The sequence below is a fragment of the Daucus carota genome, chromosome 3 (assembly GCF_001625215.2).
Source record: "Daucus carota subsp. sativus chromosome 3, DH1 v3.0, whole genome shotgun sequence".
Classification (NCBI taxonomy): Eukaryota; Viridiplantae; Streptophyta; class Magnoliopsida; order Apiales; family Apiaceae; genus Daucus; species Daucus carota.
Window position 1 is genome coordinate 12651854 of NC_030383.2, and position 56103 is coordinate 12707956.

The 56103-nt window shown below is 33.1% G+C and overlaps 4 protein-coding genes across 4 annotated transcripts; 1 reads left to right on the top strand and 3 right to left on the bottom strand.

Annotated features, from left to right (window-relative positions):
• Positions 1-18213: 18213 nt before the first annotated feature.
• LOC108214269 (DNA-directed RNA polymerases IV and V subunit 2) lies at positions 18214-27702 on the top strand. The gene is made up of 8 exons (XM_017386189.2): positions 18214-18434; positions 19250-19681; positions 20805-21017; positions 22103-22995; positions 24053-24344; positions 24595-25533; positions 25927-26198; positions 26896-27702. Exons 2-8 carry the CDS (start codon positions 19253-19255, stop codon positions 27395-27397), a joined length of 3540 nt encoding a protein of 1179 aa, XP_017241678.1. The 5' UTR covers positions 18214-18434; positions 19250-19252; the 3' UTR covers positions 27398-27702.
• A 1046-nt stretch (positions 27703-28748) lies between these two features.
• On the bottom strand, positions 28749-30332 carry LOC108214270 (B-box zinc finger protein 21-like). Its single transcript, XM_017386190.2, has 3 exons — positions 29985-30332; positions 29455-29811; positions 28749-29232 (listed from the first exon to the last, which is right to left on the bottom strand). The coding sequence occupies exons 1-3, from the start codon at positions 30168-30170 to the stop codon at positions 28945-28947; spliced, it is 831 nt and encodes a 276-aa protein (XP_017241679.1). The 5' UTR covers positions 30171-30332; the 3' UTR covers positions 28749-28944.
• Positions 30333-40268: 9936 nt separating this feature from the next.
• Positions 40269-43829, bottom strand: LOC108211719 (floral homeotic protein DEFICIENS-like). Its single transcript, NM_001329166.1, is given in 7 exon segments — positions 40269-40651; positions 40735-40779; positions 40880-40921; positions 41725-41824; positions 41932-41993; positions 43483-43549; positions 43642-43829. Coding segments are annotated over 7 exon segments (672 nt in total). The 3' UTR covers positions 40269-40483.
• An 8434-nt stretch (positions 43830-52263) lies between these two features.
• LOC108204023 (uncharacterized) lies at positions 52264-52818 on the bottom strand. The gene has a single exon (XM_017373284.2). It carries the CDS (start codon positions 52816-52818, stop codon positions 52264-52266), a length of 555 nt encoding a protein of 184 aa, XP_017228773.2.
• Between the last annotated feature and the right edge of the window lie 3285 nt (positions 52819-56103).

Genomic DNA, 56103 nt, shown 5'->3' on the forward strand with positions numbered 1-56103 from the left:
ACGGGCTTTAAACAAAATTATTGGGTTTCAAACAAAATATAAATAAATTAAAACATAAAACAAATCTACGATCAAAACATTAAACAAATATAAAACCTATTTGACTATATCAAAACTAAAGTCAAACCTTGAAAAACACTATATAATTAAAGCCGAAACATTAAAAATTTATTGGTCGGTACGAGTGTGACGCCCCCAGATCCGCATCCCGCAGATCTGGCTCGCCACTAAGCATTTGGATCAAACAACACTGGCATTACATAATAATATCTTACAACAAAAACTCTTGCCCCACAAGTCCAGGGTCGATCGTCTTATAACATCATTTCCAAGTCTAACTTGATTACATATTGGGAAGTCTGATTACAGACTATAATAACTATTGATAATACTACCAAGCGACGTAATCTAGCGGCCTCAGTTTGGGTGATGCGCCTTCTCCTTTCCCTTGCCAGTACCCGTTTCCGGGCGGTTCTCCTTAGTCGTGCCATACTCGCTTTTTACTGCTTAAAATAATATAAAGTAGATGCAAGAATGAGCAATCACATTGCTCAGCAAGTTCACATAGCACATAACAACAAATAGCAGAATAATCGAGTAAAACATCGAAGGCATTTCAAAACAAAGTAATGAAGCGGATAACGCCAACCAACTGAACAATTTCAAAAAAATAAGAAAAGGCTGGTCTTCCACCTTTCGGTAACACTACATGGTCCGATCATAACCATTTCGTGCTTCCCGTCCCCCTGTGTAATCTTTGCAGTCTGATCGTCACTGCACCAGATACACCTCACACTCTCATTTTGCTAGCATAAGGGTTAACATTTGTAACCCTAGACTATCCACACACAGCAGATAGTCAAGAAATTATCATCTCTTCCACGAATTTAATAAATTCGTGTTGACCAGCTTAATCAGAATCCTCCGAGTACACATCTTCCACTTCACTTTATTGAAAGAATGCGAACAATGCATTCTTTATTTATCAATCAAGAAGTCTCAAGATTTCACAATGTCAAAGAAATATTGAGTATTATTAGGAGTGGTTACTTCCGAACAAAGGAAGAACCCGAAATGAATAAAATTCTTAGTTTTGCCTTTAATATTTGATATCAACACGGTCAAAACAAAACACATTTAAAATATTAAATATACAAGAAAATGTCATATTGGAGAAAAGGGATTAGCGAACTTGCCTGGTGTCCTTAGCTTATTAGATATTTATCTCGTATAATTAAGCTCTGTCCTTCCGGATATTAAATATTCTAAATCACATACAAAATATCATTTTAGTATTTCAAAAATAAAATTCAATATTCAAATTTAAATCCTATCTTTATTCCAATACTTAATTAAATATTTGTTCATCTTATAAAATTTTATCTCAATAAATCCGAAGTCTTTGTTTTACCACTTTTCATACCAACATAAATTTATACCCAAAATATTATTTTATTTAGTCCTTTTTACCAAGTCTCACGAATATTTGCGGAACTATACCCTTGTAAACATTCAAATTACCCAAAGTCTTCCTTCTCTGATTAATCCACTATCCTACCAATTTTATTCTTCTTGCTTTGTATACTAATATCTTAAGTCAATAGTTTTATTCTTTATTTATCACATAATTAAGGTAGTAATTATCATCTCTTTTTAACTAAGTCCAAGATTTCCTATGATTCTCCTTTAATAATTTTATTATGTCCATTAACTACTCCTCCCCAATTTCCTTTCATAAGCTTGCCAGCCCCTAATTAATTATTAATTCTTCTCATTTATTTTACACTCCTCATCATAGGAATCTAAATCCCTTAAATCTAAATTTATCAATTGGTATGTAACTAATTATCAATTAATTAAATGGTCAGATTATAAAATTACAGAAATACTCCTGCTCTCCCGGTCGCCGCCGTGGAGTTCCGTCGGCAGTGCCGACGCGAGCTCCGGCCGCGTTGCCCCTTTCTATCTATTCAACACCCAATTTCAAATCAACAACCTCAGCAAATCATCACCCTCAATCAACTCAGTTTGTAACTAGTTAATTTTGTAAACCCTACATGTATGAATTAGGGAATTTTGATTTGTTTACAACTGCTTTTACATATAATCTCAGCCCCAACATTTAGTTTTCCATAAATAGTATTCAATTAACAGAGTTGTATAGGCTTATAAATAAGCATAAAACAAACTCATGAAAATGAATACCTTTTAATATAGAGATTTTAAGTCTGATGCTTAATCCTCTCCTGCAGAGTTTCACGCCTTCACCTTGCTTTTTTTAGAACAAAAAGGATGATTTGCTTGGGTATTTATACTAATGTTGCCGACTTATTAATTGATTTTTTAATTACCTCGATTTGTGTGCCTTACTTAGGCACCACTCAATAAGCTTGGGGACTACTCAAAATTGAGTTTCAAGAATTTTCTTCAGAGTTCACCTACCATTACCTTACTATGTAATTACCTGCCCCTCTCATTTAATCTCGTTCCGGCTTTTGTTTGATATTTATTTTTTAATAAATGTATAATTATAAATGTACCAAAAATAAGTAAATAAGTTAATTATTATTAATATTAATATTAAGATTTTCGATGAATTCCAAATTTATAAAATAATATAAACAAATTAATTATTAGAATGTAACATTTATATACTAATCGGTATATAATTAATTATTCGAGACTAATTGTATTCTCGAATGAATAACTTTCTTATTTAAAAAAAAACTGGACAACACAATATCACGCGCTTTCTAAAATCTTTTCTGGCTACGATCTATTAATATTTCATGAATTGTATTAAAAAAATAATAATAATAATAATAAAATAACTAGCCAGACATATTTTTCATACTAGCTAGGTGACTGAAATATTAGCTAAATACTAAATTATAAACCTCGCATTGGCTCATTATATCCAGACAAATATTTCTAATATTAATGTACATATGTGAATTAATTGTCGGTCAGCATAAACTTATTATTACACAACTACATACTCTTAAATAAAATATTCCGTACCTCACTTTACTAATTACAAAATAAAATAATATTCCTGACATGGTAATTAAAATAAAATAATTTTATGCTTACGTACTTGTAAATTTCTCGGTTGTTACATTCTTCCCTCCTTAAGGGATTCCGTCCTCGGAATCTCGATTAGTGCTGAACAACTCCGGGTAATTCTTTCTCATTTCTTCCTCTAACTCCCACGTAGCTTCTTCAACAGCTTGATTTCGCCATATTACTTTAACTAACTTGACTCTCTTGTTCCTTAACTCTTGAATTTTTGAATCTACTATCTCTATTGGTTGCTCTTCGTATGTTAAATCAGGTTGAATATTCACTGGCTCGTAGTTTAAAACATGGCGGTTGTCTGTCTTATAAACTTTTAACAAGGATACATGAAAAACATCATGGATATGTTGTAAATCTGGGGGTAAGGCCAATTGATAAGAAACACTTCCTACTTTTCTCAAAATCTCAAATGGTCCTATATATCTCGGGTTTAACTTACTTCTTTTACCAAATCTAATTACTCCTTTCCAAGGCGATACTTTTAGAAGTACTTTTTCTCCTACATCAAAGGCTTTCTCATTCCTTTTTAAGTCCGCATATTTCTTTTGCCTATCTTGAGCTGCAACTAATCTTTTCCGTATTTTCTTAATTGATTGTTTGGTATGTTGAACTAGCTCTGGTCCTAAAATCTTTTTCTCTCCAACTTCATCCCAGCAAAGTGGTGATCTACATTTTCTACCATATAATGCCTCAAAAGGTGCCATTCCAATACTAGCGTGATAGCTGTTGTTATAAGAAAACTCTACTAGAGGTAAGTGATCATCCCAACTTCCTTTAAAATCCAAAGAACAGGCTCTTAACATATCCTCTATAGTCTGGATTGTCCTTTCACTTTGTCCATCTGTTTGAGGGTGGTAAGCAGTACTTAGGTTAAGCCTAGTTCCAAAGCATTCCTGAAATGCTTGCCAAAATCTTGATGTAAATCTAGCGTCTCTATCCGAAACAATTGATATTGGCACTCCATGTTTAGACACAACTTCATTCATGTACATTTTCACTAGTCTCTCGAGGGTGTATTTCTCACTAATAGGAAGAAAATGCGCCGATTTTGTCAATCTATCAACAATTACCCAAATAGCATCATGATTTGCTCGAGTCCTAGGAAATCCTACTATGAAATCCATGGTAATATGTTCCCATTTCCATTCTGGGATCTCTAGTGGTTGCAATAATCCACCAGGTCGTTGATGCTCAGCTTTTACTTTCTGACATGTTAAACATTTACTTACCCAGTCAGCAATTTCTCTTTTCATATTAGGCCACCAATAATTTCTCTTTAAATCTTGATACATCTTGGTGCTTCCTGGGTGTATAGAATATTTTGACTCATGAGCTTCACTCAGAATATCCCTTTTAAGATCTATCAGGTTAGGAATCCAAATTCTATTAGCAAATCTCCTAATTCCTTTCTCATCTTTAACACTCGAATATTCCTCACCTGTCTGCTGTCAACTCAGATCGTCTTTCTTCAATCATCAATTCCTGACTCTTTTTGATTCTTTCTATCAGTTCCGGTTGTACTAACATCTCATAAATCCTTCCCTCCTTATGCTCCGAATCCTTAATTTCCAATTCTAACCTTTCCATTTCTTTAACCAATTCCTTTGGAAGAGACATCACATTGATTCTTTCTTTTCTACTTAAAGCATCCGCAACTACATTTGCTTTCCCTGGGTGGTAGTTAATTGTACAATCATAATCCTTTATCAATTCTAACCACCTTCTCTGTCTCATATTCAACTCTTTCTGAGTAAACAGATACTTTAAACTTTTATGATCTGTAAATATCTCACACTTCTCACCATATAAGTAATGACGCCAAATCTTCAAAGCAAACACTATAGCAGCTAGTTCTAGGTCATGGGTAGGGTATCTCAGCTCGTAATCCTTAAGTTGCCTAGAAGCGTATGCTATCACTTTTCCGTGTTGCATCAGCACACATCCTAGTCCCTTATGAGATGCATCACTATAAATCACAAAGTTTCCTGTCTCATCAGGTAAAGTTAACACAGGTGCTGTTGTAAGTCGTTTCTTTAATTCCTGAAAACTTTCCTCGCACTTAGGGGTCCACTCAAAATTTTCTTCTTTCCTAGTCAATTTGGTCAGAGGAGTTGCAATCTTAGAGAAATCTTTCACAAATCTTCTATAATATCCTGCTAATCCAAGAAAACTTCTTACCTCTGTCGGGGTCCTAGGCCTATCCCAATTTGATACTGCCTCAATCTTTGCAGGGTCTACTGATATTCCTTCCTTAGATACTACATGTCCTAAAAACTGTACTTGCTCCATCCAAAACTCACATTTTGAAAATTTAGCATATAACTTTTCTTTCCTCAAAGTCTCCAAAATTACCTTAAGATGTTCAACATGTTCTTCCTTCGTCTTAGAATAAATCAAGATATCATCAATAAAAACAATGACAAACTTATCTAAGTACTTTTTGAATACCCTATTCATAAGATCCATAAATGCTGCAGGGGCATTAGTTAATCCGAAAGGCATTACTAGAAACTCATAGTGCCCATATCTAGTCCTAAAGGCTGTCTTAGGTACATCTTCGGGTTTGATTTTCAATTGATGGTATCCAGACCTCAAATCTATCTTTGAAAAATAGGATGCTCCCTTTAACTGGTCAAACAAATCATCAATCCTAGGTAAAGGATACTTATTCTTAATTGTCATCTTATTTAACTCTCGATAATCAATACATAATCGCATGCTTCCATCTTTCTTTTTAACAAACAAAACAGGGGCTCCCCACGGGGACACACTCGGTCGAATCACTCCCTTATCTAGCAATTCTTGCAACTGAGTTGCTAACTCTTTCATTTCTGCGGGTGCCATTCTATAAGGGGCTTTAGATATTGGTGCCGTACCAGGGACAAGATCAACGGTGAATTCTATTTCTCTATCAGGCGGTATTCCAGGTAATTCCTCAGGAAATACATCTTTGTATTCCTTTACTACATGAATTTCATCAATCTTAGGGCTTGCCTTACTTACGTCTACTACATGAGCTAAATATGCTTGACATCCTTGTCTAAGAAATCTTTTTGCTTGGATAACTGTCAAAATTTTTCTAGCTTGCTTTTGACCTCTCACCATGACTTTCTTTCCATTAGCACCTTTCAAACTCACACGTTTTCTTCTACAGTTTATTTGCGCATCATATTTTGTTAACCAATCCATTCCAAGAATCACATCAAACTCTCCCAGTTTAATAGGGATAAGATCTATCGCAAAGTTTTGTGTTTGAACTAATATCTCACAGTTTGGACACACCTGATCTACCGTGATTACTTCTTGATTGGCTATTTCTATATTCATCATTTCTCCTAAAGGTACAGATTCCATTCCCAACTTATTCATGAGTCGAATAGAAATAAAAGATCTACTTGCTCCAGAATCAATTAACACACAGGCATTTTCAGAGTTTACTAGGAGCGTACCTGATATGACATCATTATCCATCATAGCATCCTTCAGGGTCATGTTGAGGGTTCGCGCAGTTGGCTTGTTGCTCTTGATCTCTGGTGGTGCAGGTAGTTTTGGTGTAGCACTTTCCTGTTGGGTTTGTCTACACTCTTTCGCCACATGTCCTTTCTTTCCACAATTGAAACATGTAATTGACTTCTCCTTACAGGCAGAGGCGTAATGACCTTTCTTTCCGCAATTATAACAAGTAGTGGACTCCTGATAACATGGGGGTGGATGCTTCTTTCCACAAATCTTACAATCGGGTAATGGAGGTCTTCCTTGTAACACATTTGCAGTTTGTGCAGTCCTAAATCTTTGACTTCCCTCTCGATTCTGTGGCACTTCTCTCTTTATAAAAGGTTTCTTCACACTCGGGTTCCAAGGTTTCTTGCCGGAATTCTGACTATTTTGTGGGGTCTTTCGCTTCCTATCGCCTTTTTCTTTGTTATAAAGCTCACTTCCTGACTCAACAATACAAGCCTTATGTACTAGTGTTGCATAACTAGTGATTTCTAAAACAGCAACTCTATTTTGGATCCAGGGCTTTAAGCCCTGCTGAAAACGTCTAGCCTTCTTCTCGTCCGTATCTACTTGATGCGGAACGAACCTAGAAAGCTCGGTAAATTTAGCCTCGTACTCTGCTACAGACATATTCTCCTGTTTGAGCTCCAGAAACTTGAGCTCCATTTGATTCTCTAGATGTTTAGGAAAGTATTTTTCTAGAAATAACTCAGTAAACCTAGCCCAAGATATAATACTAGATCCCTCTAATACTCGCTTAGCTTCCCACCAATAGTTAGCTTCACCTTTAAGCATAAAAGCGGCAAAGATGGTTTTCTTCTCTTCTTCTACACCGACTATCTCAAAAGTCTTCTCTATCTCTCGTAGCCATATCTTGGCTTCAACGGGATCTACCGTTCCTTTGAATTCTGGGGGTTGCAAAGATTTGAAAGATTTAAAAGAAATAGTTGGTTTAGTAAGCTGACTTGAAGAATTCTTCTCTGAGTTAGCTTGAAGATTTTGTTGAAGAAAATCAACAAACATTTGAACAGGGTTGGGTTGGGGTTGGAATCCCGGTGGAACTTCAGGGGTTGGCTCATCAACTGGGTTGTCATTTGGATTTGAACTCATCTTGATTCTATTAAGAAGAGACAAAACATGTTAATGATTTTCATCAGAATGTATAAAAATCATGGTTACTTGAAAGTAAAACATGGTTTAATTTCTTTAAAACTCAGTACAAAAGTTGAAAATAAATTTGAATGTCTTATTTAAAAAGAGATTTTGTGTCAAAGTTGCATATTTTGAAAACTTTTTAAAGAAATCTGCAAAACTTAAGTGTCGTTGAAAACCCTTTTAAAATAAAAAAAAAATAATTAGTCATTTTGAAAATATTTTCTTTTTTTTCTCTCTTTTTTTTTTCCTCTCTTTTATTCCCGTTTTTAGAAAAATCTTCCGGTTGAGAATTGATATGCAAAATATCTGACAATAATGAACAGGTTTGAAAGTAAATGACAAGTCGAGGGTGCAAATAAACAGAAAGAAAACAAAACTCATAAGTGAACACATCATAGAGGTGGTCATAATATCCGAAGCTTTAAAAGTACAAGTCATGATAGAAACAAAAATACATCTGATCATGTCATTCCTACCACATCATAGCTAGTCTGGCTCTAACTATACAAAAGGGTCCAAACTACAACACTACTGCCAGATATGTATATATATCGATACTACAGCATCTGCATCAAAATAAAAGGTAGTGCATGATACTCTAGTCGATGCTATCCAGTGTCTACAAGTCTACTAAGTACATCAAAAACTATATCTGGGATACACACAGCTACATGTGTTATCCCCCAAAAGTAAAGACTATACATATACCACCAGTCAACTAGTAGAATATCTCAAACACCCGACGTAGGAACTCAGCAAAGGCCCTATCCACCATCATCGATATCATGGGGCCGCTAACAAGGCCAGAACTAGTAGACGGAACTGCCTGTATATCTGCTCGGAGTCTCTGAAACACTGATATAGCAATCTGGTACATGATCTCTGAACCAGTGTCCCGGGCCAAGAAGCCTGGCCTCGCAGGAGCAAACAGAGGATCCTGTGATCCCTGGAAACCAGCTCTCATCTGATGAACAGACTCTCTCACCTGTAGGTACCTCTGGACCAATGACTGGTGCTCAAATGGTGGTAGAAAGTCAAAAGCAGGAAATGCAGGATCAGGAATAGGAGGTGGTCCCTCAAACTGAGTGGGTGCAGTCATAGGTGCATGGACAGGAACAGTGATGGGTGATACAGAAGTGATAGGAGCCGATAGAGGAGTAGTGGATACAGGTGGAGGTATAGGTGTATCCACAGTGGGAGCTGATACAAGGGTCTCAAACTGGTAACGATCCATAACCCTGGGAATGTCATAAGCGTAAGGATAGGGAGTAGGCTCGAACTGACTAAGTATCTCAGGAATAGTAGGCTCCTCCCTCTCAGGAACTGGCTCGGGGATAAAAGGTACAGGAACAGTATCAGAAGGGGTCGAGGTCAACTCGGGTAATGGTGGATCAAGATCTAGTAACTCTATGAAGTCAGAATCATCAGAAACCAGATCGACAATCTCTGGAGGAGGTGGCTCTATAATCTGAATCGAGGAATCATCAGAGTCAATGTCTATAACCATCAAGTCTGACGATGAGTCACTGGAACCACTATCTATAACCATCACATCCATAGAGGGATCACTATCATAAGTAGAGTCAGTATCCATAGAAATAACCTCCAAAGTAGAAGTAGAATCACTGCTAATCTCTATCTGAGAAGAGTGGTCTGTATCAGAATCTCCCTCGTACCCTGACATCTGAACAACAAATAAACATTATTACTACCAATTATAGATTGCTCACAAATATATAAAAATATATATATATATATATATATACTCATAGGGTTTACTAACCCCTTGCGTATGTACTCTAACATACGGGATAGGTTCAACAAGGGTACCTATCTTAAACTTTGTGTCGTACTCGCTAGTTATATTCCTAGGGTTTCTCAAATCCTAAGGATATAACTATAGCTCTGATACCAAACCTGTGACGCCCCCAGATCCGCATCCCGCAGATCTGGCTCGCCACTAAGCATTTGGATCAAACAACACTGGCATTACATAATAATATCTTACAACAAAAACTCTTGCCCCACAAGTCCAGGGTCGATCGTCTTATAACATCATTTCCAAGTCTAACTTGATTACATATTGGGAAGTCTGATTACAGACTATAATAACTATTGATAATACTACCAAGCGACGTAATCTAGCGGCCTCAGTTTGGGTGATGCGCCTTCTCCTTTCCCTTGCCAGTACCCGTTTCCGGGCGGTTCTCCTTAGTCGTGCCATACTCGCTTTTTACTGCTTAAAATAATATAAAGTAGATGCAAGAATGAGCAATCACATTGCTCAGCAAGTTCACATAGCACATAACAACAAATAGCAGAATAATCGAGTAAAACATCGAAGGCATTTCAAAACAAAGTAATGAAGCGGATAACGCCAACCAACTGAACAATTTCAAAAAATAAGAAAAGGCTGGTCTTCCACCTTTCGGTAACACTACATGGTCCGATCATAACCATTTCGTGCTTCCCGTCCCCCTGTGTAATCTTTGCAGTCTGATCGTCACTGCACCAGATACACCTCACACTCTCATTTTGCTAGCATAAGGGTTAACATTTGTAACCCTAGACTATCCACACACAGCAGATAGTCAAGAAATTATCATCTCTTCCACGAATTTAATAAATTCGTGTTGACCAGCTTAATCAGAATCCTCCGAGTACACATCTTCCACTTCACTTTATTGAAAGAATGCGAACAATGCATTCTTTATTTATCAATCAAGAAGTCTCAAGATTTCACAATGTCAAAGAAATATTGAGTATTATTAGGAGTGGTTACTTCCGAACAAAGGAAGAACCCGAAATGAATAAAATTCTTAGTTTTGCCTTTAATATTTGATATCAACACGGTCAAAACAAAACACATTTAAAATATTAAATATACAAGAAAATGTCATATTGGAGAAAAGGGATTAGCGAACTTGCCTGGTGTCCTTAGCTTATTAGATATTTATCTCGTATAATTAAGCTCTGTCCTTCCGGATATTAAATATTCTAAATCACATACAAAATATCATTTTAGTATTTCAAAAATAAAATTCAATATTCAAATTTAAATCCTATCTTTATTCCAATACTTAATTAAATATTTGTTCATCTTATAAAATTTTATCTCAATAAATCCGAAGTCTTTGTTTTACCACTTTTCATACCAACATAAATTTATACCCAAAATATTATTTTATTTAGTCCTTTTTACCAAGTCTCACGAATATTTGCGGAACTATACCCTTGTAAACATTCAAATTACCCAAAGTCTTCCTTCTCTGATTAATCCACTATCCTACCAATTTTATTCTTCTTGCTTTGTATACTAATATCTTAAGTCAATAGTTTTATTCTTTATTTATCACATAATTAAGGTAGTAATTATCATCTCTTTTTAACTAAGTCCAAGATTTCCTATGATTCTCCTTTAATAATTTTATTATGTCCATTAACTACTCCTCCCCAATTTCCTTTCATAAGCTTGCCAGCCCCTAATTAATTATTAATTCTTCTCATTTATTTTACACTCCTCATCATAGGAATCTAAATCCCTTAAATCTAAATTTATCAATTGGTATGTAACTAATTATCAATTAATTAAATGGTCAGATTATAAAATTACAGAAATACTCCTGCTCTCCCGGTCGCCGCCGTGGAGTTCCGTCGGCAGTGCCGACGCGAGCTCCGGCCGCGTTGCCCCTTTCTATCTATTCAACACCCAATTTCAAATCAACAACCTCAGCAAATCATCACCCTCAATCAACTCAGTTTGTAACTAGTTAATTTTGTAAACCCTACATGTATGAATTAGGGAATTTTGATTTGTTTACAACTGCTTTTACATATAATCTCAGCCCCAACATTTAGTTTTCCATAAATAGTATTCAATTAACAGAGTTGTATAGGCTTATAAATAAGCATAAAACAAACTCATGAAAATGAATACCTTTTAATATAGAGATTTTAAGTCTGATGCTTAATCCTCTCCTGCAGAGTTTCACGCCTTCACCTTGCTTTTTTTAGAACAAAAAGGATGATTTGCTTGGGTATTTATACTAATGTTGCCGACTTATTAATTGATTTTTTAATTACCTCGATTTGTGTGCCTTACTTAGGCACCACTCAATAAGCTTGGGGACTACTCAAAATTGAGTTTCAAGAATTTTCTTCAGAGTTCACCTACCATTACCTTACTATGTAATTACCTGCCCCTCTCATTTAATCTCGTTCCGGCTTTTGTTTGATATTTATTCTTTAATAAATGTATAATTATAAATGTACCAAAAATAAGTAAATAAGTTAATTATTATTAATATTAATATTAAGATTTTCGATGAATTCCAAATTTATAAAATAATATAAACAAATTAATTATTAGAATGTAACATTTATATACTAATCGGTATATAATTAATTATTCGAGACTAATTGTATTCTCGAATGAATAACTTTCTTATTTAAAAAAAACTGGACAACACAATATCACGCGCTTTCTAAAATCTTTTCTGGCTACGATCTATTAATATTTCATGAATTGTATTAAAAAAATAATAATAATAATAATAAAATAACTAGCCAGACATATTTTTCATACTAGCTAGGTGACTGAAATATTAGCTAAATACTAAATTATAAACCTCGCATTGGCTCATTATATCCAGACAAATATTTCTAATATTAATGTACATATGTGAATTAATTGTCGGTCAGCATAAACTTATTATTACACAACTACATACTCTTAAATAAAATATTCCGTACCTCACTTTACTAATTACAAAATAAAATAATATTCCTGACATGGTAATTAAAATAAAATAATTTTATGCTTACGTACTTGTAAATTTCTCGGTTGTTACAACGAGGCTTTCATACGGACTTTTATAATTAGCGGGTTTCAAACAAAATTAGTGGGTTTCAAACAAAATATAAACAAATCAAAATATAAAACAAATATAAGATCAAAACATAAAACAAATATAAGACCTATTTGACTATACCAAAAACTAAAATCAAACCTTAAAACATATATATACATCTATACTATACTGTTAAAGCCGAAATATTGAAAGTTTGGTCAGTCGGTACCTGGGCAAAAATATGTGCCTATCTATATATACCAATTGTTCTTTTAACTAAAATATTTTATTTTTTTATATTTTCTAACTAAAAAAACTCCATTATTTAAAATAACGTTGAAAAACGTAGTAATTACCTTTTTAACTAAAACACATTATCATCTTTATATATTCTAACAAAAAAAAGAATCTTCTACAATTAACACGGGCTACATATATCATAATTTTATTCTCACGATAATATTAGTTTATTATACTATTAAAGCCGAAACATTAAAAGTTTGGTCGGTCGGTACTTGGGTCAAATTATGGGCCTACTTATATAATCGATTATCTTTTAACTAAATCTATTATCATTTTTATATGTTCTAACTAAAAAAATTCAATTCTCTAAAAATAATATTGGACAACATAGCAACTATTCTTTTTAACTAAAACACATTATCTTTTTCGGAATCCTAACTAAAAAATCGATTTTCCAAAAATAACACTTGCAACATTCATATAAAAAAGATATTATATATCTATATTTTATACTATTAAAGCCGAAATATTGAAAGTTTGGTCGGTCGTACTTGGGCCAAAATACGGGTCTATCTATATACCAATTATTCTTTTTAATTATAATGTTATCTTTTTTATATTTTCTAACTAAAAAAACTCCATCATTTAAAATAATATCGAGAAACATAGTAATTAACTTTTTAACTAAAACACATTATCTTTTTTATATTTTCTAACTAAAAAACGGATCTTATACAATTAACAGGAGCTACATATATAAAAAATATAATATTATTATATATAATTTAATAAATCACCTGTGATATTTTTCAACCAAAATACATTAACATTATTTTTAAATATACTAATAGACTCACTTTAAAAGTAATATTATAAATCTATAATATACTATTATACTGTTAAATCCGAAACATGAAAAGTTTACCTAGTCGGTTGGTCAGTTGAGTTCGGTGAGCCGGTTGTATTCGACCCACGAACCTCCTTAATTTATAACATATTATAATATATTTTTTATTATTAATTAAACCAAAACATTTAGATTAGTATGATGGGTTGGTATTTGGTTTTACGCGTCTTTTTAACTTACTATATTACGTACCATATTATTAATTATTAATAACAAAATATTAAAAGATTGACTGATTGATTTATATCTGATTTTATAGATCTTCTTAAAATATAACATGAAAAAAAACGTATTTTAACATTCTCAGTAAAATATATATGTTCGACCTAATTTTTAATTATTTGACGAAATTAATTATTAAGAATTTATCATCTGTTAAATAAAAAATTTATTTAATCATATTATTCTATCATAATTATATTCTCACAATAATATAGTTTAAGTTAAAATATATACGATAAAATAGCAAATATTATAACCGCCCGTGCTTTGCACGGGTTATAAGCTAGTATTATAAAAAGCTAGTAGTATAATTTGTAGTCGTACAAAATTTTGGTTTAGTACTCTCCTCTCAAACTAAAAGTCTACAACATGTAGATATCCATTAAACAGTTTCATATACTAAAAACACTCCTTATATATATTAATATCTTTTTAAATATAATTTATAATTTGTTGAAAAAAGGTGAAACTACTGTTAATAACATATATTAATATTAAAAAAAATACTTACAGATAAATGTATAACTAATTATAAATATACAATTTTGAATATCTTTTGTCTAAAATACATATAAATAATTAGAGACGCTACTTTTTAATTATAACCTATTCTACTCGAAATTTAACTCCAACGTGTTCTATTTCATTACAAACACAAACCATTACGTAACATATGAAGATATATGAAATATGAAAAATTTATTTAAAATTAATTGAATAATAAATTATCACATATTAATATCAGAACAATATTTATAGATAGATAATAAATTGTGAAAGCTAAATTTTTGTTAGAAGATATAATCAGTTGGTTAATATAATTTAATTAAAATCCAATTCATTAACACTAAAATACTATAAAATGGTGTTAAGAATTTAAATTATAATTAATAAATCACGAATTATATACCCGCCCGTGCTTTGCACGGGTTAAAGGCTAGTAATAATATTATAGCAGAACTGTTAAATGATAAAAAATATTAGAACCGGTGATTTTTTTAATGAAAGACACAATAACTCCTATTTCTTTTATCAAAATTTAGAATTAGTGTCTTCTAGTGAAAAAATCACCAATAATATATTGAATCATACGTATATCAATGATCCCAACCCATAATAATAATTATTCGAAACTGCTAAAACTTATATAAAATAAAAATTAGAAAGTACTCTTTTGGCACACTTAAATAACATATCTTAGGGTCTAAAATGCAGTCCGAACTCTTTTATTATTATAAAAAGTGTCAGTAAAAAAGGTGATATTGTAAAAAACATGTAACTGTTTGGTAATTGTTTTGATATTTGCATGTTTTAAGTTATAATCTATGGAAAAAAATATTTTTGTTTTAATATTGAGATCTATGACATCATCGTACAAAAGCTAGAAAAACAACTTTTTAGAAATACATAAGAGGACCCACTTTTTCTAAATACTTTTGAACTAAAAATTATTGTTTAGAAAAACTGCACTTAAATTTAGCAAATAATTTTAACTTGCATTCCAACAAAAATCTACTCTAGATGTATGTAACCAGGGGTGTGCATTCAGTTGGATTAACTGGAAATCGTATCAAAAAATTGAATTAATTTCAATTTGGTTAACTAAAATTTTATATTTTGATTCAATTTTCGACAACCAAATTTTTATTTTCGGTTTTTTGATTTTTAATCGCTGTTAACTGAAAACTGAATGATTAATTGATTTTTTATATATTTTTATAAAATAATAAATATTTTAATTAAGAATATAAATATTATAATTTATAAGTGTATATGCATGTGAGTCTGTGACCTAAATACATGTCTATCACTCTACGAAGATTCTATATCGAGCTCCGAGAGAACCAAACAATCATACATGTCAAAACGTTAAGGTATATACTCTCGAATCTATTTAATTTTATGTCTATATGTTTGATCGATTTCTTAAATCGATAGAGTTTTTGAATCTTTGTGGATACCAGACCATCACTATATGAATAATTTATTGTGCTAGTATGCATATCGTTCTATGTATGTATCACAATGTATGTTAGTTTTAGTACTTTTTTTGTGTGCCGCTGTCAATTGGTTGGGGGCGGTGAGACTAGTGTGTATTTGCGTGTCTGAGTGTTTGTTGTTAGAAGAAGAGTTTTTTTATTTGAAATGCAAAATGTAAACTTCAGTAGTCAAGTGCTCTTTTAGTTGACAACGAAAAATTATTTTTGAAGTAATTGAATTTATTATAGAAATTATAATAAACGGGAAGTTGATATTTGTAGTTATATAGTTTTTTAAATTCCTATAGAAAATGCAAGTAAAGAAGAGAAGGTGGGTAAGTGACTTCCCGTGTTTTTTCGATGTAATTCACACTTTCACGGAAGTCACAATCCCTTTCTTTTTGTCAAGGAAACAACTTTAGGTACACGTATTTTTCGAGAATTTAAACTTTCTAAATATATACATGTCAACCAAACAAACTTTAAGTTAATGGTGATTCATTTTTGTTGTTGGCTGTAGTCTGCAAGAAACAAATGACTGTATATTTCTTTTCTTTTTTACTATTTTGGCGTTAATTTTCAGATTTTCATACATTTTAAAAAATTAAGTTTATAAATTCGGGTTTTAATATCAACTGGAATTTAAATTTCGGAAGGTTATAAAACCGAAATTAATTCGGTTCGGTATTCCACAGAGATTATTATTAAATTTCGATTAATCTGAAAAATTCCGATTTCGGTTTCGTGAACCGAATGCACACCCTTATATGTAATAGCAATACCAAACAGGGCCTTAGTCGAATTCACTAAGTCTATGTTATTACATAATTATACATACTAGCCTTTAACCCGTGCGAAGCACGGGCGGAGATATGTAGTTCTTAATTTATTATTAATAATTTAAATTTTAACATCATTTTATTAGTATTTTAATATTAATAAATTGAATTTAATTAAATTATATTATTCAACTGACTATATTTTCTCTCGATTACTTGAAAATTGACAAACCCTAACAAATATATATATATATATATATATATATATAATACATTTAATTCGAATTTAGTACATGTAGATTTAAAAATCAAAAAAATCAAAAAATTCATATCTTTTCCAAACATAGACGATCTTGTAATACATTTGAAAGATTCAGTAATCTAATCAATCGAATTTCAACATAATTCTGCAATCTTGATTTTTTTTGACAACAGAAACTTTTAAGATTAGAATTAGAAAGAGTTATGTAATGTGTGGTGTTTATATTGATATAGAACACGTTAAAATTAAAAAGAGTTATATAAAATTTTTTGTTAAAAAAAGATATTCACAATTATTATTTATAATTTTATTTATAACATCATTATAATTTTTTAATGAAATATTATATGATAAGTTATTGTTTGGAGTGTTTTTAGTATTTGAAACTGTTTAACAATGTAAGACTAATAGACTCCACATTTGTAGACTTGTAGACTTGTAGTACCAAAAGGAGAGTACCAAACCAAAAAAAATAACTTAAACATAGGACTACAAATTATACCCATGTTGGCTTATTATAGTATAGTATAGATATCATACATTATTACTATCGTATAAAATTAATTTCTCCTTCTGTCATATTATATCATTTTTTTTATAAATTTCACATATATTAAATGATATTAAATTTGATATTTTGTTATCATTTTTATTCGTTATAATTATAATAACTATACAAAGATATAACATAGTTGACATATATATATTTTATTTAAAATCATATCATTTCTTTGACAATTAATGAAAAGTATGTGGATTAATTAAAATTGAAACTTGTATAAAATTTGTATGGGATAAAGAAGAATGCAAATAAATAAATTGAATACGATATTTACTACAATTTTAAAAATTCTAAATTTTGTGAATAAAAAGATTTCGGGACTGATTTCTAAGGATATACTCCCTCCATTCCATTTAATTTTCTAGAATTCTTTTCCAATTTCAACTGCTCGCCACACACACTGTAATGCTCTTGTAAATATAATTATGTAACTTATTTTAAAATTTTCTTTTTATAAATACAAATTTAAATATGTATTTAGAAAAAAAAATCTTTTATTCTAATATAAAAGATAAAATCAATAGATCACTTATTTCAATATTGAAATTGATTTTTATTGAAAACCATGAAAAATTAATAAAAAATATATCTCATTAACTTCTAACTTAAGTTAATTAATGTTATATATTTTTAAACTTACTCATTTATTAAACATACAGAGGTCTTTCTTTTGGGTTTAAATAAAAATGGATTAAAGTCCGGTGCAGTCAAACACACGCTCAGGTCCATTCAGCAATTTGACACACAATATATCCATGTGAGTGAGTTATCAGAGAGAACTGAGAAGTAACTGTAAAGGCTTTTTACAAAACCCTCACATTTTGTTCTTCAATTTACTCCCAAAATTCGCCTGTAAACCCTAGAATCTGCTTAATTGAAGTTCGCAGTCTGCTGTTTATGTAAGTATACATCTGTATTCTAGCCTCTTTTCTGTTCATTCTTCTAGAAATTAGTTGTGTCTGTTAAATTACCCACGGTAAATTTTGGGTTCTTGATAAGTAACATCTATGTATATGATATGCTTGTATATCAGCTGATTTTGTGTGACGGGGTTGTTTTTTATGTGTTTTTAGGTTTTTTATGATTAGGGTTTTTGTTTTTATGTATTGCATGTTATTGATGTTACAGCAGAATTAATGATTTGATCTCAGTGGGTGAAATTTTCTGTTTAAAAGTTGGGTTATGTGTGTGTATGTGTCTGTGTCTCAAACTACAAGCATGTTGCATATAGTATTGTTTGTTTAAGTTTCTCTCTATTTTGGCTTGTGGGTATCCGTATTATAAAGCGCTGCAGAATGTAGACAAAAGTACTGAAAATCAGTGTGTTTCGGGGCTGTAGGTTGTCATTACATATGAGATCTGAGACGCATTTATGTTTTTTTATTGGATAATGTGCTTTATAACGTTATTTTCAACATTTTGTGAGGATTATTCTCTTGATTTGGAGGTGATAATTGTATATTGCTTAAAAATGGAATTTGTTGGAGTTTTGGATTTGGGGCTTTAATGTTTTATGGCAGATCTCATGATTTGGTTTGGTAGGGTAAAATGTTTGACTCAGAAGTTGTGGTTGTAGAGCTCTATTAGGAGCAAGGGGATTTGCTTAAAATTGGTTGTATATTGTTGTATTGTGGATGAATATTATGCTGCATAAGTATAATGAAGTTGGAAATTGGAATTACAACACACTTGTTCTATATTTGTGATTTTCTAGGTGATGGGCGGTTCAAATTACATGGACATAGACATAGATGATCTCTTTGAGGACGATTTAGGGGATCTAGGAGAGCCTTTCTTGAAGAATGTCTGTAAAAAAGCTGCAACATCGTTTTTTGAACAACATGGGTTGATTAGTCACCAGCTCAACTCATATAATGATTTCATAAAACATGGTATCCAAAATGTTTTTGATTCCATTGGGGAGATTACAGTTCAGCCTGGTTATGATCCGTCCAAAAGGGGGGATGGTGACTGGAGGTATGCATCAGTGAAGTTTGGGAAGGTCAAGCTGGCCCCACCAACGTTTTTCACTGGTGAGAAGTTCTACAATGATAACGCTATAGAATTTGTGGACTTCTATCCCAGACATGCTCGCTTGCAGAATATGACATACTCATCCAAGATGAAAGTTGAGGTTCATCTCCAGGTAAGCCTAGAAAGAGTTGTAACTAATTTATATTTTCCCTTCCCTCAGTAGGTGACCTTGATAGTTATATATGCTAAGTTTAATCTTACATTCAGTATACGACTATACGTGTAATTGCTTATATTTTGAAGTGAATTGGACTTTAGTGCATGTTGAGTACTTTATAAGAGTTGGTACATGTGGATTAAAGTGTTCACTTTCTTTGATCTTAAAGGCAAAAGATTGTTGTTGTCTTTGTTTGGGTGCAAAACTGCAAATGGCTTGCACAACCATGGCTCTTCTCTAATGGTTAGAACTAAAATTTGAATGTGACATTTTAAAGCACAGAATGCTAGCATTTTGATAATGTTTTAAATTCCTTTCCTTTTTTTGTCACTTGCTCCAGAAAAAATGGTATAACTTCTGTAAATAGAAAACCAGTTTGGCAGTGCCAGATTGCATAGGCACTTCTTATGCTAATTTGAATTCAAAATCTTTGTTTAATTAGCAATACAAATATTCTGCATATTAAACTATGGTGTTAGTTTGTTATTAAAATAATAATTACAGTTGTTATTGGGCCTGTTTGTATACTAGAAGCAGCTTCTGCTTCCGGCTTCTGCTTTTCTTGATCCGTTTGTGTAAAGAAGCAGAAGCACTTTTAAGAAGCTGAGAATCCTAGCTTCTCTCTCACAACTTCTGCTTCTTTTCCAAACACTTTATTCACTTATTTACTTCTCACTTCTGCTCCACTTCTTTAGTTTAAGTAAGAAATCACTTCTTTTAAGTTTGCCCAAACGGCCCCATTATCTTGTTTTTGTATGAAACTTGGCTGCCAGGATAAAATGTTGGTATCCAGGGACTATATGCCTTTTTGTTGAAGTTTTGCAATGTTATGTGCTTGTTTGATTACTTGCCTTTTCACACTTTGTATTATGTGATTTTCTTCACCGCCCCAACGTAATTTCCTGCATGTTGCACCAAAAACAAGATATGAACTGAACCACTTGGATAAGGCAGACAACTTGAGCATTGTCATATATTGCTAACCATTTAGAACATTTATTTATTTTTGAAGACTGAAACAATCTCCTCAACATGGTTGTATTAATTTTTATAACTTATTGTGTTTGTGAACATTTAGGTATATACCCAGAGAATGGTTAGGAGTGACAAGTTCAAAACTGGGAAAGAACAGTATGTAGACAAATCTGTATGTAAGGAGATCCGGGAGGAGATTCCTATAGGAACGCTTCCAGTGATGGTTAAATCTGATTTATGCTGGATGAAAAAAGCTAAGCAAGGGGATTGTGATTTTGATCACGGAGGCTATTTCATAATCAAGGGAGCTGAGAAGGTTAAGAGTTTGTTTCTTTTTATTTCCAACATACTACTGTTCTTACATAGGGACATTGTTTAAGTGCTGATTAAAACTGGGTTTCTAAAAGTTTTCACCATAGCTGTCGGCAGAAAATCTTCTTGGTACGGATTTTTATGTTGTAATACAAATATTAGTTTCATAATAAAGACTATTGGCTCATGATTTAGAAGGCAGTGAATTTATGGTCTCCGGGTTTAGCCAATGTAAACAGTTGTCCTGCAATCTGTTCCTAAACAACTTGTCATACAAATACACTGCAGTTTTACCTCTTTGTAACAAAGTTTGTTTTTCAAGTACACTTAGTAGATGCTGTGGTTGTTCATATTAGCGTTTAAGGAGGTATCAAGCACTTTTTATTGTAAAAATGTACTAAAAGGGGTGCCATTATTAAACAGGAAATAAACACCCACAAAGACTGATTCTATTCAAAGAAACAAATAAGCCTTTAAACCCCTGAGGCTGATGCATAGTCTGCTGAGAATTCTAAATGCACATACAGGAAGACATAGGCTTGTACAAGTGTAATTGTCTCGCATACTTTGGTGGTTAACAATTGAACATTATAAAATTTGTTCCCAATGTGTGTTTAGCTGATAAACCTGGTAAACAAAGAATTACCAAGCCATATGTGTCCTATCAAGTTGGTGAAACTACAAGTATACTTTAAACAAATCCTGCACCTTTTATTTCAATAAACAGTAATAACACTCCCAAATGCCCATAAGAAGGGAAACCCAAATGCCCAAGAAAGGTAAGAACTCTCGAACAGTATCTCATCTAACACATATTGATTTTCCTCAGAATGAATGGTTAAACAAGGTATCTTGGTATTATTAAGCTCCCTGACAGTAAATTTAACATCAGAACCTTGGCTTATCAGGACCCCATAACGTATATGTGTTATCGCTTCTTAAGAATGTAGTATCTTGTCATTGATAATGTTATGGTAATATAGATTATAGTATGTTAGTAGGTAATTGCTTTCCCTTTTACTCTTATCCTAAATCTTTGATTAATTTAATTGTGATATTGCACAATTCCTAAATCCTGAATTACTGCAGACCTTCGTCGCTCAAGAACAGATCTGCTTGAAGAGGCTTTGGTTGACCAGTAATCCTTCTTGGATTGCTTCATATCGTCATGCTAATAAAAGGAACAGAGTCCATGTAAAACTTATAGACCCTAAAAGTGAAGACATAGGAGGCGGCGAAAAAATTCTTGCTGTCTATTTTTTGGGGATGGAGATACCAATATGGATATTGTTTTTTGCTCTTGGCGTATTGTCTGATAAAGAAGTTGTTGATTTGATTGATGGTGATCTTGAAGATGGAAGGATTGTAAATATAATGATTGCATCAATTCACTATGCTGACAAAGAGTGTGATGAGGAGTGTGCTGAGAAGTTCCGTAGAAGGGGAATGGCTCTTAAATATGTAGAAAAGAAACTTAAAAGTTGTCCATTCCCCCCTGCAGAATCTCTTGAAGATTGCATTAAGAATTATCTCTTCTCCAGTCTCACTGGCTTCAAGCAGAAGGCTCGTGTTCTTGCCTACATGACGAAGTGCCTCTTGCAGGCTTATACTGGCCGTAGAAAAGTTGATAATAGGGATGATTTCAGAAACAAGAGGTTAGAGTTGGCTGGTGAGTTGCTTGAGCGTGAGCTTAAAGTTCATCTTAAACATGCTGAAAAACGTATGGTCAAGGCAATGCAGAGAGATCTTTACAAGGATAAAGTGGAGTACATTGAACGCTATCTGGATTCATCAATTGTTACAAATGGGCTTTCAAGGGCATTTTCCACAGGAGCTTGGTCTCATCCGTACATCAGAGGGGAAAGGACCTCTGGTGTAGTGGCAAATCTTGGTCGAACAAATCCGTTGCAAATGATAGCTGAAATGAGGAGAACACGTCAGCATGTTGATTACACAGGGAGAGTTGGTGACGCAAGATACCCGTCAGTAATTTCTATCTATCTACTCTTGTTGCACATGCTAATTTATTTATTATATATCTTTGTGACTTTGATTTTCCCTAGATGTCAATATTAATGACACTAAAACTGCAATATTGCTTAAACATAATGATTGGTACTAAACATTGATATGAGACAGTTTAGAAGATGTTGGGCAGAAATAATTAGCTTTTCTTTTCTATATTTTGATTTTGAAGTTTCATGAAATTCCTTTTCTTGATACTTTCTATCAAATTTCAAGCTAAATATAATATATATACATATTAGATGTTGACCATGAAGAGTGGTCAACAGTTCAGGTTTTACTCCAAATTATGTTACTCGGACTCGACTAGAAGTGTCCGACCTGGATACGTGTCCATGTTTCGGACTCGGTAATATTTTGAAAAATGTACATGTTTTTGGCCTAAAATAAGTGTCCGAGTCCAAGTGTCCATGTCCGAGTGTCGAGCGTCCGACACGGGTACTACGAGGCAACATGAAGAGTCTGAGTAACATGGACTCCAATAACTTGAAATGCGCTCGGATAACACCAACCATAAAATTTTGTAACAGAAGAGGCAGAAAATAGTTTTTCATCTCATTTATTTTGCTGTGTGAAATACTGCTATTTGAGGTGCATTGTAAGTTGCATGTGTCTCTGCCATTTGATTTGGTATCTTACTGTATGCGGGTTTTGGTTTCAATTTTCTTAAAACTAACATCACCAACATTATAATACACACACACACACACATTAGATGTTGACCATGAAGAGTGGTTAACAGGTCAGGTTTTACTCTAATTACTTGAAATGCGCTTGGATAACAATAACCAGAAAATTTTGTAACAGCAGAGGCAGAATTTATTTTGCTGTGTGAAATACTGCTATTTGAGGTGCATTGTAAGTTGCATGTCTCTGCCATTTGATTTGGTATCTTACTGTATGCGGGTTTTGGTTTCAACTTTCTTAAAACTAACATCACTAACATTCTGAAGAAATTTTTGTGTGTAAAGACATGGACTCTTATTAAAATTGTGGGTAATGCTGCTTGTGCAGGCACCCTTCTCACTGGGGTAAGTTGTGTTTCCTTTCGACTCCCGATGGAGAAAATTGTGGCCTCATAAAAAATCTTGCCAGCACTGGGCTTGTGAGTACAACTGTATATGAGTCGATTCTTGACAAATTGCTTGATTGTGGCATGGATGAATTGGTAGACGATACTTCATATTCTCTTCGTGGCAAGGACAATATATTCCTGGATGGTGAACTGGTTGGAATATGTAGAGATTCTGCATCGTTTGTTACAGATTTACGAAATATGAGACGCTCAAAGGAACTTCCTCACCAGGTTCTCTGTTATAACTTGGTCTCCTGGTTTGAATGGTGTGACTTTACTTATTTACAATACTATAGGGAATAGACCGATGATACTCTGTAAATCATCTTTCTGTATTTATAATCTTTGCTTATATTTGATTCCTTTTAATTTAGAGGGCATCACATTGTCTTGTTTTCAAATTGTCGTAATTTCTATTTAATACTCTGACCAGATCTTTTATATCAATCGTAATTATCATTGCTCTGGATATTTCTTGTAGGTGGAGATTAAAAGAGATGAGAAAAATAGAGAAGTGCGCATATTTTGTGATGCTGGAAGGATTTTACGACCTCTTTTAGTTGTCAGTAATTTAAGAAAAATTAAATCATTGAAAGGGGGAGATTACTCTTTTCAGTCTCTTTTGGACGCAGGAGTTATTGAGCTGATAGGAACTGAGGAGGAGGAAGACTGTTGCACAGCATGGGGGATTAAATATCTTATGATGCAAACTAGCGGAGACACACCCAAAAAGTACACACACTGTGAACTGGACATGTCATTTCTCTTGGGTTTAAGTGCCGGACTGACCCCCTTTTGTAATCATGACCATGCAAGAAGAGCCCTCTACCAATCACAAAAGCACTCACATCAGGCCATTGGTTTTTCTACCACCAACCCAAGTATCAGAGTAGACACAAATACGAATCAGTTATATTATCCTCAAAGACCACTTTTTAATACGATGCTTTCAGAATGTCTTGGAAAAGCAGAAAACAGCAAGATGCTTCCCAAGCCTGAATTTTATAATGGGCAGTGTGCTATTGTTGCTGTGAATGTTCACCTTGGTTACAACCAGGAAGATTCCTTGGTTATGAATCGCTCTTCACTCGAGCGAGGCATGTTTAGATCAGAGCACATTAGATGTTATAAGGCTGATGTTAACAACAAAGAAGCTACTTTAAAGAAGCAGAAAATAGAGGATGCAATAAACTTTGGGAAGATCCCAAGTAAAATTGGTCGGGTTGACAGCTTAGATGAGGATGGTTTTCCATTTATTGGTGCAAACCTGCAGACTGGTGATATCGTCATTGGAAAACATGCTGAATCAGGGGTTGATCAGAGTGTTAAACTGAAGCATACTGAAAAGGGCATGGTTCAGAAAGTAATACTTTCTTCAAATGATGAAGGCAAAAACTTTGCTGTAGTATCTCTGAGACAGGTGAACTTTATGTGCATTAAATATTTCCTCTTTTTAAAATGTTCAATACATATTTATACTATGTTTGTATGTATATTTCTTAAAAATTTTCCAGATATCTTTTTATATGAAGTCTTTATGTAGTTTCAAGTATTTTGTTTTAGATTATAGTTGCCAAGATGTTCAAACTTCATTTATCATGCTTGCATTCTTCAAGCTTAGCTAGATGTTTGCATATTAGTATATTAAATTATATAAAGGAGACGGAGATTAAAAATTATAGTCTTATGGCTTTTAATTTTTATTCCTCTGCACCCTTGGTGATCACCTGTTTGAAATGCTTTCCTTGCACATGGACAAAAACAATGGCACAGTTTGCATTACCATTGCTTACATATATACTATATACTGTAGGTTCGATCACCATGTCTTGGAGACAAGTTCTCTAGCATGCATGGACAAAAGGGTGTTTTAGGTTTTCTGGAATCTCAGGAAAACTTCCCTTTTACGGCGCAAGGAATAGTTCCTGATATCGTCATAAACCCACATGCATTTCCTTCACGTCAAACTCCTGGCCAACTTCTGGAGGCTGCTCTGGGAAAAGGGATTGCCCTTGGGGGTAAAGAAAGATATGCCACCCCTTTCTCCACTGTATCTGTTGATGCCATAACAAGTCAACTTCACAGGTAAATATTTCATACTCAAAGCATAGAGGCACAAGAATAATACACTATCAATGTTAACAAATAATTGTGTTGTTGGTTTACTTTGGATTTTTTTCGTTGGACTCAACTGGCTGGTGAAACCAGTGTATAGAGGGTAGCACACATAACAAAGAAAAGGGAAGTGCTTAAAGATTCAAACAAGTAGAATTAGGTCTCACTCTCTCCTAGAAAAGGAGTGGTTTTTTATTAGGGGGTTGGGGCTGAAAAACTTGTAGGCTCATCTATTTAATAAATAAGAAACATTTGGCTAAACACATTAAACTTTACCATTACCCCGAGTATGTGAAAATGAATATTAAAACAATGTGGAGTTACAGTGATATGTGTGAAGCTAAAGTTCTTTGACCGAATTCTGGAATTTAGGAATATTAAGCCTCGATCACGCTTATTGCATGTGTCGCATATTTTTGTTTCTCTGAGACAGTAGATAATACTTAACTTTAAATTAAGTTTCTTATCGTTGAAAAGGATACATGAACCATGAAGAAAGTGACAACTCTAATCTTCAGCTGAAAGTATGTATTCTATGTTCCTTTCGTGATTGACGTTTACTGGGTATGCAATGGATGAAAAATTTAGATTAGAACAGATTTGCTTTAGCTTGTTAACTAACAAATAAATTGAGGCCGTTTTCATCACATCTTTACATGTATTGAAGGGCTGGCTTTTCTAGATGGGGAAATGAAAGAGTATACAATGGTCGAACTGGTGAAATGGTTCATTCCCTAGTGTTTATGGGCCCAACTTGCTACCAGCGCTTGATCCATATGGCTGAAGACAAGGTAAAGTTTAGGAACACGGGGCCTGTTCATCCTCTCACTAGACAACCAGTTGCCGACAGAAAACGTTTTGGAGGAATAAAGTTTGGGGAGATGGAGCGTGATTGCCTGATAGCCCATGGGGCTTCGGCTAATTTGCATGAACGTCTCTTCACACTTAGTGACTGCTCACAGATGCACATCTGTCGTAGATGCAAACACCCTGCAAACGTGATCCAGAGGACGGTGACGGGAGGACGCAAGATTCGCGGGCCATATTGCCGATACTGTCAGTCTACTGAAGACATTGTGAAAGTGAGTGTGCCTTATGGGGCAAAGCTACTTTGCCAGGAGCTTTTCAGCATGGGCATATCTTTGAAGTTCGAAACTCAGTTGTGTTGAGATTTCCTGTGGCATTAAAGGCCTCGTTCCTCTAACAAGATCATGATTCGGATCCTTGCCCATCTATCCCCTCCAAAAATGTAATGTGGCGACTTTCACATTTGTATCAATGCTAATGGTTGGTGTAGTTTATTTTGAATGCATTAATGGATATTATTGCAAGTGGAGTTACTTTCAGCTTAACAGCAAAGAAGCGTCTTAATGCTTCTTGTGGTGACAATTTCTTTTGTTTATAATTTTGCAACTACTGTTGGAGATGGAGTAGATTATTAATATCAAAATTCTCAATGGAGAAGTCTTTAGTATGATATATCCACTTAATCTAGGTTGAAGTCTTGATATGGGTAGAACATTAGGAAGTCAGTGACTCGGTTTATATCTGGGTTTCACAGAGAAAGACTGATTAATACAGCTTGCCATTATTTGGAAATTGACAATCTATATGTATCATACGGGAAAGATATGTTAAAGTCATGGGTTTTCAAGTTTTGAAAATGTCAATGTCTACTGTACAGAGGGGAAGCAGTCTACTCTATCTGATTTGGTGAATATGATATGGTTTGGTCAAGCATCGTCATCAAGTCCCAAATGTAGTCTTTTGATAAAGGCATCAGAGAAATGGATGATACTGAACAATTGTGTTGCACATCTTTTAGCTGAAATTGTATGGAATTGATAAAACTGAAGGAATGCAACATTGGATCTTAATGTCTTGAAAATTGAAATAAGGAGTGTAGGTCCTCACACACACAACATACACATGGATAAGCAGCTATTTCTTTTATATTCACCCTAAAACTACATTTGGAAAGCTTGCATCAGGGATTCCTGGGAATACGAATAAATTCATGTTTGATCCGGAAACGAATTCGATTTCCAAGTGGGTGGAATAAGCAACAAGGAGAAAGAAGAAGCCGAATATCATTGGATTTATCCATTTAGCCTGGGTGCAAACTTATCACTCTGAATCAAATTCAGGCATAGATTCATGTATAGATCTGTGCACTCAGGCAGACATTTTCAAAGAAACAAAAAAATTGGCCCAGCTAGCTTTGCAACTTTTAACTGTTGATGCTCTCGAACTGTTTATAAACTATAGTCTCTTTCCTTGGTGCCACTCATGAAAATTAGAGTTCACGTTTTTTGACTTTGCATTCCTTCCTTGTTTGTCTTTGTAAATATATTAGCCATCCAATCATCCCATCTCTATCATCTTCCCATTTGTTCAAAAACGATCCAATTAAGTCGTGCTCCTAAGAATTACAGATTAGCCCTTAACTTCATTTAAGTAACTTGATCGGGAAAGAATGACCTGGGGTCATAAGTCATAACTTCGCATGATATACACCGGTTCCAACTACAAAGAAACATTTCATAGGCTTGCACAATAGATAGATATATTTACAAAACAGATGAACTGATTGAAACTAACAAAACCATAAGATTACATTTGAACAGAACACTAATACAAGAAAAGGAAGGGAAAACTGCAACAAAGAGGCCTTATCTATGCTTAGCCAAGTACCCTCCTATAGACTTGAGTGTAATTACGACAACAGAGTTCTGGATCTCTTAGAGACCATGGAGGGAGGAGTCATCTCAGGAACGGTGAAGCCTCCATCAAAATTCCTCCTTTTTCGAATAGTCTTGATATTTTTAGTAAGAATTGTTTCCTTTGGCTCCTGCTGGAAGCAGATTTGCTTAGGGTATACCAGAGATGGTTGCACTGCAGGAGGAGCTTGAGGAACCCAAAATCCCATATTCTCCGTGGGAAATGTATTGAAATTTCCCTCTAGATCATCATCCCAAAAGGGTAATATTTCGTTCTCATTAATCTGCACAATCAAAATCAAGAACCAACTTTCAACTAATCTTCAACAAATAAACAAGATCATTACCATACCATTAAAAAGTCAAAGTGTACTTTTTTCTAAGAATAAATACTTATTTCTGCAACAAAACCAATATTAAATATCCTATACATGCAATTTTTTTCCAGAAATAAGTCCTTATTCAATTGATTTAAGTTTACACAAACAGGCGAGAAATATGCAAACCTTAGAGAAACCATTAAAAACGGTTGAATTGGAGGAATCAAGAAGATCTTCAACATGCCAGCCCGGAATATTTTCCATCAAGTATTCCGATATGCTACTCGTTGATCCATCGCAACCAACAATCAATGGAGAGTCAACAGAAACCGGTTTGCTAAATTTTGGAGGCTTGACAAACTCTGGAACAAGGTCATGGTGTTGGGATGCTGTATATATGTCACAAGTTGGTGAAAGCTTGAGTCCAGTGAGTAGAAACCTGTCATGATTCTTGGTGTGCTCGTTCACTTTGTGGATCGGAACATCACAATCCTTGCATAGAATAGCTCTGTCTTGTTGACAAAACAGAAATGCCTTCTTTTCCTACAATAACATGACACCAACCAGTCAAACAATTGTAACACACGCACACCCGTGATTCGAACTCATGACCTTTCTTGGAAAAACCAAGAGCTTGAACCACTACGCCAACTCACGGACCCAAACAATTAGTTTGCATTTGAATCAACACAGTATGATGTATGTTTTGTATGTACCTGGCAGATGTCACACATGGGATATTGATCAGGGCAGGGTTGGAGGAGGGAGAAGCGTTGGTGTTTGCGGGCGAGCTTGTTGGCGTGGTGAACGCGGTGGTCGCAGCCGTCGCAGAGGGCGGCTTCGTCGGCTACACAGTACACGGAGGCTTCATCTTTATTACACACATCACACTGGATCTTCATTTGTTGTTATGACTTGTTGCCTAGCTTTTTGGAATTATGGTTACGATGATTGTCAACGTGTGCCGAGAAGGAAGAGATATGTAAGAAAAGAGTGTGCTCAAAAGTTTCAAGGGGTTTTGGCTGTGGGGGTGGCCTCAGGCCTGTGTTGTTTTTATTGCCATTTGAAATCAAGCTATTGGATTTCCTGACTTGTACATGAGTCGCATGACATTACCAGGGATGTCAATTCGAATTCCATTCGATATATAAATGTATCGATTTTAAATATTTAATATATCAAATATTAATTTATCCAGACGCCGAATTAACGAGAGTGTGATCAAGCGTTAATATAAGTTCCTTGGAGCCTTTCATTTGAGCCCTTGAAGTCCTCATTCTTTAAAATTATTAAAATATAATCTAATAATTTTGAAATTAATTTTTTTATTTTATAATATTTTTAAACATCCAACAACTTAAACATTATGTCCCACAACGTAATCAATATGCACCACGATTAATTTTATAAATCGCAGGACACATTAATTTTAAAAAACAATTATTATGCATGTTGATTACGTTGCAAAACATAATTTTTAGCTCGTCAGATGTTTAAAAATATTATAGAACAAATAAAATAATTTGCGAAATCACTGGATTATATTTAATCCAATTTTAAAGTAATAAGGACTCCAAGACTCAAATGAAATGAGGATTTCATATATATATATATATATATATATATATATATATATATATATATATATATTAGAATTCTACGAAATTCGTATTTAAGCTGAAAAACTGGAATGCCAGTCATAATTTTTTGATTTAATCATGAATAATATTTTTCACTATTCAAATTCATATATAATTTATTATTTATAAGTAGTCTTAAATATAATTATCAATTAATCATTAACATTTTTTGAATTTAACAATTATCTAAGATTATTGTTTTGTTTAAGAGTTATAATATAAAATATAATCTAATACGATTTATAAAAAATAATTATATTACATTTTGATTACAACAATTATATCGTAGGACATAATCTGTACGTTGTCGAAAGTTTACAAATACTACAGGAAAAAAATAACATTAAAACAACTAAATTATAGTTTATTCAATATTTTTTTAGTGGAAAATCGATTAAATAATGAAAAGTCATACGGCATTAAAAAACAATCGCGTCGAACAAACATAAAACAAAAACAATCGCTAATTAATTTATTCTTCATGATTGAATGATTGAAGATGAGATATTTACAAGTACCCTCTCCTCCTCCACATCCGGTTGTAATTAATCATGTTTGATCTATCGACTATAATTGCAATCCCTTAGTAGCTTTTATCACTAAATCAATAATCATACTCTCACAAACAAAGGAGAGAAAAACCAAAACTCTCACCAACGAAGAAAAACCAAAACTCTCACCGACGAGGGAAACAACGTAACTCTCACCAAGAAGAGACTACACCAAACCGAAATAATAACTAAAGATAAATAAATATCAGATCTAGAGCGGAATCACAAAAACAAAAGAAATCGGACTAAAAATCCACATGCACACACAAACATTGAAGTATTGGAATATAAAATTGGATAAAACATAATTTACTCATTTAGATTTTAATTTTTTTTGTTTTACAATATTTGTGAACATCCGATAACCTGCAAATTATGTTCTACAACATAAAAATTATAATCAATCAACATGTAAAACAATTAACTTTATAAATTGTATGACACTATGTTGTACCATGTAACTCATAAAAAGAACAATAATCTTAATCTAAAAGTTGAAAATATCAGTGATTGATTAATAATTATATTTAAGACTACTTATAAATATGATAAATTATATATAAATTTGGACAATCAAAAATATTATTTATGATTAAACTACAAGATTATGAATAATTCTCCAACACGGATATTATGTACTCCATAAAACTTAACTCATACATATATATAATTTATATTAAAAGAAGACTCATAAAAAATATGAGATGACTCATAAAATAGAATGGAATTCTTTTTCCATCTAACAACACTGAACTATCCTCGATCAAAAAAAAAAAAAACATTGAACTATCCTGTATATGATCTAACATTTGGTAAATTTTTGATAATACTGACGTGCGATGAAAATATCTTCTTACACTTATATCAACCATACTCCTCAATCCGCGTTGAAAACAACCAAGTTGTATACTTGAATATATATGCTCAATGTGCTCCCATACCGAGTCGCTCTCTAGATTCTAGAACATGTCGGTTATATCATGTGAGTAATAAAATATTATTTTATACAAGTGATGTATTAGAACATTTTTAATGGTGGTCCTAAATTACTCTTTAAATAATAATATAAAATATTGTTACTAGTTAGTTAATATATTGGAAACGTGAGAATTCCGGTGCTATTCTTTATAATTATGTTTTTATTCACATTTTATATAAATAAAAGAGAACAATTAACTAAAAGAGAATAAAGATTGGACGAAAATTAATAGTATATTTATAAATAAAAAATTAAGAGTTATGTTCTTTAAAAGAGATGAGAACAGGTAGTCTCTTAAATTTTTAAAGAGATTTTAAAAATTTATTGGAGCACTAATTCTTAATTTGATCTTTAAACATAGAGTAAAAAATTTGTTCGAAGAGTCCACTGCGATGCTATTATATTTGTCAATTTTGATAGATATCTATTATGTTATAATTATCGGGCATTTATATTATTTTTGAATTTTATAAATTTTAGTTTTTACAAAAGTATATTTCAATCATGTTTATGATTCATATTTATGAAATTAGACTATTTTATAAGAGATGGTATTATAATTGTGTAGAATTAAATAAAAAATAATAACCGAAATATATATTCATGTAGTTATAAATTTTATATTTTAGATAAATAAAATAATACAAAAAAAAAATTAATTCATCCAAACAACGGCGACCCTAGCATATAAATGTTTCTTTGCTGGGCAGAAAGGAATGAAAAGTGATACTGTATAGTTTAATTCACCAAGTAACGAGCCTTTGTATTAAATCATATGCGTACAGCGAGGAAAGTGAAGCATATCACCTGGCCATCAAGTGGTGCGGCTCCACTGCACCGTGCTTGTGTATTGCGGTGCAAACTTACAACCATGTGCAATATTATGGGCACACACGAATCCTCGTTTTAATAATGGGAAATTTTTATGGTGTGTCCATTGCACATCATAATTACACTTTTATGAGAATGATAAATTTTGATTGATGGATAAATAATAAATATTGATGGCCCCTTATATGCATTGCACATCAATTACATCGATAAAAACAAACCATTTTCATCAAAATTTGTGCTTATTATGTGTTCCTGGACACACATTAAAAAGACCGTTTAACAATTTAGGATACTACATTGGTTCTACTTCTACCTGAATGAAAGAGTAAAAAAAAAGTCAAACTCGATATCCGGTTAACTCGAATCTGATTATGTGGGTGTTTGGTACGGGCTTATAAGCCCGGCTTCTGAATTATAAGTTAGAAGCACTTATTTGTATTGTTTGTGTAAGAAATCAAGAAATACTTAAAAAAAAGCTACGATTACTAGCTTTTGTCTCACGGCTTCCACTTATTTCCCAAACACTTTTATCATTTATAAGTCTTAACTTGCTTCTAACTTCTACGTCACTTTTTTACTTTAAGCAATAAGCACTTATTTTAAGCTCAAATTTTGTTGAAAACTTTTTTCCCAACAATGCTTGTTCACGTATATTTATAATACATTCTGTCAAAAAAAAACGTATATTTATAATACATGACATTTTTTGTAATTCCTAAAAATAAGTATGAATATTTTTTAAATATATTTTATTATTTATTGGTCAAATATTTTTTAAAAAATGACTTTATGATGAATGAAAATATTTTTTTTTTTCTCAAATTCAATTCGGGCTGTGCTTTTTAATTTCAGACGCAACGAATGGAATAAGTAACCAAGTGTAGTAATCAATGTTAAAACTCAATAATAGGAGATTACTAAATTATTGAAGTAAGCTAATGGAGTAATTTGGAAAGAGAACCAGAGAAGTGGGGGCCTGACGGGAAGCTAGAACCATCTTCACATAAAGGACAAATTTAACTTTATTGGGGGCAGCCATTTTAGTTCTGCTTTAGCACAAAATTAACATTATTAAATCATGATCTATTTGTTGTCTTTATCACCATCAGTGTGAACTCGAAGATTACGAATCTTTAACCCAACTACTGCATATACTTTACATTGGATTTGATTATCTTGGATTTGCGTAAAATATATTTATTTGGAAAAAATAATTGTAATACCTCTAAAGGAAACGATTAAGAATTATAAATGAAAGATTTGCATGATTAATATCCCGTGTGCATGACAAAAACAGGCTCGTCCAAAATATCAGTCATTTTGAGGATTATAATAAAAAATGATAATAATACTTGTAAAAGTTTTCTCACATATAATGATAATATACGAATTGGAGTTGAAGAAGAAGGGGCAGGGGAGATCGAATTGCATGTCCTGATTGTAGTTGGGGTAGGTGATCGCGCAACGAGGGAGAGTAGATGAGAGAGAAGAAAGAGAGGTTTGAGGAGGCTGACTAACGACTGAGTGGTATGGTCGGAGTGTGTGGCAGCGGCTCAGCCGTGTGATTAAATGAAAAAAAATTGGAAGAAAGAGGGTTGTGCATCGGAAGAGACAAAAATACCCCTTCAGTTTAGGATTTTTTTAATTAAATTAACTGCTGAAATCTAACGTCCTTACGGGTAGTCAACAAATTAAAAAACAGAATCAAATTTTGACCACTGTTTTGTTATTTTTTAAAATCAATCACATTTTTATAAATCAATGTAAAATTTAGTCACATTTTGTGATTTACTCTTTGTGTATATATATACTTTTGTAACATTCGGGTATTTGTTTGTTAAGTTTTACTCTCTCCGTCTCAATTTATAGGTCCATTTTGGAATAAACACACATATTAAGAAAAATGTTGGTTAGATGGAATCTTATCTCATGTATCATTAATTAGTGCATTGATAAGTGAGAATATTGTTGAGTTTCAAAAAAATCACAATAAATATATGAATTTAGTGCATTGAGAAATGAGAATAATGTTGAGTTTCAAAAAAATCACAATTAATATGTTAATAAATTTGTATTGAAAGAAGAGAGGGACAAGTATTTTGGGACAAATTATTTTTCCAAACTGAACCTATAAATTGAGACGGAGGGAGTATTAATGTAGATTCTTTTTATTTTCAGGATTCGAGTTATTTATGTGCTGTACGTCTATATCATAATTATATGCATTCTCCTAATTAAGTCATGAGGATTTCATCACAATAATTATTGATATACTGTCAATCATTGTAATCGAAGAATTAGCATCACAAGCAAATATTTATATTTATTTATATTACTTAACATTTAGATATCTATAAAATATAATTTTAAAATTTTAAAATTCATTTGTTGTATATTTTCTATTTAAATCATAAACTATATTTTATGTATATCTATACTATACTATTAAAGCCGAAATATTGAAAGTTTGGTCAGTCGGTACCTGGGCAAAAATATGTGCCTATCTATATATACCAATTGTTCTTTTAACTAAAATATTTTATTTTTTTATATTTTCTAACTAAAAAAACTCCATTATTTAAAATAACGTTGAAAAATGTAGTAATTACCTTTTTAACTAAAACACATTATCATCTTTATATATTCTAACAAAAAAAAGAATCTTCTACAATTAACACGGGCTACATATATCATAATTTTATTCTCACGATAATATTAGTTTATTATACTATTAAAGCCGAAACATTAAAAGTTTGGTCGGTCAGTACTTGGGTCAAATTATGGGCCTACTTATATAATCGATTATCTTTTAACTAAATCTATTATCATTTTTATATGTTCTAACTAAAAAAATTCAATTCTCTAAAAATAATATTGGACAACATAGCAACTATTCTTTTTAACTAAAACACATTATCTTTTTCGGAATCCTAACTAAAAAATCGATTTTCCAAAAATAACACTTGCAACATTCATATAAAAAAGATATTATATATCTATATTTTATACTATTAAAGCCGAAATATTAAAAGTTTGGTCGGTCGTACTTGGGCCAAAATACGGGTCTATCTATGTACCAATTATTCTTTTTAATTATAATGTTATCTTTTTTATATTTTCTAACTAAAAAAACTCCATCATTTAAAATAACATCGAGAAACATAGTAATTAACTTTTTAACTAAAACACATTATCTTTTTTATATTTTCTAACTAAAAAACGGATCTTATACAATTAACAGGAGCTACATATATAAAAAATATAATATTATTATATATAATTTAATAAATCACCTGTGATATTTTTCAACCAAAATACATTAACATTATTTTTAAATATACTAATGGACTCACTTTAAAAGTAATATTATAAATCTATAATATACTATTATACTGTTAAATCCGAAACATGAAAAGTTCACTTAGTCGGTTGGTCAGTTGAGTTTGGTGAGCCGGTAGTATTTGACCCACGAACCTCCTTAATTTATAACATATTATAATATATTTTTTATTATCAATTAAACCAAAACATTTAGGTTAGTATGATGGGTTGGTATTTGGTTTTACGCGTTTTTTTAACTTACTATATTACGTACCATATTATTAATTATTAATAACAAAATATTAAAAGATTGACTGATTGATTTATATCTGATTTTATAGATCTTCTTAAAATATAACATGAAAAAAAACGTATTTTAACATTCTCAGTAAAATATATATGTTCGACCTAATTTTTAATTATTTGAAGAAATTAATTATTAAGAATTTATCATCTGTTAAATAAAAAATTTATTTAATCATATTATTCTATCATAATTATATTCTCACAATAATATAATTTAAGTTAAAATATATACGATAAAATAGCAAATATTATAACCGCCCGTGCTTTGCACGGGTTATAAGCTAGTCTTTTTTTAAAGGAAGAGAGAATAGACCTATATAAATAAATAATATATTCCCTCCGTCACAGTCATTTCTATACAGTTTCCTCTTTGGGATGTCCCATCATTTCTATACATTCCTAAAATAGCAATTTTTAATAAAGTAAAACACTATTACACCAGTTACATTTTTCCACTATCTTCATTTTATAATAATATAAACATTATTACACCAGCTACTTTACTCCACTATCACAGATCTATAATTAAATACAAATGGATCCTGCCACTTTATCCACTTTTCATCTACTGTGCCCAAGGGTACACAATAACAATAATCATTAAATTCTATAAAAATGGCCTATTCTGATGGATGGAGTTGATGTGAATGCAGGGGGGCCATTATCATTAATTACTCATCCACCAATCAAAACGAACTATTTTTATTGGAGTTAGGGACTATTGTGTGCCCTTGGGCACACCATAAAATATCCCTTTCATCTAACCTTACTCATTTTTTACACATTTTTTTGGTCTTCGTGTCCACATCAAATGTATAGAACCTATCGGGACGGAGGAAGGGAGTAGTGCGTTGGATGAAGATTATGATTGGACCGATTGTAGGCAGGCCTTCCGACAATTAACTGTTTCCCACTTCACCCACACGTTGATGCACTGTTACTATTGCTGCTACTTTCAATTTATTACTCCCTCCGTCCCACCAGGTTCTTTACAGTTACCTCTTTTGGACGTCCCATCCATTTCTTTACATTACAAAACTTTCCTAAAATAGTTAATGGGTCCCACCACTTTATCACTTTTCCTTCCTTTTCACACTACTTTTACTCCACTATCTCTCTTTTATATATTAAAAATCGATGGGTCCCACCACTTCACCCACTTTTCTTCCTCTTTTTCACTACTTTATACATATTTCTTAACCTCCATGCCCAAACCCAATATAAACAATTGGGTGGGACGGAGGGAGTACTCCTTTTGTGTTTTTCTTAAATTCTTTTTCCAGATTTTCTGCTTTTCACTCTGTTTAAACAATTTTTTGAACCAAAGATTATCATCGAACTACCATTTCGCATGTTCAACTGATAGCAACTCAATTATCAATTTTTTGAACCAAAGATTATCATCGAACTACCATTTCGCATGTTCAACTGATAGCAACTCAATTATCATTTCCGAAGATATATACTCCCTCCGTCCCCTTTTACATGTCTCTTTTGAAAAAAAAAATTGTCCCAAATTACTTGTCCACTTCTCTTTTCAAAGCAACTTTTCGTATGCTTTTTCAAAATGTAACAACTTTTAATGTTTGACTAGCATATATATATATATACACAACTCTATTTAATTCATTACATTTATTAGGGATATGTATGAAAACAAGATATCCACCTAACATTTTCTTAAGATGTGTTATTTTTTCAAAAGGGACAAGTAAAAAGGGACGGAGGGAGTATTTAACAGAGAGACGGGCAAGGAGTACTCTACTACTTTATAAGATCATTTCCCTATTATAAGAGCATCTCCAATGGTGCTCTTAAATCACTCTTCAAAATATAATATAATATTTGGCTCCTAGTGAGTTAAGACATTGAAAAAGATTTCAACTCCAATGCTCATCTTTATACTTGCTCCTTATTCATATTTTATTCATATAAATGAGAGAGAAAAGTAAAAAGAGAGAATTGTTGGAGGTAAAGTTGGAGGGAAATTAATATTATATTCATGAAAAAGAAGTTAAGAGCTCTTACATCCTCTTTAAAAGAGAGGAGAGATGATAAGCTCTTAAATTATTAAAGAGCTTTTAGGAGCCCATTGGAGCTCTAATTTTTGCTTTGCTCTTTAAATTTAAAGTTAAGAGCTCATTTAGAGAGCCCCTTGGAGATGCTCTAAGCGATTGAAAAATTTCAGCCAGAGAGTTAAGCTACATACTCCTATGTCGTCCTCGTAAGTCGTATCCATGCGCAGATCGGGTCAGATCTTCACTTTGATTTAGTTCCCACTTTCCCGGCCACCATTGCCACTTACAAGATCTAACATATATAATTTCTGCTAGTAATATAGTCCTCCCTCTGTCCTATTTAATTGTATACGTTTCTTCTCAACTGCTCGACACGCATTTCAATGTTCTTATAAAATATAGTTTCATAACTTATTTTTGAGATTTTCTTTTTCTAGATAAAGTCCGTGTCGCGTCCCCGCATGTATACTACTCAGGGGGACGGAGGGGGTAGCAGTATTCGTTTATTACTGAAAATCCGGATCTCAAGTACACTACTCGTAGTCTCGTATATCCAATTATCCATCGATGTTCCCTAAGAGCAACTCCAATGCAATGCTATACTTGGTTCTATTGCTATATTATAGCATCAAAAGTAAAAAAACTCAACTCCAAAGGGGTGCTATATTTGGATGCATCCATGCATAGATGCATCCTTGGTTCTATATTTGAAACCAAGGATGGATCCATCCATGTTGCCACATCATCAATAAATGAAAAACTTAACAACAAACGACAAGCAACTGGGCTTAGGTTTAGGATTGGACCTCGGCTTGGACTTTTAAAAACACTCCTCCAATTTAGTTGGGCTGATCAAACATATATCGGAATTAAAGTGTTGCACAAGTTTGAGGGCTACTGGGCTACTGTACTAGTAAAAATCTATCCAGCTATCTCATCCCGTGACTATTTTAGTCACTAAAATCACTATATATCATTATATTAAATCGAAAATTAAAAAGAAATATAAAATGATTATAGCAAATACATCATTTGTTTGTTAATTTTTCTTTGATATTCTTTTTAAAATTTAACATAATGATATACATAATGATTATATAGAGATAGTGGTTTAAATGAGTACCAGTGAAGACATGATAGTTCAACCCCTTGTTAGTTCATCTCCAAGCTTTGATTATAAATGGAAGTGTCATGTATGGTTAAATGGTTTTCAGGTTTTGTGGATCAAGGCCCATGTCATCCTCAGTCCTCTGTCATTCACATATTTTCATACATACAAAATTTACATTCCTTAATATCTGTTAATCCTGAGAAGTGAATCATGCATTCTGTATATAAATAACATACAATCCCACTATCAAACAACCTTCAGTTAAAGATTACAACAACATGCAAGTCATCTGCGGTTCAAATTTAACAAACAGTGAGGATAGACAGACCAACATTTAGTCTGCAGGATAATCCACGAAAACAACACCAGAGGTCCTGCCTTCTGTTACCTTACACTAGATTACAATTATTTATAACGTGTTTCCATTTCACAAACTTCGTTAATCTAGTAGCTATTTAAGCAAAGGTGAGGTCTGATCCTGCTCCGCCATGAAAATTGTAGTGATTAGACTGCAATCTTAAAGCTAGAAGCCCAGGATATGCATTTGAACATCCGAAAACAGTCTCATAATCCCCTCCATTGTCAACTAAACCGTAATGAGGATCCTCTTCTTTAAATAGCTCCTGCTCAGAAAAATTATTATCAGGAACACTCTTTTTCAGGAAACCTAGTCACCTAAGCATTTCAATATCAGGATATAGCTTACGAGATCTTGCAGGAGAGTTCTTTGAACTTGTTCCCCATTCCTGACCTGCAGAAAATAGAAATCAACAAATCAAGAAATTACTCATTAAGAGTGCTAGAATCAAACAGTTGAAGATTTTGAGAGTAAGCTTTTGAATAAGAATTACCTTCTTCTTGGACTTCTCAATCTGGTTAGTAATTGTTTTCATCTATTATTCAGAGAAAAGAAGGCATTAAAACGAGTCCTGAACTTCTGTCTTGACAGAGGTTCATATATTTGAAAAAAACTACCATAATTTTTGCAAATTGAATAGCTTTAAATAAAATTATAAAATTCTACTAAAGTAGAACCATGAACTTAAAAAACTGTAATTCAATACTTATACTTCTGATTATATAATGTCCAATTTTCCTATAATTCATAGAGTGATACACTACATGATTGGCAGATAGGTGTGAAGAACACTCAGTTCATTCAAACATGTCGCATCAAATAACAACAGGTTCAGTTTTAAAAATGGCGCGTCAGCTTGTTATAATGAAGCCTAAAAAAACTCAGGGATTTCTTTAAATCAGCTAGAGATCAAGTTCTCTGGAAATAAAAGCTCAGCAGTTATACACTAAATAATTGGCAGATAGGTGTGAAGAACACTCAGTTCATTTAAATATGTCGCATTAAATAACAGTAGATTAAGTTTCAAAAATAGTGCGTCAGCTTGTTATAATGAAGCCTAAAAAAACTGGGGGATTTCTTTAATCAGCTAGAGTTTAAGTTCTCTGGAAATAAAGCTCAGCAGATATACACGATTCTCCTATAGATTAGCGGCACCCCCCCCCCCCCCCACACACACACACGCAAAAAGAAAAAGAAAAAAGGTCATGAGTTCATATTCTTACTCCTTCCTCCCTTGTTTGGAAAAAAAATGCAACTTCACAAATATTTGTATACATGTATATCATCCAGAAAATGAAAACCAAGATTTACAACAAAGGGGGTGATATATAAAGCAACCTTCTGTGCACGAGTGATGTCAACTGCTTCTTGCATCTTCTGCTCCAGGATGTATAATTCCTCATGCGACAAACCATTCAAACTTTCGCCCTTCCTGTGGCTACAGAAGCATGTCCATATCTCAATTTATCAAGTATTAATTGACTAGCTAAGTGTTGATCAAAATTTTTCAAGGTAGATTTCATGCTGTAAATAGTAATAAATTACCTAATCTCATTCCTAAGATTCCTATTCACCTCTCTCAGCTTCCTCAGCTGTTCCTGCATAGCCTGCACAATGACCATCAGAAGCAAATTAGTCAATCCAGTTATCCAGGTACACCTCATGACGTCAACTAATCTTTTCTTAAAAATCTTGGTCACTTCCATAATTCATGTTACAGATTATACATAATAATACTGTTAAGATTGTACCATTACGTCAGAGCTCAAAAGAGGTGATGCAGAGTGCAGTGGCGGATCTGACTATGAAGTTAAGTGGGGTCAATTTTTTTGTAAAAAAAATTAAAAGGGGTTACAAAAAAATTAAGGGGGGTCAATTTCAATTTTACAACCTAAAAATATGTATAATATTAACAAACAAAAAAATTAAGGGGGTCAGTTGCCCCCTCTTACCCCTTCTAAGATCCGCCTCTGGCAGAGTGCATGATGAAAACAAGCTGTCTCCAACACAAAAATTACAAAAAAATAAAAAGAATACTATCTTCAGTATTGCCTAATGGCCCTAATCACATAGTTTTAACCACCAGACTAGATCCATCTTTAGTCTTCACTCTTCAGAAGGGGAAACATGGAATTTCTCCATATTTAATATAAACAAATGAAAAGCTCCTTTTAAATCATATATATCCTCGTAAAATTTGAAATTGTCAATGCTAGGATTAATCCCAGTTAAATTTCAACAAATAATCAGGGTACCAAGGTTACTCCAACGCCCCTTGTAGTTGTTATATATATATTTGTGCCACGATTCAATCTTTTAATACTCGTCTCTTCAGTCTAATTTAGAGATTCAAGGCTTCTAATTATATATCAAGGTCAAGATTTATACAGTTATACCCGTTTTGCATGGTCCTTGTCAACTAAACATGGCCCTGCACTTATCAATCCTTTCTCAAACATTTATAGCATGAGATCAAATTTTGAATACTATAACATTTTTTCTGAAGAATTAACTTGACACTCAAAATTCTTTTTTAAAAAAAAACTCAACACTCAAATTGCACTTTATTTCAAGGATTTTAAACAATCCACCCTCCATCATAAAAATTGAATTTGGAGTGAATTTCATGGCTCTGGACTTATCAATCCTTTCTCAAACATTTATAGCATGAGATCAAATTCTGAATACTTCAACATCAATTTTTTTCTGAAGAATTAACTTGACACTCAAATTGAACTTTATTTCAAGCGGGTTTTAAACAATCCACCCTCTGTCATAAAAAATTGAATTTGGAGTGAATTTCCTTGACACATAATCAATTGCAAGATCTCTTAAATGATGATAACATTAAAATACATAATAAAATATAAAAAATTCAGACACTAAATCCTAAATTATACTCCCTTCGTTCCTCTGATAATATTTGTTTTGATTTTTGGATGTAATTTGAGTTTCAAATTTTCATTTTATAAAAAAGAGTTAAACATCTATATTTTTATTAAAAAGGAAAATTTGGAAGAAATACGTTTTCCTTACCCCTCGAATTACGTGCAAAAAAATTATTTTGGAACGGAGTGAGTAATTGAAGTGTGGTACCTGGTAGTGGTTACTCCAGAGATCACAAGGTTTAGCCTTCTGGTACTGATCATAAAACTGTTTTTGCCTGAACACAAACACAAGCACACACATATGTATATGTACATCCATACACAATGTAAGAAGATCCTAAAAATATAAAAATAGACAAGCACGTACGAGAGGTTAGGGGTGATGAATTCATGAAGCTTTTTAGTGGAGGAAACCATAATAATCGAAACCTTAGCATCACACAGAACACTGAGTTCATGAGCCTTCTTGAACAACCCGTGTCTTCGTTTCGAGTACGTCACTTGCCTGTTTGTTGCGTTCTCTATCTTCTTGATCTGTAGTTTCCCCCTTGGCATTGTTTGTTGTTGTTCTTCAGAGAGAGATCAGAGAGAGAGAGAGAGAGAGAGAGAGAGAGGTTGCTTGTAAACTGAGATTTGATGATGGAGAAAAGAGAATGAAAAGATGATGGAGACGAGTGAGACTTTCATTAACATATGTACTTTGAGTTTGATAAAAATAGTATGGATTGGGGAAGTGTGGGAAAGTTTTGGCAGAGCATGTTAGAAATAGTAATGTGAGTTTATAATGCAAAGAAAAATCAGTGAATTATCAGTTATATGTCACCGTTGTTACCACTGGTACCATCACTGCTACCTCAGCTACTGCATTCTTTTTCTTTTTTCTACTTTTTACTCCTTTTATTTTTCAGTCCATTCACAGAACTAACATTATGGGCTTATGGCCACCACTGCATCTTCCGTTCATATTCTCAATTGATTATGAATTTTTTTCCCACTCAAATGCTGCACTTAAGGCTTTAATTTAGCCGTAAAATTTGAACTTTAATTTTATATAAAAATATAAAATTTTATATAATTTTAATTTGAATTTTTTAGTTTTTTAAGTTTATATAAAAATAATATTTTAATATTTTTTAATCGCGAGTCAAGTTTAACAAGCAACAGATTACTCATTGTTTTTAGATTCAATTTCAAATCCATAGTTTTTCTTTTAAATTTATTGAAATCAGATTATTCAAATATAAAATCAAGAGAAAAATTTATAAAAATTAATGAGAATAATCATCCCAACATGTTATTATATTTCACGATGGTTAGTGATGTAAATGAAATTGTTGTCAAACTAAACTAAATGTCAAGTACATGTCGTAGACTAGACCTGCACTATGGGGGCATGGGGCATGGTCCCCTCAAAACCTCTCCTAAAAGTTTAAATTTATTCTATTTTAAATATAAAAATTCATTATATACTCATTTGGTCCCTTCGAAGATCTCTCCAAAAGCTTGTATTTATTCAATTTGGGTATAGAAATTGATTATAGAGTTCATTTGGTCACCCACAAACTAACAAATCTTAATGATCCATTCAAATATATATAGAAATCTCATGTAAATTTGGATTTCGTATATACAAATTCATGAACTTATCAATAAAATTTTGGTTGTCCGAATATATTTTTTGCATAAAAAATTTTCGCCCCTCCAAAATTTTATCCTGGTTCCGTCCCTGACTACTGACTTTGCTTTTTGATGCCCGATCAAAAGATAGTAGGTAGTAATATTTCTCTTTTTCTTCCTGATCCCGACTTCTTGATCCCTTAGATTACCGTACTATGTAATTCTCTCTCATGTCGAGCATACAAAATTATCTCCTCAATCTACATTGCGTGTCTTTATTATGCTATTAGTCATAAAAAACATCACTACCTTGATCCTGTTAAGCACAAACTGCATTTTTCTTATCATGTCGTATTTCTTGAGTATATTACATATTTCTCAATCGTGTCTATTTTATATAACATGCACATGTTAATTTTATTCGAAACGATTCTTTGAATTCAGATATTGAACAAGTTTTAACAATAAATTTCAATATTTTAGTTCACTTTGTCTACAATCATTGAATCATTTTCATAGATTTTAGATCTTCGTTTATAAATTAGTTATTTCACTCATGTAAATTAACTTATTCAATTTTTTTATTTTGCTTATTCACCTTATTGTCATTTGCTTCATTTGTTTTAATGTTCGCGATTCTCTTTGACAGATGGTTATAACTGAAGAATGTATTGTCTTATATAAGACTCGTACATGAAATTCAGTTCTCTTACCACCAAAGAAATATGTCATTTATTGTTGTTGTGTATATAAAACTAAAATCAAATTTGATGGCTTTCTTGAACACTGTACGACTTAGCTTGTTGCTAAAGGTTATGATCATCAAGATTATGGATGAGATTATAATAGGATATCTGTGTCTATTACAAATTGAAGGTTATTTGTACTCGGATCACTATTTTCACAGTATAAACATATTTTTAGTTGGGCGAGGAAGTTTATATAACTCCTCTTAGTCTTATGCATCTAACATATTTATGTTTGTAAACTTTATAAACCACTTGATGATCTTCGATAAACATAAATTTGTGATCTGAGAGGTTTTCTGCCGTACATACCTTACTTGATTTACATGCTAGTAATCATGATTTTGTTTTATTTGTTCGTTACACAAGTGTTATTTTTTCTATCTAATAATATGATTATTACTTGTAATAGAAGTGATGACAGTGAGTCATTAAAACGTTTGTTTGCTCATTATTTTGCTATTAAAAATCCAAGCTAATTACTTTTTTCTTTTCTGAGAATTGAGATTGCTAGTTTATCATAAGATTATTTGTTATCTCAGTCTAAGTACGTTCATGATTTGGTTGATACGTCTTAATGATAACATGAGAGTGGATACTTCTTAATATGCATGTTTGATATTCAGCATATGATTATCATTTTAGCCGATTTTATTATATATCAGTCTATTATATTTATTATACTTATGTTACTTTATCTAGATATTGTTAATTTGCTATATTATTCATATTATTTCCTATTCTGTTGATCACGGTAATGTTCTTCATATGCTTAAATAAATTGGAAAAATTCAATGCTAGAGCTTTCTGTTTCCCTCCACCCGATCTTTAGAATTGTATATTTTTAGTGTTGCTATACAGACTAGAATTTGAATGATTATGAGTCACTTATATATATTTTTTGACAATTTTCTTATTTCATGTAAGAATAATAAATATGACGAGGATATTTTTTCCCGATCATCTTTAGAAGTCAAATATCAGACTATAACATCTTGGACTTGTGAAATTATTTAGTTATTTAAATATTTAAGTGTTTAGTCTTTCTCACCGTACTCCAATATATTGTAATTATGAGATTACGAGAGTATAATGTACATTACGCTTGATTTATTATTTTATACGCTCGCAATATATTCATCGACTGTGGTATTACTTGTCATTATTATTGCTTACTAGCTAGCTAGAGCCCATGCAAGGCACAGAAACTTTTTAATTGTTTAGAAACTTTTTGAATATATTTTAAATGGTGTGGAAAACTTTAATTTATAAATAAAAAATAAAAAATTTCAATTAAATAAAATTTGAAATTATAATTTGTTTGTAAGTTAGAACTGTTGGGAAAATATATAATTCTTATATGTTGTTGGTATAATTTAGAATTTTATCTTAAATTTTAGTTGAATCGAATCCAAAATATTAGTTTACCATGATTTAACGGTAATGAGTAACTTAATCTAACACATTTGTATTTAATAATAAAAATATTTATTTTAAATTAAAAAATTCATAAACACGTGAAAGACATAATTTGTTTTGGATCCAGAATTGAAATTATAAACATGAAAGTAGATATCAGTTATCTTATGGAACAGAAGTTGATGATTTGGACCACGAGTTAAGCTTTTGGGGTTTTTATATCATTTGAATGAAGGAATTTACGGAAGAGCGGAAGCATGATATAACAATTATCAATCCGTAAATCATGAATCGCGCATATAGAAAGACACATAAATTACACATACGATTTATGAAATAGTTTTAGAATCGAATTCTAACCTTTAAAAGCGATCCAAGGAAGACAAAGAGAGGTCCTAGCAGTTGCTTCTCAATGCGTGAAGCACTCTACCGGTATCCACCAAGATTAATCCTTCGATGAAGCTTTTATAAAGATGGAGCCCTTCTACTTTTGAGAGAGAGAGAGAGATGAAGAAGGTGAGGGAGGCTACTAGGTTTTCACAAAACCCCAGTTATCTAAAGCCTTCTCATCTCTTTCTTTATATAGGGCCCTCCTAGGTTTTACACAATTATTATATCAATATATATTAATATATATAAATCCCACACTTTATCTTATAAAATGTTTAAATAATAATTAAAACTATTTTAATTATTATTATTTTCTAAACTCCTTAGAAAATAACCTGCTCTCTCAAAAAATCCCTTCATATATAAATTAATCTTTTTATGGTGTGACCCTGTAGGTTCAATATTATGCCGGTAGTAGAAATAAATAATAATAAACCTTTTATTAATTATTTATATGAATTCTAAAATTCACTAAATATAATTAACTGATTAATTATATTTATTCTACATCGTGAGTGATGCTTCTCAACATATCGCGACTATCCGGATAATATGAATTCTCTGCTTAGAATAACAAGAACCTGTCAGTGACTAGTTACCGTACAATTAATTCCTTCTACCCTTACAATATCCCGATTAAATACAAGGCATGGATCTCGTGTCAAGCCTATCAAATTTAATCATATGATTTCTTGTTCTTAATGCGAAGTTCATATTAATGCAAATTAGAAACTCCTTTCTAATTTCATACACTCTGGCCAGAGATTCCAGAACTTGCATAGAAAGAATAACATAGGATATTCTCTTCCTATACTGGAAGGGGTAGATCCTCTATTGACGTTAACTATCTCTATACATAAATCCCTATGCCCAGAATAGTCCTAATGGTTGTCCTTGAGACTAAGGACTAAACCAAAGCACAGTTCTTTATATATAAGATAACTTTAACGATCTCAAGTCTTAGGACACTTGTACAACTATCACTCAGTGAATAACTATTGACACGTGAGTAATCTCCATTAGTTATTCAACTTATCGAGTCATGTTCAGTGAACTTATTCCCCAATAAGCACCTACATACTGGCTATAGTGTCACCACACAAATGCCTATGAGAACAGACATCCTCCTCAAGGGAGCAAGCACAGTATGTACCAATCTTTGCGGATTTACTAACTTCCGATTAGTTATCCTATGATCAGGAACTGTTTAAGTCCAGAGTTATCATCTTCTAGATCTCACTATTATAATCTCATTATAATTCTAGAAGCTTTACTCCAAACTATGGAACATCTTATTTAAAACACTTTAAATAGATAAATCCCATAATAAAATCAAAACTAGTCTTTTATTAATATTAATGAAATCAAATACGAATACAAGAAAGTATTTCCTAACTCATCATACATGATTGGATTTAGGACAAACACTTTCAATCTCCCACTTGAACTAAAGCCAATCTCCCTGATATCTAATACCCATCTTCTCTTTATGACGATCAAAGTGAATCTGAGATAATGACTTTGTGAGTGGGTCTGCTACGTTGTTATGTGTGTCAACTCTCTCAATCTTGACATCTCCTCTTTCAATGATTTCCCTAATCAAATGAAAGCGTCGCAAAACATGTTTGGAATTTTTATGAGACCTAGGTTCCTTGGCTTGAGCTATTGCTGCATTGTTATCACAATACAACACAATAGGCTCCTCAACGCTAGGAACAACTCCCAATTCAGAAACAAATTTCCTCATCCAAACGGCTTCTTTTGCAGCCTCACTTGCAGCTATATATTCTGCTTCCGCTGTGGAGTCAGCTGTAGTAGACTGTTTGGAACTCTTCCAACTAATCGCACCACCATTTAGAGTAAACACGTACCCTGACATGGATTTACTATCATCACTTTCTGATTGAAAACTAGAGTCGGTATAACCCTCTATTTTCAACTCAGATTCACCACCAAAAACAAGAAAAATATCCTTAGTCCTTCGCAAGCACTTAAGGATGTTCTTCACTGCTTTCCAGTGGTCTTCACCTGGATCAGACTGATATCTGCTCGTCACACTAATTGAATAAGCAACATCAGGCCTAGTACACAACATCGCGTACATGATAGATCCTATTGCTGAAGCATAAGGAATCTTACTCATACGCTCTCTTTCCTCAGGTGTCTTAGGAGACATCTTTCCAGAAAGAGATACTCCATGGCTCATCGGTATGAGACCTCTTTTGGAGTTTTCCATGCTAAACCTTTTAAGCACCTTTTTGATGTATGTACCCTGGGTAAGACCTATCATTCTTCTAGATCTATCCCTATAGATCTTCATACCGAGAATGTAGGACGCTTCTCCCAAGTCCTTCATAGTGAAGTTCTTTGATAGCCACACTTTGACTGATTGCAGCATCGGTATATCATTTCCTATAAGAAGTATGTCATCCACATACAATACAAGAAATGTTACCGCGCTCCCACTAACCTTCTTGTAGACACATGGTTCATCTATGTTTTTGATAAAATCAAACTCTTTGATTGTCTCATCAAAACGGATGTTCCATCTACGAGAAGCTTGCCTCAAACCATATATGGTTTGTAGTAGCTTACACACTAGGTGTTCATTTCCTTTGGAAAGAAAACCCTCTGGTTGTGTCATATACACTTCCTCTTCAAGTTTCCCATTGAGGAAGGCCGTTATCACGTCCATTTGCCAGATCTCATAGTCGTAGTAAGCAGCGATTGCAAGCAAAATCCGAATTGATTTTAACAGGGCTACAGGCGAAAAGGTTTCATCAAAGTCAATTCCTTGCCTTTGTCTGAATCCTTTTGCCACGAGCCTGGCCTTATAGGTCTCCACCTGGCCATCTGCTCCAATCTTTCTTTTGTATACCCATTTGCACTCAATAGGCTTCACGCCCTCAGGCGCTTCGACCAAAGTCCATACTTGGTTGGTATACATAGATTCCATTTCGGATTCCATGGCACTTTGCCATTTCTCTGAGTCAACACTACTCATAGCCTCATTGTAGGTTATAGGGTCGTCATCATCAATGAAAGACAACTCATTGTCATTCTCAATGACAAGGCCATTATACCTCTCAGGTTGGCGAGTCACTCTCCCTGACCTACGAAGGGGCTGTTCCACAGAAGGCTGTTCAGTCTGAACAGGTGTTTCCTCTTGAACCGTAGTAGTTTGTGCTTCTTGAACTTCACCAAGTTCAATTTTGCTCCCACTGTTCCCTTCAAGGATAAACTGCTTTTCCAAGAAGGTAGCATGTCTGGAGACAAACACCCTATGATCGGTGTAAAAGTAATACCCTAAAGTCTCTTTAGGATATCCCACAAAGCTACATTTTATGGATCGAGATTCCAGCTTATCAGGGTCAACTTTCTTGACATGAGCTGGACATCCCCAAATCTTAATGTGCTTAAGACTTGGTTTCCTTTGTTTCCATATCTCATATGGAGTTTGAGGAACAGATTTGGAAGGCACCTTATTCAGTAAATATGCTGAGGTTTCCAATGCATAACCCCATAGGAATACTGGAAGATCCGCATAGCTCATCATGGACCGAACCATGTCTAACAAAGTTCGATTTCTCCTTTCAGATACCCCATTTAACTGTGGAGTATATGGAGGAGTCCACTGAGAGACTATACCATTTTCTTTGAGATAATCTAGAAACTCTCCATTCAAGTATTCACCACCTCGATTTGATCGAAGAGTTTTAATACTACGTTTGGTTTGTTTCTCTACTTCATTCTTATATTCTTTGAACTTTTCAAAGGCTTCAGATTTGTGTTTCATCAAATACACATATCCGAATCTAGATCGGTCATCTATGAAAGTAATGAAGTATGAAAATCCACCCATGGCTTGCGTAGACATTGGTCCACATACATCTTTGTGTACCAATCCTAGCAAATCCGCAGCCCTTTCTCCATGTCCACTAAATGGAGATCTGGTCATTTTGCCCAATAGACAAGACTCGCATGTAGGATATGATTCAAAATCAAAGGGTTCAAGTATCCCTTCCTTTTGCAATGTCCGTAGTCTATTTTCACTAATATGACCAAGTCTGCAGTGCCACAAAAAGGTGAGATTTTCATCATCCCTTTTTCTTTTATTAGTACGTTCAATTTGTAGTAAATTATGCTCTACGTCACATATATACAGACCATTATTTAAACTACCACTTCCATAAAGAATGTTATCTCTTTGAATTAGACATTTATTATTCTGAATAACAAACGAAAATCCATCCAAGTCTAACATGGGAATAGAAATAATATTCCTTATAATCGAGGGAACAAAGTAGCAATTATTCAAAACAATAGTCTTGCCCGTAGGCATATATAAATGAAATGATCCTACAGCTTCAGCAGCAACTCTTGCTCCATTACCCATTCGTAGAATCACCTCCTCTTCCCCAAGAGTCCTACTTCTCCTTAGTCCCTGCAACGAATTGCAAATGTGAGAACCACAGGCGGTATCTAATACCCAAGTAGAAATTTGACTTATTGACATATTCACTTCAATCATGAACATACCTGAAGCAGAAGCGGTAGTCTCACTACCCTTCTTCTTCTTCAATTCTGCAAGGTAAACCTTGCAATTCCTTTTCCAGTGCCCCGACTTGTTACAGTGAAAGCAAACAGCTGTGCTTTTGGGGTCAACCTTGGCCTTCGCTGGATTAGTCTTATTCTCACCACCTTTCTTCTTTTTCTTGGGAGGGGCCCTCTTCCTTTTCTTGGAAGTAGAACCCTCACCAATAAGAAGAACAGAACTCTTCTTGGAAGGGAAACTCGACTCAGCAGTTTTCAACATGTTAAGGCAAGCTAACATCCATCTTATTCATGTGAAAGTTCACAACAAATTGCGAGAACGAATCTGGAAGCGATTGCAAGACCAAGTCTTGGCTTAGCTCCCCATCCATGACAAAACCAAGTTGTCCTAAACGTTCAATCAAATTGATCATCTTGAGCACATGGTCATTCACAGATGTCCCCTCTGCCATTTTACAACGGAACAGCTCTTTCGATATCTCATATCGAGCTGTCCTCCCCTCAACATGATACAACTCTTGTAGATGAATCAGTATAGTGTAAGCATCCATGTACTCATGTTGCTTCTGAAGCTCAGAGTTCATGGAGGCCAACATAATACACTGGGCAACATTTGCCTCATCCATCCACGAGCGATGAGCTTGATGCTCATCATAAGGTGCATCATCAACAGGGGCCTTAGGCAGTGGTGAGTTAATCACATGGTCCAACTTCTCAGACTTGAGAACAATTCTCAAGTTACGAAGCCAATCAGCAAAATTGGGACCAGTCAACTTGTTAGCATCAAGAATGCTACGGAGTGATAGTGCAGAAGACATAATGTATATAGTAAATCTGTAAATGATGAACACATAACAACACTTAGCAAATATTCAATTTCATTTAAAAACACTATATGAATTGGGTCTTTATTCATAAGTGGCTCCCACTAGTTTATCCAATTTATACAACCCCCTAATTGAAAAATTAAGCATTCATAATGCTAGAGGGAATAGGGATCCTACATTCCATCACACAACCTCGGTTGTAGCACGAAACGTCATGCGACGTTCAATAGGCAGACAACTCTTGTCAATTACATCTTATGTTATTCCCTAATAAAACTTTAGCCTCTTGAATAATTGAGTCACGGCTGTAGCACGACAAACTCAATATTCTAAGTCAAGTCTAACCCAACATCTCGTACAATTAAATCAGTTTCCAACGGCCCACGGCTGCAGCACGTAACGACCAGTAGATTCTAATTCAATGTACACATCTCTATGTAATAGACAAGTATTTCTTATTTCGAAATCAAAGCCCTCGGTTGTAGCACGAAACGACAATGATTTAATAAACAAGAACTACTTTCTACCATGTTGGAAGGCTATGACCGACACAAGCCCGTTGTGTCATTGGCCAATTACTACTTGATATTATTTAATTTTAGAGGGATTATATTATATTACAATCATAATCATATTATAAAGAGATTCTTCCTTTTAAATTAAATATTTCAAATCAATAATCGATAATTGGATGATTCCCAGATCGGGGGGAGCATTGTCAAGAGGCGTCACTTAATACCCCTTTCTTACAGATCGAAATCCGCTTTTGACAGAACCATCCTTTCTCTCAATATTGAAAATTCATATTTAATTACGTGTTTCATAAACACAAGAATCTCATGATTGTAATCATAATATTTTTATTAAGGCAAGAAACGATTCCTATTCTAGATTTTCTAGAGCACGTCTTATATTGATTTAAGTTCACCTAAATCTATCATCGCATGGTAAACATAGGCATATATCTCATATATAAAATTAAATAAACAAGTAAGCATGCAAATAAAATCATGTTACACATTGATATAATGATGTATGGATTTATTATAGCATGTAACACAATTATAAGCAAGATTGCAAATAATGGGATGCATCAAATATCATCAAACAAGGCATTCAACACACTCCAAGGGCTGTAAATATTTTTTAAACAATTTAAAAAATCTGTTTCTTTATTCCATCAGATGCGTCTCGAAAAAACGAATCCACCGGTACCTTACACGTCTCAATCGGAGTTCGGACGCACCCGGAAAAGCCAAAAAACAAAATCAAGCGCGCGCGTCAACTGATGACATGGCGCTGACGTCAGTGCTGACGTGGCAGGCTGTGCTGACGTGGCGCCACGTCATCAGATGACGTGGCGCTGACCTGGCAGTTGACCAACCAGCGCTGACGTGGCGCTGACGTCATCAGATTACGTGGCGCTGACGTCAGCTGCTGACTCGTTTGCACAGTCAACACTCCCAGCCAATCAGAATGCGACACGTGGCAGATCCATGTCATAAATCAGAAAAGTAATTTTCAGGCAGAATTAAACATAAAAAATTCAAGAAAAATACTTTCTGACCTCAGAAAATTTCGAAAAAAATATGGAAAGTTTCAGAAAAATACAAGGAACCCAGATCTTTAAAGAAACAAGCCTTTAAAAAGATTTACGATTTAATTCATAATTAAATCAATAAAGCCCTCGAATCATAAAATCAATTTAAAAATCCATACGTATGAATAAAAATCTGAAATTTTTATCATGAATCTATATGCATACAACCTGGCTCTGATGCCATTGAAGGAATTTACGGAAGAGCGGAAGCATGATATAACAATTATCAATCCGTAAATCATGAATCGCGCATATAGAAAGACACATAAATTACACATACGATTTATGAAATAGTTTTAGAATCGAATTCTAACCTTTAAAAGCGATCCAAGGAAGACAAAGAGAGGTCCTAGCAGTTGCTTCTCAATGCGTGAAGCACTCTACCGGTATCCACCAAGATTAATCCTTCGATGAAGCTTTTATAAAGATGGAGCCCTTCTACTTTTGAGAGAGAGAGAGATGAAGAAGGTGAGGGAGGCTACTAGGTTTTCACAAAACCCCAGTTATCTAAAGCCTTCTCATCTCTTTCTTTATATAGGGCCCTCCTAGGTTTTACACAATTATTATATCAATATATATTAATATATATAAATCCCACACTTTATCTTATAAAATGTTTAAATAATAATTAAAACTATTTTAATTATTATTATTTTCTAAACTCCTTAGAAAATAACCTGCTCTCTCAAAAAATCCCTTCATCAATAAATTAATCTTTTTATGGTGTGACCCTGTAGGTTCAATATTATGCCGGTAGTAGAAATAAATAATAATAAACCTTTTATTAATTATTTATATGAATTCTAAAATTCACTAAATATAATTAACTGATTAATTATATTTATTCTACATCGTGAGTGATGCTTCTCAACATATCGCGACTATCCGGATAATATGAATTCTCTGCTTAGAATAACAAGAACCTGTCAGTGACTAGTTACCGTACAATTAATTCCTTCTACCCTTACAATATCCCGATTAAATACAAGGCATGGATCTCGTGTCAAGCCTATCAAATTTAATCATATGATTTCTTGTTCTTAATGCGAAGTTCATATTAATGCAAATTAGAAACTCCTTTCTAATTTCATACACTCTGGCCAGAGATTCCAGAACTTGCATAGAAAGAATAACATAGGATATTCTCTTCCTATACTGGAAGGGGTAGATCCTCTATTGACGTTAACTATCTCTATACATAAATCCCTATGCCCAGAATAGTCCTAATGGTTGTCCTTGAGACTAAGGACTAAACCAAAGCACAGTTCTTTATATATAAGATAACTTTAACGATCTCAAGTCTTAGGACACTTGTACAACTATCACTCAGTGAATAACTATTGACACGTGAGTAATCTCCATTAGTTATTCAACTTATCGAGTCATGTTCAGTGAACTTATTCCCCAATAAGCACCTACATACTGGCTATAGTGTCACCACACAAATGCCTATGAGAACAGACATCCTCCTCAAGGGAGCAAGCACAGTATGTACCAATCTTTGCGGATTTACTAACTTCCGATTAGTTATCCTATGATCAGGAACTGTTTAAGTCCAGAGTTATCATCTTCTAGATCTCACTATTATAATCTCATTATAATTCTAGAAGCTTTACTCCAAACTATGGAACATCTTATTTAAAACACTTTAAATAGATAAATCCCATAATAAAATC

Excerpts from the sequence above, each read along its gene's own strand:
- LOC108214269 (XM_017386189.2), top strand. The coding sequence starts at position 19,253 with ATGGGCGGTTCAAATTACATGGACATAGACATAGATGATCTCTTTGAG. Across the intron at positions 24,345-24,594 it reads CAAAGGAACTTCCTCACCAG|GTGGAGATTAAAAGAGATGA; the intron begins GTTCTCTGTTAT and ends TATTTCTTGTAG. Across the intron at positions 26,199-26,895 it reads ATAACAAGTCAACTTCACAG|GGCTGGCTTTTCTAGATGGG; the intron begins GTAAATATTTCA and ends CATGTATTGAAG.
- LOC108214270 (XM_017386190.2), bottom strand. The coding sequence starts at position 30,170 with ATGAAGATCCAGTGTGATGTGTGTAATAAAGATGAAGCCTCCGTGTAC. Across the intron at positions 29,812-29,984 it reads CCATGTGTGACATCTGCCAG|GAAAAGAAGGCATTTCTGTT; the intron begins GTACATACAAAA and ends ATGTTATTGTAG. Across the intron at positions 29,233-29,454 it reads TTTTTAATGGTTTCTCTAAG|ATTAATGAGAACGAAATATT; the intron begins GTTTGCATATTT and ends TTGATTGTGCAG.
- LOC108204023 (XM_017373284.2), bottom strand. The coding sequence starts at position 52,818 with ATGTCTTCTGCACTATCACTCCGTAGCATTCTTGATGCTAACAAGTTG.